Source organism: Corythoichthys intestinalis, chromosome 15 (assembly GCF_030265065.1).
Source record: "Corythoichthys intestinalis isolate RoL2023-P3 chromosome 15, ASM3026506v1, whole genome shotgun sequence".
NCBI classification, from domain to species: domain Eukaryota; kingdom Metazoa; phylum Chordata; class Actinopteri; order Syngnathiformes; family Syngnathidae; genus Corythoichthys; species Corythoichthys intestinalis.
Genome location: NC_080409.1, coordinates 27,192,496 through 27,247,095, shown reverse-complemented (window position 1 = coordinate 27,247,095; position 54,600 = coordinate 27,192,496). Strand labels below are relative to the sequence as shown.

Here is a 54,600-nt window from a genome sequence, read left to right as displayed (position 1 = left end):
TTCAAATAATGAAATGAAACGAGAGGTGCGGCAGCAACGAATAAAGCCTCACCTCTGATTGCGCAATCCATAAAAAACTGGGTTGATACATGGAATTGGAGCGTGCTGGTTGCCGTACATCTGCATGTCGCCATTATAATGTTTCCAGATACGTTTATTTGACCTGATTTTCCACAGTCTGGCTAATGTCTTTAACCCTTAAAGTTTAATGTTTGTTAGCGACATATTTAGTTTTGCTGATGGGAAATAAAACCGCAGTGAAAAGGCACAGGTTGCGGCAGATAGTACTCTGCCGCACTGAAAGGGGGCGTACGTGAAACTGGACTTTCCGTCAAAAGTGGATGCGATTAACAACACCGGAGCTAAAAGGTTTGCTTCAAACTACGGGACAGAAGATAACTCGCGCTTTTCAAACGGACTGGTACACCCGAAAAGACTGGCTATGTGGCTGTCCTTCGAAAAATCGCCTTTGCTGCTTTCCCTGCCTTTTCTTCTCAACTTGTGCCAAAGTCTGGACTAACACGAGATATTGTGACATTAAAAACCTACCACGAAGCCTCAGCAAACATGAGAGCTCGACCACTCACATTTAAAGCCTGATTGCTTTAAAAACTTTTGAAAGCTCAAGGATCGATTTGGCTTTGACGAACAGCGGAAGCTCAACGGTAGCATCCACAATGCCCAAGGTAAAGGAAAACCGAAAGAGATTGAAAGACCTCATTAATGCAGCCTGCATCCTAGCTAAACAGGAGTTAACATTTCGTGGTAACGATGAGTGTGTAAGCTCTTCTAAACGTGGCATATACAGGACTGTCTCAGATAATTAGAATATTGTGATAAAGTTCTTTACTTTCTGTAATGCAATTAAAAAAACAAAAATGTCATACATTCTGGATTCATTACACATCAACTGAACTATTTCAAGCCTTTTATTATTTTAATATTGCTGAATTTGGCTTACAGCTTAAGAAAACTCAAAAATCCTATCTCAAAATATTAGAATATCATGAAAAAGTATACAAGTACTGTATGTAGAACGATTACATGGTTTTGCTGAGAAAGATGAAAGGTTAGCTAGACATTTGGACACATCCACTGTGTTTTCTGGCTTGTCAAATAGAACACAGAATGATCTAATTGAAGCAATCCTCTCCATTGAGGCGGAGAGATTTTTTAAAGTAAAGGAAAATAAGGAGGACTTTTACAAAAAGGGCGTAGGTTTGCATAGGGACGGTAGGGACATAACACTACCAACTTTTCAGGATGCTAAAATTGTCCCCACCAGCTTTTAAGCAACCTTACCTTTTTTGCTTGATATAATGTTCAGTTATATAGGGAATTTAGATCTTTCAATAGTTCCATATGTTGTAAAGATAGAATTGACCCTACCATTATTAAGTGAATTATTTTCATTATGTTTATGTTTGCTAATAAAAACCAGACATTTATTCAGGAAGTTTTCAAAATGTTTCTTTAGTATTTTTTGAAAACAAAGGTTTGAATCGAACAGTGTATCATCTGAACCAATGCACGTTAAAGTTATTATCAGTAGATAAGGATTTATTTTGCATTGATCATTTTTGCCTATTAATTAATTAGGTTCATATACATGAGAAATGTGGCCCTTTGCCCCCTTCATCCAATCTGTTTGGTCTTATTAATGTCCCGTCCCCAGCAAAAAGTGTACTTACATGCAGGTTATGCTGTTATATCGTCCCTACGAATGTTGAAACCAAACCTATGCCCTTCCAAAGTAACGGCGGTTTTTGTGGTGAAGGACAGGCGCAAGACCACAAACAGTTTTCATTTCAATCTTATTTAAAAAAAAAAAAAAAAAAAAAAAAAAAAGGAGCTTAGACTAAGAAAAATACAATGGAATATTTAAAAACTAAATTTTGGACTTAAATAAAATATCCTTTGTTTTTCTTTTCACACAATCTGCAATCTGTATTAAATTGATTAAAGTATCAGAATTAAAAGTTTTAAAAACAACTGAATATTTTACTAAAGGTCAGAATTGAATTCTGTGGTTTTGTACACCACTCTTTACTCTCATTTATGTTGCATGAATTATAGAATTGCGACGGCCAACACATTGAGGGTGTAGAGAAAATGCATGTTATTTTCTTACTTTTACGTATCGATAATATGTACCGTGTGCGCGTTTTGTGAAGAATGCTGATGGGATATGAAATAACCAGTAGCCAATTGAATAAGCTACCCTTTTTGGTTTATATATTTGGAAATCTGACACTAAAGGAGTCAGTGCCTCACCAACCATGAACCTTACCACACGTCACTGGGATCTTTCAAGTGATATTGTCGATCCAGAGGAAGCCCGTGGCATCCAGCTAGTGCTGCAACGATTAATCAATTAACTCGAGTTTTCGATTAGAAAAACATATATTCGAATTCAATTTTGTTGCTTCGAGTATTCATTTAACCCTTGAGAGTCGAAGGACGCGCCGGCGCGTCTTCAGCGCACGTCGTCTTTGAAGCGCCCTCACGTTTTAATTACGTCACCCACATGCCGTTGGTTGGTCTCGTTTTAAAGTGCGGAAGTTGCGGTTTACTCTCGTTATTATTTGAATTCAATCGACCAACTAAAACGTGAGATATTGTCATTTAAGTTTTATAGTTTTATTGTCCTCTCAAAAAAACATTAAAACGCTGTATGGATCATTTGTTTATGTCTATATTTCCATCATTTCTTGTCCTTTTTCAAAACGGAAGCTCCATGAAAAAAACACAAATCAAAAGAACCCTTTCGAAGTCACAGTGGAAGCACAAAATGCGTTTTTTTAATAACTATAACTGCCGTGCGAAGTTCCACCGAACGAGAGGGAGGAGTGTTCTGAAGCAGCGAGGTGGCGAGCGATGGCCGTTTGGATCGAGCAGCGACTTTGTGTGACTTTGAGAATGAACGGAAAATTACATTTAGCGCAAGCAATTGTGCTTTTTGATCAACTTGAGGAAGAGGATGGTCCAAATTCGTCATCATCGTCTTCTTCGGAAGAGTCCTCGAGTGAAGATAGTGACGGATTTGAACACGTGGGTGACGCCATCGACGAGCAGAGGTAAGCAAACTTTTTTTTTTTTTTTTCATGCTGAAAAAGTTTCTTTTGATATTGCAAGACAAAGTTAATTTTGATGCAATATACCTGTAAGTGTGTGTTTGTGTATATAATAATAAAATGTGCATATCAGATCAAAGTCGTACGTGCACTGTGTGTATCCAAGGCAGGAATTTATAATTGTGATGTTCTTTCTATATGAAGATTAGGGATGTAGCACATATTCAGCTATGGTATTCTTTCTATTGTCATACATATAGATTTCCATTATTATTTATTGCTGTATATATTTTTATTTTATACTTTATTATTTTCATAAATACTGACTTTTTTTCATGTACATTTATAGTGACAATGAAAGTAAAGTGAAATAAAAATGGAAGGGTGGAAGGGTGGAAAGAGGACCAACACCCCATGGAAGTGTGGTCTGTGTGATGTAGCCCTGTGTCTAATTCCAGGACGAAACTGCTTTTCGGAGTGGCATGTCTGAAAAAAATTTAACTTGTTTATTGTAAATATTTTTGAAAATGCTTTTTTTTCCAATGTTATATATATATTTTTTTCTTCCCACAATGTCTTCTCAATTTGTGTATATAAATGTGTGTTCAAGAAGCTTGATTGTGTGTACATAGTTTTCATCAAGTGATGGGCCGCAATACCTAAACTCATAAAGAGATGGCCTCTAAACACTTTTTGTGTTAGATGGTATATTTTTTCACTGTTCTTCACTGTTTGGTCTGCTGTATATAACCTGTTTTGACTAGAGCATGTATAAAGGCAAAAAACGCCTATGGCTATACCTGTTGTTTATGTTGAATTGTCAAATATAAGACTATTTATTCTAAATTTTTTTGGTTGAATGTTCATCCTAACATGTTGAATAAATATTACAAAGTTTCAAAACGGTTCGTTACGCATGTTTGGTTGTCAATTGGACATCAATATTAAAAATTTTGACAAAACGATTTTGGAATTTTTGGTCTTTTTGGGCCCAAAATGATGATTTATGATTGGTCAGTGAGGGAAACAACAGTTTGGACATAAAGTTCAAGGTGTCACATAAAAAGGGACCAAACCAGGCCATCGTAAACAATTCTTTCTTTGAAATATAAAGGCAACTTCAAAGGCATGCAAAATCAGACAAAATAGGCCCAGACCTTAAAGGGTTAATTAAAGTGGCGTTGAAATGGTTTAGTTTTATTGATTAGGGTGGATGCACTGCCCTCTGGTCTGCCTCTTTTCATATGGCTGAATCCAACTGCTCCCTGTTAAGACCAATGTAAGCTAAGTTTTTGTTTGAGCTAATGTTTTTCAGTGCGTTCATAATTTAGTTTATGGGTATATTGAGCCATTTTTTTAGAGCTTTCCCGACTAGTCGACGTTGTCGACGTCATCGATGATGTAAATGCGTCGACAGGCAAAACATACCGTCGACGGGTAATGAGGGGTTAAAAAAAATTACATGCGGATAAAGTTTAGAATGGCGGGCGCTCGCGACGCAAGCGGTTGTTACTGGCACGCCCAAGGGGGCCGCTGTTATTTCAATGTGACCGGCATTGTCAGATTGAGCAAAGAGGAAGAAAGTGGGCGAGCGAAGTGGGCGAGCGAGAGAGAGGGAGCGAGATCGGTGAGTTGGGAAAGTGCATGGGTAGCGCGGAGTTCAGTTGCTGCATCCCTCACGTTTTTGTTTTGGTCAATAAAAGTGTCCATAAAGAGCCATCCGACGCCTCTCGATGTTTTTATGCATGCCGCCGCCTTCCTGAGGAGGAAATCGTACGGACCGACGACAACGAGCCAAATGAATCGCCGGTTCAATCCTCAGTACGGCGAGGAGTTGAAAACACCGCCAATTACCAAAAAGGGCAGAATTGGTGACACGTGAAAGTGGCATAAAGCCAAAAAAGCGGACCAGAATAGCCAGAGCCTGGAATTATTTCAAGGAAAAATACGAGGGTGCCACTGTGTGTACTCTTTGCTAAGCTGAGCTCGCACACCACGGTAGCACGTCGGGTATGAACGAACACTTGAAGCGCCGTCACCCAAGTATAATTTTCGAAGACAACAAGAAACAATAAACTAGCGGATTGTAAATCCATACAACTTTCTAACAATGTTTTTTGAAATGGACGTTACCTTTATGTGCGTCGTATCAACGTGCATTTTTATTTAATACAATAATTAATATACCGGTATATATAAATATGTATCTTTTTTTAAATTATTATTACATTTATTAGGATCATGGAAGCTCCCACTTGGGGAAAATATATACATATATATCCTTTATATACGTAATATAATAAATATATATATGGAAACAGCACTGGCCTTCTTACTGTAATCCATGACTGCATTAATGTTAGTTATCATAAGTATCATTGTGTATATACATATAGTAGTATGCTATAAAATTAATACTATATAATTAATTTTTGTTACTGTGAGTATGTGTGCCTCTCATTCAAAGTAATTGTGGTAATATTTCAGTGTGCCCTCTACTTTATCTATTTTCAGGTTAAAACAAAAGTTGAAGTTTTTCCCCTCCCCCAAAAATGCGGAATGCACACCAGAAAAAGCATCAGAACTCACACACAAAGTATTCTGAAAATGGTTTTCCTGGACATTGCAATTCATTTTAACATTTAGAACAATATAGACGATGACATACCACAAAAAGAGTAAGAATTGTTTTGACTCCTGTTAAAGAGGTGAAGTCTCAGTGTTTCCGTTTACATTTTTTTTGCACTAGTTAATGCCAGTGCATTTGACCTCATTGCTTGTGATTTATTATTGATATTTGTTATTTATTTATACGTTAATAAAGAATTTAGGTGTTCCAAAATGTTTTTGTTAATTAATAAGCTTCAACAAAAATGTCATTAATAAAGTAGTAAGAAAAAAAAAAAAAATTGATTAGTCGACTAATCGTAAAAATAGTCGGCTGACTAATCGGGAGGAAATTAGTCGTTTGGGACAGCCCTACATTTTTTCTGGGAATATGTGTCTGAACCTTTTTGTTAAGAGCATTGTAAAAAAAACACTTAAGCATTTTATAGCATTTAAGCTAGCGGACTTTTTCTGTGTCAGTTAGCCAATTGTTCTTTTGTTGTACATATATCCTCATTTTTTATTTATTTTTTAATCCCATTTGAGGCTCAGCTCAGTTATTTTAATTTTTCATGTTCCTTATCCGATTACTCGATTATTCGAACTAACTAGTCCATCGATTAATCGACTACTAAAATATTCAATAGCTGCAGCCCTACATCCAGCCATATATGTTTGAGTCGTATTTGGTGGAGGAGGAAAATTCCGAACGACAACAAACACGAGGCTGATGACTACAGCATACTGTAAAATGTCATCATTGTTTTCTATATATATATTCTTTGGCTCTAAGTATTTTTCCCCGGTTGCTAAATAAATTGTATGGTCATGACAAATTACAGTCTTGTGTTAAATGGAATATGAAATATTTAAAATGCATTTATTCAGTACGACAGGGCTAAATCACAGCATAATGGTCAAAACTGCCGACTTCTTCAACCTCCCGAACGGTATTTTATGCCATGGGTGTTAGTGCAACTCTTGTGATTTCCTTCCCGGTGACTCTGAGACGAAGGAACGAGCGTAAACAAAAGAGGAAGCGTAAGAGCTTGGCTACATGCTAATCAGAACCGAGCTGCTCTTCCAAGTCTGTTTTTCTCCCTTCGGAAACGAAAAATCACACAAAACTACCCCGACTCATATCACACACAGCGGCGGGGGGAACAGCCTTCACCGATTGCCCAGTGCCCGGCGGCAAGCAAGTTTCGGCTCGTCGTCCCTCTGCTGCACCCCGGCAGGAGTGCTCGTCTCTGGGGACGCAGCTGGGGAATGAACGCTGAAAATGGTGCATTCTCGGTGGAAAAGTCGGCCAACATCGGAGCGCGTGGCTACCCGCGCCCAAGCCAAGGATAGTGCTCTCTCGGTGGGCACACAAAGAGGGCCGAGAGGGGTGGAGGTCTCTACACAAACGAGAACAGCAGACGACAGCGCATGGCTGCCCAAGCATGGGCGCTCATCGGCCGGCGACCAAGGTGTGCAACAAGCCGCCGGTCATCAGCCAAAGGATTCGGCCACTTCTGCCTTTTCGGTGGACAGTGAGCATTGTCACCCACAAAATGCAAGCCACCTCCTTATTAAAACGTGTTCCATGATCCCAGTATTTGACATAATACTGGGATAGGCTCCAGCACCTCCACGACCCTCGTGAGGAAAAGCGACATGGAAAATGAATGAATGAATGAATAAAACATATACGTAGTTTACTTATTTCTTCGTTCGTCCAATGGTCCCGCAGTTCTCGTACTTGTTTTGCCCATTCTTTGCGGTGAAAAGAATATTTTTGAAACCCAAAAAAGGCTCACGTCGTTCTGCATTCTATAGTAAAGGCTGTATAGTGAAGATGATTATTCCGCTGACGTCAAATTCGCCTTTTTCCTCAATACAGACTCTGGCCGGAAGTCACTCATTTTCATGGCGCGGGATTCAAAAAATTGAATAAATATATCGATCGCTTCCACACACATCCAAGTGGTCCATTTAATTCTGGAGCATAAAATACCGTGTAAAATATTAAATAAGCCTGCTTTTTGCTGTCATTGGCATTTTAACATTATTCATAAACTGAATCTTTGGCTGCCACTGATAATGATGAGGCAATCCATTTCGACTGGGAAGGATGGCAGCAATTATCAATGGCACTGAAACATGATTATCCAATGCCAGTCAACTTTTTTTTAAATCTTTTGTTTTGTTCATGATGAGAGAGCCAAAAGACAGATTTGGCTTCAAACTTCTGTATTTGTCTTTACTCTCATACTTTCTCTCTTTCTGACGTTCTTTAAAATTATTTAAACTTTTTGAAAATAAATCTTTTTGAGTTATTCGAGTTTAAAAAAAATAATAAAATAGAAAATAGTAAATATATATGCAAGCGAATTTCTGAGTTTTTCCTTTTTCTAATTAATTTTTTTAGAGAATTTTTTTTAAAATCTACTTTTAAAAAACAGTATATTTTTATTGTTCGTTTTTTTTTTTATAAAACATGAACAATTATGAAAAAATCATACAAGCTTATCTTTATATTATACTGTATACTATTAACTCAATGTCTGATTTTTTTATTAAAAATAATTATTACATTTTTATTTAAATATCTTTAAATCGTTTTTTCTCATTAAAATAATACAAATAAACCAAATACAAATCATTCCCAGCCCTAATGGATTGGACTTCTATTGCCGTCAATGGCACTGAAAAAAACCCTTGTTCTGCGTTTCATGTCAATTATCCTCAAATTCACATTCTGCTAAATTTTCCAAATGCAAACCAAAGCACTTTCTTTCTGTTCACTTCCTGTCATGTAATCATATTTGAGACCCCTCCCCCCCGGTGGCCCCCCTGCTGGAAATTGTTAAATTATGTAAAATGCGGCTGGATTTCAAAGATCCAAATTTGCTCATCGGGGAATGGACGGATGAGCCGCTTCTGTGTAATAATCAATCTAAAGAAGACTTAATACAGATCATCATCATCGGAACTAGGCAAAAAAAATAATACATGTGCTGTAAATGTGAAAGATTTGGTGAACGCTGTAGGGTTTGTGCGTACCTTCATTCATATTTCATAACTTTTGGTCGGGATCAATATGGAGCTGCGGGTCCCCTGTGGACAATAAATATCCACCACGAACATGTTTTGTTCTAAAGAAAGGAAAAATGTTACAAGATGTCCATTTATTTATGATTATTATGGTGTATTTTTGATCTTTGTACTTTACTTTAAAAGCTCCCATGAAATGTTGACGAAGTCAGGAAATGAAATGAGTGAACTCATGCAATTTTACATATAGAAAAAGAATTTGCCACTCAAATCAGACTGTTTTAATCATATTCCACCCAAAACAATGTTTTCAGGGAACACCCACTTTTTCAGCAATCTGAGTGTGACATCACAACCAGAAATGATGACAATTCCTAGCTTTCTAGTGCTAGTTTGGGTTTGTGGTCACGACTTATTCATTGTTATTTTCCTCTTTTCTTTACTGTTGTACTTTCTAATGCTTTTATCTATACTATATTTACATTTCCCCATAGCTTAGTTTGACCTGAAACAAGAAAAAGTGACATTTGGATAACTAGGACATAATATCAGAAAATGTGATTATAACCTTTAATTTTAGCAAAACCAGACTTTAACCTTTTTAGTGGCAGCTTTTCATTTAGTTTGGACTAGGGCTGCAGTTATCGATTATTTTAGTTGCCGATTAATCACTGAACTAGTCTGAATAATCGAGTAATCGGATAAGAAACATTAAAACTTAATATACCTGAGCTGAGCCTTAAATGGCATAAAAATAAATAAATGAGGATCTAAGTACAACAAAAGAACAATTGGCAAACTTACATAGCAAAAGTCCTATAACTTAAATGCTATAAAATGCTGACATTTTTTTTACAATGCTCTTAACAAATGGTTCAAACACATATTCCCACAAAAAAACTAAATCACGAATGCATTAAAAAACATTAGCTCAAACAAAAGGCTTATGTTGGTCTTAACAGGGAGCAGCTGGATTCAGCCATGTGAAGAGTTATGTCAAATTCAGATCAGAATTCACACAACCTTCAACACTGTTTTATTCACTGAAAAAGATTATTTCTGCTGGGATGCCAATGATAAGGTCTTGTCTGTCCCACTAATAAACAATCTTTTTATATATATATATATATATATATATATATATATGTGTGTGTGTGTATATATATATTTGACCATTTATTGGGATGTAAATCAACAATCAAATGAATCTCAGGTCTGCTCCAGTGTCCTATCATCCTAGACTTCATTTACGACTTGGCGAAACACGATCAAAGGGATACCTGGCGAGCTTCCAAGTTGATATTATCCTGCACCCAAACTAATGCAATTGCTGTTCTTAAAAAAATTTTAGAAAATTAAAAAGTCACCCAAGACAAGAGTTGGTCTGATGAGAAAAACTGGGAATCAATTTTTAGATTTTGTTTTCCAAAATTCATAATTAGGAGAACGTTACTTACTTCTGGAGATTTTTTTTGAGTACCGGTATATAAGACACTTAAGGTGTGATTTAGTGCATCTCAGAGTCATTAGATTACTTTTAGGGAGCTTTAAGCTGATTTAACACTATTTAGGTAATTTACAGATCATTTGTAAGAGGATTTTTTTTTTGTGTTTCTGGAGATTTATGAGTATTTAGGTTTGGGGAGCAATAGTAGATTTTAGTTGATTTAGGTCACTTAAGGAATATTGCTGTGCATCTAGGTGTAATTACCCTACTTTAAGGAAGTCTTTCGCGGCATCCAGGTGCGATTACATACATTATTTTAGATTAATTAGATTACATTTAGCGAGTATTTTAGAATATTTAAGAGAGTTTGGGTCATTTGAGGAGTAGTTCAATGCATCTGAGAGTATTTAAATTACTTTTAAGGAGTATTTTGGTAGGGTTATGAGTTTTTCTAAATCACTCAAACAGTAAGTGTATATACAGTGGGGCAAATAAGTATTTAGTCAACCACCAATTGTGCAAGTTCTCCTACGTGAAAAGATGATAAAGGCCTGTAATTGTCAACATGGGTAAACCTCAACCATGAGAGACAGAATGTGGAAAAAAAACAGAAAATCACATTGTTTGACTTTTAAAGAATTTATTTCCAAATTAGAATGGAAAATAAGTATTTGGTCACCTACAAACAAGCAAGATTTCTGGCTGTCAAAGAGGTCTAACTTCTTCTAACGAGGTCTAACGAGGCTCCACTCGTTACCAGTATTAATGGCACCTGTTTTATCTCATTATCGGTATAAAAGACACCTGTCCACAAACTCAGTCAGTCACACTCCAAACTCCACGATGGCCAAGACCAAAGAGCTGTCAAAGGACACCACAGACAAAATTGTAGACCTGCACCAGGCTGGGAAGACTGAATCTGCAATAGGTAAAACGCTTGGTGTAAAGAAATCAACTGTGGGAGCAATTATTAGAAAATGGAAGACATACAAGACCACTGATAATCTCCCTCGATCTTGGGCTCCATGCAAGATCTCACCCCGTGGCGTCAAAATGATAATAAGAACGGTGAGCAAAAATCCCAGAACCACACGGGGGGGACCTACTGAATGACCTACAGAGAGCTGGGACCACAGTAACAAAGGGTACTATCAGTAACACAATGCGCCGCCAGGGACTCAAATCCTGCACTGCCAGACGTGTCCCCCTGCTGAAGCCAGTACACGTCCAGGCCCGTCTGCGGTTCGCTAGAGAGCATTTGGATGATCCAGAAGAGGACTGGGAGAATGTGTTATGGTCAGATGAAACCAAAATAACTTTTTGGTAGAAACGCAGGTTCTCGTGTTTGGAGGAGAAAGAATACAAAATTGCATCTGAAGAACCCCATACCAACTGTGAAGCATGGGAGTGGAAACATCATGCTTTGGGGCTGTTTTTCTGCAAAGGGACCAGGACGACTAATCTGTGTAAAGGAAAGAATGATTGGGGCCATGATTCTGAGTGAAAATCTCCTTCCATCAGCAAGGGCATTGAAGATGAGACGTGGCTGGGTCTTTCAGCATGACAATGACCCAAACACACAGCCAGGGCAACAAAGGAGTGGCTTCGGAAGAAGCATTTCAAGGTCCTGGAGTGGCCTAGCCAGTCTCCAGATCTCAACTCCATAGAAAATCTGTGGAGGGAGTTGAAAGTCCGTGTTGCCCGACGACAACCCCAAAACATCACTGCTCTAGAGGAGATCTGCATGGAGGAATGGGCCAAAATACCAGCAACAGTGTGTGAAAAGTTTGTGAAGAGTTACAGAAAACGTTTGGCCTCCGTTATTGCCAACAAAGGGTACATAACAAAATATTGAGATGAACTTTTGGTATTGACCAAATATTTCTTTTCCACCATGATTTGCAAATAAATTCTTTAAAAATCAAACAATGTGATTTTCTGGGGGTGGGGGTGGGTTTCCACATTCTCTCATGGTTGAGGTTTACCCATGTTGACAATTACAGGCCTCTCTAATATTTTTAAGTGGGAGAACTTGCACACTAGTATTTTCAAGTGGGAGAACTTGCACAATTAGTGGTTGACAAAATAATTATTTGCCCCACTGTATGTGTAACCCATTACTTTCAGGGACTACTTTAGTCGAGTTAAGAATATTAAGATCACTCAAGGAGTATTTCTATAGGAGTAAGTAATTACTTTTAGGGTATTTAGGTCACTTAAAGAGTAATACATTTACTTTTAAGAAGTATTAGAGTTGACTAAAACATTTCTAGAACACTCAATTTTAGAAGTAGTTTAATCACTTTTAGGGAGTATTTCCGTATATTTATGCGAACGTATTTCGGTTAATGAAGCAATATTTCTAGGACTAATTAGATAACTTTTAGAAAGTGTTCCCATTGATTTCAGAGGATTTTGGTCACTTTGGAAGTATTTCAGTGCATCTAAGAATAATTACAGCACATTCATGGAGTATTTCAGTATATTTAAGATTACATAGGTCACTTAAGGAGCATTTCTTGAAGTAATTAGATTAGTTTTAGTATTTCAGTAACTTATCTAGGTTTGTTTTGTGTGCTTTTGCAGGACAACAAAACATTGGCAGGAAGAGTCCCTATGTTGTCATGGCAACCATGCTCCGCTTTTTAATTGGAGCCCTGGGACAGACCACTTTCATCTTTATCACACATTTACACACACACACCCCTACACACACACGCATAGCGGAGTTGAGAGCCGGGTTCAAACCCAGTTCACTCGTGTTCTTTTATGAGTCCTGTCATGTATTAACAATATCATCATTTTATGTTCAATAAAGTATGATGAGTTCTTGATGTTTAAGGCACCGCCCCTATTTTTACCTTCAAAATATGATCAATGACCCAGTGATCTTTTTGTTTTGCTTTAAATATTGTGAAAATATAACTAAGGAATGGTAAAGAAATGAGGCTGGTGTTATACAGATTTCGCCCCAGTCAAGGAATCTTAAAAGTTTTGCTGGAAAACGAATGAATAAAACAAGCATGTTGGATTATTTATCTCCTTTGGCCCAAAAGTGAAGCAAGATCCTGGGAAAATGATTCCAGAGTAGTCCTGAATTTAACTCAGTGGCTCAATCGTTTGTATAAAAAATATATATATATACACAAATAAAATGATTTATAAATAATACAGCGAATGTTTTCCTAGTTTAATCTGAAATATTTTTAAAGAGATCAAATACATTTTTAAAAATGGGAAAAGTATTTTCTTTATATTTTTTGTAACTCAAAAAATAACTTTTTTTTTTTTCCCCAAATGAAGTACATTTAAAAACCGGATTTTCCTTTTTAAAAGAATAATAACAATTAAAAAGGCAGTGTTCAAAGATCATTCCCTTCAGGTACCTTTCCAATGAAACATGGGCTGATGGCATTCTACATATACAATGAATGGAGTGATTATGTTTATGCCTGTGAGGTAAGCCTTGTAATACTTCTCCTGCATCAGTGAAGTCACTGAGTGCTCTCTGCTGTTGGCTAACGTAATTGCAACCTCCCACTCAACGCGCGTTTCAATTTTTCTCTGAGTGACTGTTCGAAAGGGAGAGAAAAACTGAAAACCTTGTGTTGGCCGGGAATCGAAACCGGGTGAACTGCTTGGAAGGCAGCTATGCTAATCATTATACTACCAACGCCCGGTAACATCCCAGGAAGGAGAACAATTTCACTGGCCAAAAATGCCAAAAGCTTCAAATCAGAATACAAATACATTGTGAAGAAAGGTTGGCCATTTGTTTAATAAGACAACTGTAGAAGAATGTTTTTGCCATTGCATCACGTTTTGTCATGTACACACACAGAGTTCATTACATTCTGAAGTCATCAAGTGTTGATCTCTTGAAGCCTCCGCACGACCGCACTCGCCAACGTCATGTAGGTTAAAGCCTGGACACACATGGGTAAGAAGTCATTTATAAAGTTTCCACAAGCTAGCATATGATATGGGAACGGGGGGGCATTTCTGTTTTAGTTCAATTTTTTTATTATTATTTATTATTTTCATTATTGTTTATTTATATTGCAGGAAACAAAACAGTGAACCATTTGCTGAATTAATTATCAATTAAAAAAAAAAATTGTAACAAAAAAAAAAACTTTGCCAATCATTTTAATATATAAAAATGAAATAACAAAAATCTAAATGAATGAATTAAAATGTAAATAAACCCAAAAATATTGAAATATATACATAAGTGCATCAATAAATCTTGAAATAAATCAGGAAATAATAAGATACTCAATCCCGCAATAAAAGATTATACAGTGATCCCTCGTTTTCGCAGTTAATGGGGACCAGAACCCCACGCGATAAGTGAAAAACCGCAAAGTAGCACACCCCGTCTCCCAATATTTTTTTTTGTGCGTTCAAAGTATTTATTCAGATTTTGGTATTAGAAAGAGATACATATGAGACAAGTTTTTTATTTCAATTTTTTTCCTCCAAAGTATAATTATATATAGAGATGTCCCGATCAATCGGCATCCCAATCGACTGGGTCCGATCACGTCATTTTCACAGTATCGGAATCAGCAAAAAAAATATCGAACATGCCTTTTTTTAATATATCTATATTTTTTAATGAAATCGTTTTCCAATTGTATTTAACGTTACAGACACAATATGTTACACTCATCCAGAGTCTTTAGTTTAGGCTTAAGGTAGGGTTATCAAATTTATCCCGATAACGGCGGTAATTAATTGTTTTTAAAATGTATCACGTTAAAATGTTTAACGCAATTAATGCATGCGCTGCACGACCCACTCACGCATTGTCACGCTCAATCTGTAATGGCGCCGTTTTACCTATATAGAGAGATAAAAGGCAGCGTTAATTGAGTAGAGTGAATTTTGGCAGCCTTTGGAGCCTTTTTATAATTGGCTAAAGCCTTACAATTCCTCTCCCTATGATTAGAAATATCATGGGAAGCGATGTGGGGAAGCAAGGTAGCAATTGATTTTTTTCTTAACACCTTATGTTATTTCCCAACGCAGAGAAAATATATGAATTGGTAGCACTACGCACAGTCATGGTTCCACTTCCCATCATGCATTTGGGCATGGCTACAGTATCATTTACTGAAAGCTCAACAAATACACTAGATGGCAATATTTAGTCACAATATACAAAGTCACAAGTTTTTCTATCCGTGGATCCCTCTCACAGAAAGAATGTTAATAATGTAAATGCCATCTTGAGGATTTATTGTCATAATAAACAAATACAGTACTTATGTACTGTATGTGGAATGTATATATTCGTCCGAGTTTTATTCATTTTTTTTCTTAATGCATTGCCAAAATGTATATGATCGGGAAAAATTATCAGGAATGATTGGAATTGAATCGGGAGCAAAAAAAAGCAATCGGATCGGGAAATATCGGGATCGGCAGATACTCAAACTAAAACGATCGGGATCGGATCGGGAGCAAAAAACATGATCGGAACAACCCTAATTATATATATACACTAAATGTTTTTTAAGCACTTCAAATGTATTACATGTTACTGTCCCACCAAATTATTTTTAAACAGGGATAAAGTCATAGAAAAATGCTTGGCTTTATTCAATCTTAAATTATGCGTGAGTCCACTCAAATCACCTCAAGCTGCTCACACACAATGAGTTGCTACAGCAACTGTTTAACAAATTAAACGATGATTGATGCAAAAGTTTGTGTCAAACATCTGTCAATCATCGTTAACTTAAATAAGCAACTCCAGTGCTTTGCCTGACAAACAAAGAGCAGAGAGGAAGAGGAAGCAAGCGAGCAAGGCTACGCTATTGGCTCAGGACAGCTCATCAGTATTATTATTATTTTTTCAATTGAAAGAAAATCCGCGATGGACTGAGGGCGCGATGTTTGAAGCGCGAAGAAGCGAGGAATCACTGTATACTGTAAACCTGGTCCTTAATGATTGAGGGGTACAAAAAAAGAAAACCAAGAAGTTTTACCTCCGGGCTGTCTGGTGATGACACGACCACTGGTTTCCCGACGTCAGACATTTCTCTGATGTTGACGGTAAGCGGGACGTCACCTGAGACACACACCCAAAAGTCACCACACCCATTTGTGACGTATTCTTGGTCCACCAGAGTTGAGGATGGAGAAACTTGTACCTAATAAAGTGACGCCCAGCGCATCTGCCAGCCGTCGTGCGCCGTCCGACCCGAAGATGGCGGTCTGGTGGTTACACTTGGGACATTGGAACACACTCATGTTTTGCACCAGGCCTAGAACCTAAATGCACATACATATCAATCAGGTTTTCCGTGGCATGCCATCAAATACAAAAAAATTAATTCTCCAAACAACAAGTTTTTTTTTTTTTTTTTTTACGGGCACGTTGACTTTTCTGAACATTTCGGCTCCCCTGCGCGCATCCAGCAGGGCAACGTCTTGAGGTGTGGACACGATTACAGCACCTGTCCAAAGCATTGAAATAGCATTATGTACACAACAGTGCTGTCACAGATTACTTAAAAAATAATTACTGATAACTGATTACGCCCCAAAAAAGTAATGTAGTTATTTTACGAATTACTTGATTATCAAAGTGACTAAGTTACTTTAAAAGTAATTTATCAGCTACTTTTTACCAATTTTTCTCTCTTTGACGCCTCAACATAACAATGACAACAGAAAAGTGTCATCGCGTGTAAGTGACTTTCCGGTAATTGAATTTAAAGGGGAAGATCTGAATTTTTCACATAAGGCTGAATCTTCAAGTTAGCGGAGGTTTAATTAGTTGATGAGTTGATTTCAACCACCATTGACTCGCGCTAGCTTAGCGACTCCGCCCTTAGCCCTGAAACTAACAAATAACCGACAAACTGCATGGAATTTGTTGAAGGAAGTAGCTGTGAGCGGTTACCATGGAAACAAACACGTACCGGGAACCTTTCTAGCATTTTCTATTCAAAATGCTCTTAACGCATAGGCACTAAGGAAAAAAAAACAACTTTAATCAGATTACTGGTTTGGAAAATTGAACGCGTAGGATTAGTTATTACTGAAAGTAATCAGATTACAGTAACTGTCAGAAACGCAGTAACAGTCTTTTGTCAGTAACGCGTTACTTATTAGAGATAGAAAATAGATAGAAGATAACAAAAAGTCTAAACACAGCTGTTCAAAGTTCAGGTTGTGGCGATATTTTAACTTATTAGGCTTCGGCTTGAAAAAATTAACTGACCGATTGCGACATCCATTTTTCTTGATTTCTTTCAGTGTTTCTTCCAACCATAACGTTGAAATTTAAAATGAGTTTAGTTTTGTGTCATGTCTGTGATCAGCTTTTTTTTCTATAAAATTAAACAACGACAAGAACATCCGCCAAGACTAGTGATTCCATCATTTTTGCTAGGGATTAAATAATGGAAGGTAATGGCAGTTATATTTTCTAGAAAAAAAGAATGCAACAAGAGGTCCAGTTTATGAAAAATGGGGAAAAACAAATTATTCTGGCCTTCCTGTTTTCCACTGCAAAATTCTGGCATTTGAACAGATATACACATACGTTTGCTATCGAGCTAACCTGCTATCGGGATGCTTTGCGTGATAGTTAGCTGTACGTCGCCCGTTCCGGGAGGCATGTCGACCACCAGGTAGTCCAGAGAACCCCAATCGACCTACATACACACAAAAACACACTTGAAGACAAAAAGCACACAATGGTGTCCAGGAAGCAGCTGGTTATAACCTGTCTGAGCAATTTGTCGATGGCTGACATGACCATAAGGCCCCGCCACACGATGGGTGCCGTTTCCTCCACTAGAAAGCCCATTGACATGCTGGCAAGACATGGTAAGGTGATAAATTTCACATTATAACATGGGTTTTTGGGATATTTTGATGAATATTTAAGACAACAATCAATCATGTTGATTCAAAGACTCACCAAGGAATTCCATAGTTGATGAGTGGGAGCATCCGGTTGTCTGGGTTTAAACAATTTTTAAAAAAGAGAGAGAGCTTGTGATTTTTTTCATCTTTATAATCATCAATAAAATGCTAATTCATTTACTGTATTTTTGGGACTAGAAACTGCTAGTTTTTCACTCCTTATTAGCGGCTAATTTATGAATTTAAACAGGTTAACTTCCATCCTGTTTACTCTACTGCCATTACAGAAGAACAAATTAAGGCTATCCATAAGTGCTTTGAAAGATTTTAAAAGAATAGACATGCCATGGCTAGCACTGACAGCCGTTAGCACTATAGGTATTTTAAGAGGACTCCAAGTGCTGCAAGCTAAAAGTCACGTAAGAAAATATACAACCCCAAGCAAAAAGTATGGAATCACCAGTCTCGGACGAGCACTCACTCAGACATTTTATAATGAAGAACAAACTCAGATAAAAAGTTTGAAAAAATAATTAGTTCAAAAGTGCAACTCCTTGGCATTCAGAAACACTAAAAGAAATGACCAGCATCATCACCTTGTCCAATGCAGATTCTTGACTCATCACTGAAGATAACCTTCATCCAGTCTTTCACAGTCCATGATTGCCTCTCCTTAGCCCATTGCAGCTTTGTTCTTTTCTGTTTAAGTGTCAATGATGGTTCCTTTAAGCGTTCCTGTATGAAAATCCCATTTCCGTTAGGTGATTTTGTATAGTTCTGTCACATACCTTGACTCCAGCTTCTTCCCATTTCTTCTTCATTTGTCTTGTTGTACATCTTCTGTTTTCAAGACACAAGACCTCTAGTTGTTTGTTATGACGTCTTCCTCGGTCTACCAGTAATCCTCGGTCTACCAGTACGCTTAACTTTAACAACCTTGCCATGCTGTTTGTACTTGGTCCAGATTTTTGATACAAATGGCTGTGACCAGCCCACATATTTGGCAACCATATGTGTAGCGTTACCTTCTTCAAGAAGTTTGATAATCCTCTCCTTGGTCTCGAGAGACATCTCTCTTGTTGGAGCCATGATTCTTGTGAATCCACTTGGTCCAGCAGCCCTCCAAAGTGTGCTAACTGCACTTTTTTTAACTGCTGACTAACGAGCAGACCTAATCTGAGGCAGGAGCCCAATTAAGGAAAGGAAATTGACTGGCTGTGTCTGTATTTTCTACTCAGAATGGAGTGATTCCATATTTTCCTCAGAATGGAGTGATTCCATATTTTTTCCCTGCACTTGCTCTATAAAAGTAACATTTACTGACCACCACAATGTTTTTTATTCTTTTCTCTTAGTGTTTCGGAATGCCAGGGAGTTGCGCTTTTGAACTAATTCATTATTTTTTCAAGCTTTTAATCTGAGAATCTCATAATAAAATGTCTGAGTGAGTGCTCGTCCGAGACTGGTGATTCCATACTTTTTGCTAGGGGTTGTAAAATACTAACACATGGACACCTAGCTCTTATAGTTTGGTGCGGGTTATATTTGTATTTTTTCTTGAATTTGATTAAATTTGGGTGGTGGAACTTACAGTCAGGTGCAGTATACAGGACAAAATTTACGGTAGTATTATTGTTCGTGTTACTTACGTACATTCAGGTCACAAGTCGGATATATTGACTCTATATAGCAATTAATCACAACAAATGTCTCAAAGGGTTTAATTGATACAGTACTGTCAGTGAGTTCCGGGTTTCCCTTCAGATTCATCAGTTTGGGAATGGATGGACCGTAAACGTCGGCATCGAGCAGACCCACAGACTTGGACTAAAACATAAAAATGAAGCAGAGATGAAATAACAAAGACAAAGATATATTCAGTGGAAGATTTCCTCACCGGTTCGTTGGCCATCAACGCCAGTGCTAAGTTGACTGTGGAGGAACGACAAGAGACATTTGAAAAAATGCAGTCGGCGCAAACGCAGGAGCTGAAGGTACAGCACGTCCCACCTGCAGTGGTGGACTTTCCCACGCCGCCTTTCCCAGAAGCTACCACTAGCACCTGGCGGACACCCGTGATGGCTTTTTGCTTGGGGAGGCCTCGAGCCATCTGCTGCTTCTGCCGCTCATGCAAAGCCTTAGCATCTATCGACCGCTGTTCAAAAGCGACAAAATAACACACAAGCTCATCGTTTTACAGGCAACTTCCTTGAACAATTCATTATATGTCAAATAAACCGAAATAAGGATTACAAAATCGCCATTATTCAATCATTTATTTAGTGTTCTAGTTGATAACTCATCAATTGCCAAATTAATTGACAACTACCGTAATTTTCACACTATAAGGCGCCGTCACCCACCAAATTTGACACGAAAACGACATTTGTTCATAGATAAGCCATACTGGACTATAAGCCGCACCTGGCCTCACTGCATTATGGGATATTTACACTAAAAGATATGAACCGGTAACACTTTATTTAACAGCGGTATCATAAGACTGTCATAACACCAAATTAATCATTTTTGCCTCAAGAAGCTTCATTTGGCCATCACTGCTCCCTTGGGAGAGACAGTCAACCTCTGCTGCCTCCTGTTGTCAACACTATTGTTGTCCAACATGCATCCTAGCATGCACTGCAGTGCTACAGATGTAAATAACAATCAAAATTCATGTTCTGTGCTAATTATTTCTTCAGTTACTGTTCCAGTTGTTTCATAAATGGCTAGTTATGGTATTCGGTAACACTTTGTTTGACAGTGGCGCCATAAGACTTGCCTGGTACACCAGACTCCCCGCTGTTCCAGCTATTGAGTCTGGCCACCATTCACTCGGATACAATTTCCAGGGCGGAGCAAGCCACAGCAAACAGACAGCAGAGTGGACCAATCAGCGACGGGCAGACGTGATGTTAGTAAAATGACGAGGGAAGGACGAGGGACTTGCGCGCGGAAGTAAACATACGAAGAGAGCGGAGTTTATTCAACATGGCTAGCGCGAGACAGACTGTTGTCAATGACTTGTGTCGATGTGTTTTTGGTAATTTAAAACTGATTTTACCGTGGATTGGAACATATTCTCGGCTCTCCCGTTCACCATCTGTGTTGTTGTGGAGACGACTTTCGACGCGCAAAAGTGACGTTGCTCGTTGAGAACACGTCACGCAAATAAACGAATCTGATTTGTCGACTGATTTTGTACCTGCTTGAGGGGCCGTTAATGGGCTGGCTCCCAGACTATACTCTCAGTGTTTGAAAAATACAGGGAGAACAGTCTGGCAGAGCCAGGCAACCATAAGACTGTCATTAGACAATCATAATTATGACATGACACTGTCATGAGCATTATTGAATGCTTCTAACAGACGTCATTTACTGCTATCTGGCAAATTATCTCACTTTTGAATGGATGTAAAAGATCCTAGCTAGACATAAATGGATTTAGTGAAATAATTTGCCAAATTTCTAAGGAAAGTTGCATTGTAATTAAACCACGTTGTGTTTTGGCAATCCAAATAAACCACAACATCGCTTCTAACTCAAGATACGACACATTTTTGTGGCCCGAAAAGACTCATATTTCAATTTGAGCAGAAATGGTGAGCAAAGGTGTCAATTTCAACAAAAACAGTACTGCTTACATTTCCGGTTGTTGTGCTATCAAACTCATCAATTCGAGTTAAAGCAAAAGTAAATAGCCACCATTTACACTTTAATGTATAATAAACTTACAATATTTAAAACATTTGGCATATTGAAAATGGCTTGTTAACTAACCGTACCTTAGAGGAGAATATTAAATTGGAATACATAGTGATACTTCCGGTGTCATTGCCGCAATACATCTAACTTCAGTCACTCAGCTATGTAAACGCAGTGAAATTACAAATTACTTACGTGCCGCCGTGTAAACTGTAAACAGCAGGCAGTCAAGGGTATTATTTGTTTTCCGGCTCGTGAAACCAATGACTTGTTGGCATATTTTGTCATGATACACGAAAGTCTACCGTACGTCAAGTGCGCCATGTTTTAATGCTAACGAGCTACTCGAGTTCATGCATGTCAACATTGCGCTGAGTAACGGACTGAAAACGACTTTTTATAAACAACACGTGGGCATTTTTTTTTGTATTTTATATATATACATATGGACTAATCCAATGCAATCAGTTAGTGTCCTATTTTAATTTTTGACCTAAAAAATGTTTTGGAATTTTTTGGGGGCTATGAATGACCAACACAAACTTTTTTTTTTTTTTTTTAAAGTCAAACTTATATGTTTAGAGACATCTTCCTTTATAAACACAATTGACATGTCATTGACAGATACATACAGATGTGGTCAATATTAGTAAAAAATATTGGTACAAAAGAATTTAATTTTTAAATTAAATTATTTAATAATTTTTCAAAAATAATGTACACTGTATAACGTGAATATATAATATGAACTTTTTTTTAAACAAAGGCTTCAAGGGGGAAAACATTCTATTAATTTTTTTAAAAAATTATTTCTGTGTAAAATGATTAGGAAAAAATGCAATTATGACGAGCGCAATTTTGAGCTTCTTCAAATGTTTTCATTGACGAAACCAGGAAGTGCTTTTGAGTCAATGCATTCGAAACTTTTGCTGAAATTCCAACACATGTGAAAAGGCAAAGTTCACATACAGTCACAATTTCGTGTATTTTTCGTTCTTTCTCCATAAAGGAACCTTTTGCGGTGCCGTTAGGACGTGAAATGGCGGACGGAAGCTCTTGTACTGGTCCGGTGGCCCGGACGGTCCTGCAACAATGTTTGCATGCTCAGCTGCAGGTGAAGCCAGAGGACGAGCAGGAACAAGCGCAATGGGTTCAGGTCAGGAAATCATCTTATTACGTTATACTTGGTTTCAATCGCATCCCCACAAACAGAATCAAATTTGTTCAGTTTCATTTCATCAGAACAAAAGTGAAACCGATCTGACGGGCAACAGCAACATGAGTAAGGGAGAGCGGGGTTTGTTGTCCCATGTGTTGGTTGTCTGGTAGGGATGCGCCGATCCACCTTTTCCCCACTTTTGATCCCCGAATCAGGATTTCCGCTGGTACGGTTTTAATTCTGATGAGATATATGTATATTTTTCAAGTACGGTGACTAGTTTAACTATTCATGACTCACAATTTTAGCAGTTTACTCTCTTACCCCCCTCCCACACACACACAGAACAACATTTATTTAGATACACAATATACTGCAATGCAAAATCCACCACAATAAAAAAATGGAAGGGGAGGGGAGGGGGCGCACACAAATTTTCAAGCCCCACGTAAATAGTCTTAAAACTTTCATATGTATATTTGTTAAAAATAAATTTTAAAACATTTTTTCACACTACCCTAACTTTTTGGCACTATAAGGTGCACCTGACTATAAGCCACCACCCACCAAATTTGACACAAAAACGGCATTTGTTCATAGATATGGCGCAGCTGTCCACACTGCATTATGGGAGATTTACACCAAAAGATATCAAATGGTAACACTTTATTTGACAGCGGAATCATAAGACTGTCATAAGACCAAATGAACCACCATGAAGCTTTGAACCAATTAGCTGCAAAACTTCATTGCTTCAAAACGCTTCATTTGGCCATCAGTGTTCTCTTCGGGGAGACAGTCAACCTCTGCTGCCACCTGCTGTCGACACTGTTGTCCAACATGCCTGCTAGCATGCATTGCAGTGCTACAGATGTAAGTAACAAATTAAAATTCATGTTCTATGTCAATTATTTATTCAATTATTGTTTTAGTAGTTTCATTAATTGCTAGTTATGGAAGTTGGTGACACTGGATTTGACAGTGGTGCCATAAAACTGTCACAAGACCATCATAATTATGACATGACACTGCCATGATCATTAATGAACGCTTATGACAGATGTCATTTTGTGTTATCCAGCAACTGCTCTTCCTTTGGAATGGATGTAAAAGATACAAGCTGGACATATATGTGGCATAATTATCCAGATGACACTAAATGACATCTGTCATCAGCATTCACTAATGCCCAAGATAATGTCGTGTCATAATCGTGACGGTCTTATGACGCTGCTGTCAAAAAAATGTTACCTATTAACCCAAATAGCCGCACTGGACTATAAGCCGCAGGATTCAAAATGAGGGGGAAAAAGTAGTGGCTTTTGGTTCGAAAATTACAGTTTTTGCTTTGTTTATTTTTTATCTAAAAGCAAAACGAGCAAACTGCAAATGGTTAATTCCAGGTAACACTTACGGTTATAAATTCCATAGTGTTGCTGCAGTTGTGTTGTTATACACTGAAACTGCAAAGAACCCCGCAGCAGTCGAGTATGGTTTTTCTTGCGAGGAGAGCAAGTTGCAGGCAGGCCAAAATTTAAAGCTTCTCTATATTGAATGACTATTTTAAGATGTGCTGTTTGGAAGATATTCATGAAAAAGTGAAAAATTAGATAACCAAGCAAGGTTCTTCCCTACTAACATGTACAGTGGGGCAAATAAGTATTTAGTCAACCACTAATTGTGCAAGTTCTCCCACTTGAAAATATTAGAGAGGGGACATATACTCATTTTCCACCATGATTTGCAAATAAATTCTTTAAAAATCAAACAATGTGATTTTCTGTTTTTTTTTCCATATTCTGTCTCTCATGGTTTAGGTTTACCTTTGTTGACAATTACAGGCCTCTCTAATATTTTCAAGTGGGAAAAATTGCACAATTAGTGGTTGACTAAATACTTATTTGCCCCACTGTACATTTTTGATTCTGCAGGTTACATCAGCATTTGGAGAATCAGTCACAATGCAAATGTTGTGAATGTTTGTGTCGACAGATCGAAAGAGGCATGGTGATCTACATTTGTTTTTTTAAAGGTGCCACAGAAGATGTATTGCCCAAAATGGGTGAGTTGCTTCTTCCCATCTTTTTATTTTTAAACAGCCTGCCCTCCCAGTTTGAGGCAATGCGTTATATACTATGAAATTTAAAATATAATAAAATTAAAGTACTTTGGAGTGTAATTAGAGGTCATAACCAGGGTGCAACTGTTATTTTGATTGCCATATTGTTTTTATCAATGTACACTAAATATTATAAAATAAAATAATTACCACATACATAATGATCAAACACGAGTTGTCCGACAATTTTGCCGTATTAATGTGAGTTAAAATATCTCTGCTGTGTTTTTAACTGGGAGTGATGATTGTGAATGAACAGTTAAAATATTTTATACGTCTACTAGTGACAAAGTAATTCAAATTCAGCAGAAGGATGAACACAATTACACGATTGGATGTCTATCTTCATCAATGGCACCTAAATAGTAAATTCAACGCCTTTCTTTCGGTGTAGTTTCCACGCTGCTGAACGTGCGTCTGTGCGAGTCCTCGTCCGGAAAGATGGTTTCGGTGTTGGACCTTCCGGGCAGCCTCCTGGTGGTCCCTCAGGCCACGCTGGGGGGCAAAGCCAAAGGCCGGTCCATGCAGTACCACAACAACGTGGCTAAGGAGGATGGGATGCAACTGTATGCGCGCTTCGTGGCCCTGTGCCAACAGGAAGTGACAGCAGCTGGGGTACGCGTGGAACACGGCACATACGGGAATCGGCAGGTCCTCCACATCCAAACCAACGGACCGTACACGCACCTTATGGAATTCTGACAACCCGACTAGTAGGAAAACAATTCACGCAGACAAAATAATTTATTCACCCAGTGGCCAAAACTAGTGTACAATTTGTTAGAACATTTGTTCAAATTCCCATTTACACCTCAGCAGGAAAATTATGAGTGTATGTCTTGTGAAAAATGAATTCACTCAAACTGAGTCCACAAGATATCACTTTCTACATTCAAACACTGGCTGATGGAGCTTAAATAAACAATTTTTTTTTTTTTTTTTTACAGAAGTCTTGTTCAATACTGTTTTTCCCCTCCTTTCTTCAACTTAATGTCCACTTATCGTTCAAGCTGCCAACAAACTACTGTCCAGTCAGTCAATGACAATCACTAAGATGGACGCTTATTCCAGTTAGCCTATTTAATTGATTTTGTATAATACATTATCATTACACTAGCAGATGTTAGCTAAGCTGCTGTCAACCCCTCCCAGTCAAATTGGTTTGGACATCTATTGCTGCCAATGGCCTTGAAATATGAGCCTACACTGCCAGGAGTTCACTTCAAATGTATTGGACGTCTATGGCGGAAAACACAAAAGAGGCTGGAAAAAGCAGTTTGTGGTCTTGCATAATTTTAAAATTATTTTAAAATAAAAATAATTGTGTTTGATGGAACAATATGTCTACATGCTGTCATAAAAGTTAAATTGCGCAATTTGCCCCTGGCCTATTTTTAATTTGTCCGTTTTACCCCTGAGACCCTCCCCTTTTTGTCCCCATCCCAGCTATAAAAGGGTAAAAAAATTATATGTTTAATTTTTCTCTTTGAATCACTAATTGTGAAAAAATAAGACACCTAGATCTACCTCATAACAATCGCTTAAATGTATTCATGTGTTACTGTTACATTTCCTTGATATTTTTAATGTTATATCAGTGAAACAACGAAAAGTTTAAAAAATATTTTTTAAATGTTTGAAAAATCTCGAGTACTACCAGTTTTGTCCATGGCATTGTACCCGTGAGACATCCGCAGTGACGGTGTTAAGATTTCAAATCTACATTTTACAGCTGCGTTTACTCTCCGTGATATACGCTGAAAGGAGTACTTGGATCCAATCAAGTACGCGATAGTATCTAACTAAATCCTGTGTCGAAAAATGATTTTGATTGTGGTCGCGTGTGATCATACCTCAAGTTGACAATCCTGCTTGAGAATTGGCAAACTCTGCGTTTGCTCGACGTTCTATCTGTATTTTGTGTTTGAATTAGGAGTGGGAACCTCTTGGTACCTCACGATACGATACGATTTGCGATACAAAGCTCACGATAACGATGATCTGACGATATGGCGATACAACGATTATCGATACATTGGTCAGGAAGTCATTCAATGATATTCTACAAACGACTAATAAACAGAAAAACAAGCTTCTGATGTGAATTGGAATGAGTTTATCACTAGTAGACGTCCAATCCATTTAAACTGGGAGGGTGGCAGCGAATGAACATTCGTTCACTCGCTGCCATCCCTCCCACTTCAAACGGATTGAACATCTATGGCTGTCAGTGGCAGCCAATGCCAGGCAATGAGGTAATTTTGGGCCATTTAAGGTCATTTTCAGTCACTTCCTATTGATTTTGGGCTATTTTATGGGTCACTTCCTGTTTATTTTGAGTTACATAACTGGAAGTGACCTGGGAATCACCCAAATGGATAGGCAGTGACTCAAACTCAACAGCAAGTGACCTGTAAATGCCCTGAAAATCGGACAGAATGACTGGAAATGCTCTGGTTTCGAATGAACGAACGTTTCTAGTCTAAATGGATTGGGCGTCGAGCACCGTCAATGCAACCTTAGAGTTAACTGAGACACTATTATAGTGGAAGATTTTGGTAGCAACTTGTTGGTTCCTTTTTATTCTTTTTTTTTTTTTTTAAGTCATGAACACCTTTTTAAAACGATATCTCGATTCTTGGCAGGAGCATATTGATAACATTTGGGGATACAAAGTATCACGATATATCACCATTTCGATATTTTGTCACACCCCTAGTTTGAATTGTAAAGTTGCTTAGTGGACTTGTTTGGAACCGTAGGTGGCTATAGACCCTACCCACCGACGTCATAAAACCACGTGCTCGCTGTATGGTTCCGCCCACTTGTCCGTCATTTTGTCTCTGTATTAGCATTGGTTTCAATTGATCGAGGAATTTAAAATGCATTTGCAATTGCTTTCTGATGCCGTAAACTCACGGGATGTGTTGCATAAAAGGCGTTATGTGGAAAAGCTTCATTCTATACAGTCGCCAGATCCATATTTGATGCCCAAATCGATGTTTTTCGACCCACTGTCTTCGCCCTGTCTGCCTGACATCTGCTACGCTGATATTTACAATTATCTTGTCCACACAAAATCAGCCTATTCTCACGAAAATTTGAAAAACACTTTAAGAGCTTGGAGGCTTATAAATACTTCGTTGCTGGTTGGGTGAAACATGTCCTCGTCCACGAAAATTCGGCAGGAATCTATCTTGTGCTTGGAAAGGTGAGTTACGAAATTTTCAATTCAAAATCTTTTGTTATTGCTAACATCCACTGTCAAGTCTAATGTATTTCATGTCGTTTGTCAATGGAGTTAAGGCTTTTAATGTTTATATGGTTTAGCGATAGCACTCTCACTACATACATACGTGTATGTTGTCGGCGATTAGCCTAGCAATGATCTTAATTGTGGTTATTTGTCAGCCTCGTAGACGAGGCCAGTTTCTTTCACTTGGTACCAGCTAAATATTATTAAAAAAATAACGATGGTGGAAGAAAGGGAAGTCACAAACATCTTGAATTTGAAACTATGTCGTACTACGTCGTATGTTGTCAGCGATTAGCCTCGCAATGATGTTAATTGTGGTTATTTGTCAGCCCCGTAGACGAGGCCAGTTTCTTTCACTTGGTACCAGCTAAATATTATTCAAAAAATAACAATGGTGGAAGAAAGGGAAGTCACAAACATCTTGAATTTGAAACTATGTCGTACTACGTCGTATGTTGTCGGCGATTAGCCTCGCAATGATCTTAATTGTGGTTATTTGTCAGCCCAAAACCCTCTAAGTATATCTTAAATGCATCTTACCGGATATAAAATGACTACTACATAGTCTGTGGTGATTTTTTGGTGCCCAGTTTTCACGTCGAATTGCAGCCGTCCATTTCGCTCTCTTGGGATCCATCGCAATACGGTAAAACTTCTCCTCTCTCCTTCCATCTTCTCTGTTAGTGCAACCAACAGCCACACACGCCTTCACCATTTTGATTATTAATGTTAAGGAGCAGAAAAACACGCCGTAAATAGGAGAAATGTACGTAGCCGTAACAGGTTAACACTATGTTTTGACGGACAAGTGGGCGGTACCATTCAGGAGAGCGGAGTTGTGACGTCACGTGGGTAGGGTCTATAGCCTTGCACGGCTCGTGTTGCGTCAGTCTCTGCCTCAACTCAGTTTTTTTTTTTTTTACCTATTAACTTTGCACAGAGCGAAGCGTTTTTGGGAACAAGACATTGAACAGTGTAGATAATGTACCATAGTTTTCAGACTACGTCGCAGTTTTTTTCATAGTTTGGCTGGGAGTGCGACTTATACTCTGGAGCGACCTATGTGTGAAATTATTAACACATCATTATTAGAGGCTTGCGAAATTTCCGATTCTTAGATTATTCGCAATTCGGCCGTGGAAGATTCGAGAACGATTCACAAACATCCAAATTCTGATTATTGGATTATACCAGGTAAAACAGAAGTAAAACACAGTCAGCGCGGTCTTTGGGACGCAATGGGGAACGGACCGAGAGTAAATATCATGTTCAACTTATGCCGCTAGATAAAAAAAAAAAACAATCATACCTAACTGCGGCCGATAGCCGCTACAAACAACGCCCAGTTGCTAGTTGCTACAAACATACGGCTACAGTAGATATCATATATATGTAGAACTAGATGACAGACGAAGGCAGTGTTAGAACATCTATTATTGAACCGAGATGCGAAATGACAGACTTTCCAGCATTAGTAAACAGCCGCCATCTTAAAGCAGTACTAAAGCAGTGACTTCTCTAGAAGGCTGTTGTAGCGAATCTAATTAACTTTTTCTCTAAAATACTGCTAAATCGGCAGAATCTTGTCTTGAATTTGATGAAATAGTTTTAAAACTTTGACAAAAGTAGACAGAAGGGAAATTATGGAATAACAGGAGCAATTTTAACAACTAACAGTTGATTCACAACATGAAATTAATTGAATGTAGTTTAAAGCTGCAAATACAGAATGGGGACTGGAGTCTTTTAGTTACTGTTATTTTTGTATATTTGTTAACTTGATACAGAAATAGTAGTTTGGTTTAGCCTGAGAGGATTTTTGAAAAATTTTGGAACTAATGTACAAAACATTTATTTAAAAAAAAAAAAAAAAAAAAAAGGAGGGGAGGTGCATCAATAATCGTTTTATAATCGAATCGGAGCCTCTGAATCGTGCCCAAAGATTCCCAGCTCTAATTATTATATCATTTCAAATTTTATTTGGGTGTTTTGGAGTGTTACTGATGGTTTGGTAAACTTGTTAGCATGTTCTTTATGCTATAGTTATCTGAGTAATCTATCTTACGTTGACATACCGGCCACGTTCGCATTTCGTTGTTCATGCATCATGTAACATTATCATACTGTACACTTATTCAGCATGTTGATCTCTATTGTATTTTTATTTTAAATTTCCTTTCAAGGTGACATATCTGTTGTATGTGTTGGATTTTATCAAGTAAATTTCCCCAAAAAATGAGACTTATACTCCAGTGCGACTTATGTTTTTTTCCTCATTGTTGGGCATTTTATGGCTGGTTCGACTTATAGTCCGAAAAATAGGTTATATAGTTTTGTGCAGAATATGCTATTTTAATACAGTACCGCTGGTACCGCTACTTAGAAAATTAATTGCTTCTGGAAGTAAACAGAATTTCGTAAACTAAAAATTCCTTAAGTAGAGAGGTTTTCCATGTGCAGCCCCCCCCAAAATTCAGACGTACTGAATAGCCTTCATAAAGCATAAAAATGAATCAAAACATGTAACAAATACATGTTACAATTAGATTATGTTAATACACTCACGTAAAGCTGTCGGAAATCCTTGCAGCCTGAGGAGCGATTGAAGAGGACGCTGGGATACAAACATACACATACAGAAGAAGTCCCTCTTAGCCAATTGGATCTCAGGGAGATGCTACGCAATAGTCAATGGCAGAGCAGCTATGTTACTTTCAGTAAACTCTAGGAACTGCGAGAACCAGCCCATTCTGTATTTTTGCCTTTCGTATCCTGAAATTTCTTTCATCGAGGCAACATTTTCCCTTAAGGTGTGTCGTAACCTGAAAATTCCGTAAGTAGAGACGTTCGTAAGTAGAGGCACCACAGTATAATTAGTAGGTCATAATTTCCTACTTCATGTGTTGTAATCACTGATGCATAGTATTTTCAAATATTGCTGCATTTATACAAAGTTGTTTGAGGAATGGTTCCTTGCCCCTGCTGACTATGGAATTCCAATTTTTTGTTCCCTAAATTCAGTCCTTCGCAAGTATTTTATGAATTAATTACTGCTTTAAAATTTCCCATTTTTCTCCCCTTTGTTGATTTGAATGAATTTTCTGTTGCAAAGTGTTACTTGACGTGTTTATTATCCAGCAGACTAGCAGTATTGGTGGGCAAAACCTGTTTCAAAATGAGAAACTTAAAGGGATCCACGGATAGACAGACTTGTAGTTCTTAAGAGAAACATTATTATGAGTTAAAATAATTTCAAATTAAAACCCCTCTTGATGTTTTCGTTTTTATACAATTTATAAAACTAGTTTAACTAGTATGTCGCCGTTATTGTCGATGTCGCAGGGCAGTGACGTCACTGGGTTACGCTGCCGGGCTTCCAGAGTATGACTCTTGCGAGATAAACGACATAAACATGTCATCTGTTCAGCCCTTTAACCTTGAACCCGAGAGGAACATTAATGAGCATGACAGCACTGTCGATATTTCACAAAACGAGCAGCAAAAGCAAAATGAACAGGAGACAAGTAGGACAAAACTAGTGTTCTGCCAAAATGTGCTACACTGGTGAAACGTTCTACCAGAGGTGAATTTGACACCCAAAGTACTACCTTGCGCTTTCAGCTTGTTTTGTTTAGATGCATACAGACAGAACATACTAAAGATGCCTTAAGAAAATACTTAAACGTAATAATATCACATAAGGGTGGTTTAAATACGCTACGTGACTAATGTGGTCAACAGATTAACCCTTTAACACTGAACGTGTCAGCAGCGACGCGTTTATGCATGTCGTCTTTGAAGCTTCGTCACGCTGTAATTACGTCACCCACGCGCCGCTGGTTGGTCTCATTTGAAAGTGCGGAAGTTGATGTCCACACCAGTTTTTATTTGAAGTCAATCGACCACGAAAAACGGGAGATAATGTCATTTGAGTTGTATAGTTTTATTGCACTCATAAATATGCATTAAAACGCTGCATGTACCATGTTTCTATCTCCATATTTCCATCATTTCTTGTCCTTTTTCAAAACCAAAAGCAGCACAAAAGACTACATAGCCCAAGATCCGTTGTGATGTCAAGAAGGACGAACCGAATGTGAACATTTTTAATAAATTGCCGAGCTAGGCGCCAACTAAGGAAAAGGAGGCATGAACACCGATTGGATTGCGCGAGCGACTTTGAAACGTGCAGAATGAATCGAAAACTAATTTTAGCGCAAGCTAATGCATTTTTTCATCTACTCAAGGAATAGGAGTAGCTGTATTTGTCGCTGTTTTCCTCTAATTAGTCGGCGTCTCGGCGAGTAGAAGTGACAGCAGCGCTCAAACGGCAGAAGAGTAGGCTGTGTGACGTTGTATGTGACGCAGCTCAGTGACCTGTTCAAAAACAAACTTTATTGAGTGCGCAAAAAAAAAAAAAAAAAAACTATCGGGTCGCATGCCTGAAAAAATTGAATTGAACTGAACTACTTGTCAATAGTTTTGAAAATACTTTTTCCCCCAATGTTATATATTTTTTTTTCTTCACTATGAATCTTTTCAATTTTTATATAGATGTGTGTTCAAGAAGCTTGATTGCATGTACGTATACTTTAGATAAGGTGATGGGTATAATACCTAACTTCACAAAGAGATATCCTCCAAACCCTTTTTGTGTTAGATGATATATATATATTTTTGTTCTCACTATTTTGCACTGTATATAACCTGTATTGACCATAGTATGTGTAAAGGCCAAAAACGCCTATGACCATACCCGCTGTTTGTGTTGAATAGTCAAACATAAAACTATTCAATCTTATTTTTTTCTATTGAATGTTTATCCTAACAAGTTGAATAAATATTATCAACCTTCAAAAGGTTGGTCGAGCATGTTTGATTGTCATTGGGACACCAACATTACAAATTTTGAAAAAATATTTTGGAATTTTTTTGTCTTTTTGGGTCCAAAATGTGGATTATAATTGCTCAGTGAAGAAAACAACAGTTTGGACATGAAGTTCAAGGTGTCCTGAAAAAAGGGACCCAACTTGGCCATTGTGAACAATTTTTTCTTTGAAATATAAAGGCAACATCAAATGCATGCAAATTCGGCCAAAATAGGCTTAGGTGTTAAAGGGTTAACAATCTGCTTTAAAGCTACCACAAGAAAACACAATGCTTAAAAGTATGAGAGGGAAACCCATCCAAAAAGTATTCTGAGGCAATGAAAAGGAATAAAAACACTAAGGTCTCGTCGCTTTTAAACGATGTGCGCATGTGTTGGACGTCTCGCCACGTCGAAGAAATTGCAGAACACCGGTAGTGTTTGTCTAGTGACAGTAACAAAGTATGTCATCACCCCGAGCGTCCATTGCGCGCATAAAACATGGCGCCCTCCGTAGGTCAAAACATGTACTAAATATTATAGATTTTTAAACCAATGACAATATTTTATGTGTTTTTCTTATATTTTAGTAAAAGAGAACAATTGTGGCTTATTAGAGCCTACACGTCTTTAAGTCCAAGCTTCCCTTTAAATACATTTGTAAAGGTCTTATAAATATCTATTTTTAGCTCATGTGATTTGACCTACTTTTAAGGTGTTAAAAAATGCCCTCCAGCTCTTTTTTTTCTCTTCAAAACAGATTGTAAACTTTCCATTGATGTATCACAAATGTATGTTGGACAATTTTGAAATTTGGCTCAGAACGGAAATTTGAGCCACCTGTGTTTTCCGCCTTATCACCGTCAATGGCAGATAATAGTCAGATTTCAAAGTAGTCGGGGCTGACGTCCACTTACTGGGAAGTGAATTAACTTTTCTTTTTTAAACTCTTGCTACCAAACACTGTTTTGTCCCATCCTTTCTCCACGAATTCCACCTAAATATATACTCGCATAAATACTTTATCTTCGCCCCGGTCAATGGATCCATGTGCTAAATAACGTAGCACAACCACGCCAAATGAATACATATCCTTTTTTTGCTTCTCGTTGTCTTGAAACTTTTCAGATTCGTAACGACGTTTTTTTGCAGTAGACATAATTCAGACTGTTTGTCAAAGTTGGTGCCGCCTTAGTTTACGGGGCTTACAGAGCTCTGGCAACCCGGACGTAGACTGGAAACCGGTGTCGCGGTTGTCTGATGATGAACACGAAAGCAAAACAGGAACAAATTTGCAACGCGGGAATAGTCTTTTAAAATGGGAAAATCCGCTTAACATGTTTAATTTCTATTTAAATATTATGGCCATTTCATAAATAATTGAAGTGCAAATCTTACATTATCTTGTCCTGTCCCTTCTAACAGTGTTGTGCATTCTAAATGCATTTAATCTTTTGTAGTACCCTGTGCTGTCCAATCCAAGCCTTATTTCCTGTCTTTTTGTTTTGCCGTCATGTCTTTTCAAACACTAAAACTTTGTTGTTCAATGCTAGCTAGTCCTGTCTTACCTGGTCAGTCCTGTCCTTTGCTGCATTGTACAGTCTTTTGTCAAAAAACAGTGTTCTACAGTCCTACTTTGTATTGTCTAACCTGGTCACTTTTCTCTTCAGGTTTCCTGTTTTTTCTCTAAACACTTTGTTGGCCTGTGTCTCACCCTTTGTTGGCTGACCTTTCTTCTCTAACAATTTCCGTTTTATCTAGTCACATCTGCTCAATCTTACCCTTTGTTGTTCTTCCCAGCCTTTTTTGAAGTTTCCGATTTGCCAAATCTTACCTGGGTGCAGCAAGTCCAAAAGTCTCAGGTAGTCAGGTGTCTGTCTGCCAAGCCCCGGGAGACGAGAGCGTGCCTAGGTCTGTTTCAACTCGACACAACAAATACTGAGGTGATGAGTCGGGCAATCAGTCTCCCTCCCAGACACAGTTGCACTCCCGGAGCGGGTTGCGGCGGCGCATGGCGGTCACCACGGTGATACGATTGGCCGAAAGCTGCACCAGCTGGTCGATGAGCTCCTGGACGCAGGGGCTGGGCCACGGGTGCCCATTCAGGTAGTCGCGCAAGATGAAGGAGCGCTCCACCAGGAGCTCCAGACGCTCTAGGTGGCGAAGACGCTGCAGGCTCAGGAGGTCCTTCTCAGGCTCACGACGGAAGAACCTGCAAAGGTGAACCACTTTTAGGGAGTGTTTTAGTAGATTTTAAAGTATTTAGGTCACTTGAGTATTTGTTGGAGTACCGGAATAACATTAAAAAGTATTTAAAATGTCCTGGTATTTCAAGCATTCATGATGCCATGCACTCTAACAAGGTTCCAAGGGCCTTTGGAAGCGACCCACCCCCATACTTCACAGTGGGTATGAGGTGCTTTTCAGTATGCGCATCTTTCGTGGCACGCCAGACCCACTTAGAGTGTTTGTTGCCAAAAACCTCAATCTTGGTCTCATCTGACCAAAGCACACAGTCCCAGGCTTCAACTGGGACCATGTGCTTTGGTCACACGCACATGCACGTAATAAATGCACTTGTATTGAAGGTTGGATTTTTCTTATTTTCCATTAAGGTCCCATATTATTTGAATTAAAAATATATATATATTAGAAGCTAAAAAACACATCTTAACCAGGGGTGCCAATAATTATGGAGGGCACTGTATTGTGCAGGCCTAGTATTTACAGGTCACTTACTTTAAATTTGGGATCATTTCCTATTGATTTTTAGGGAATTTCCGGGCTACTTCAATGTCCATGTTCCTGGTCACTTCCTGCAGTAGTGCACGCACTGAATTGACACCCCTGATTAAAGTAGAACATAAAAATAAATTTGACATAATACCAACCTCTGTTTTAAAGCTAAAGATCAAATGACAAATGCAGTGTATTGATGCACTAGTGAACCTTATAATTAGGTGCGCATTATAGTCCAAAAATACAGTAAACTGGGAGGACTGGCTGTGGATGCTCATGTTTTACTTCCATTAACGGCGCTAGACATCCAGTTAATTTTGACAGGGAGAGGTGAATGAAGATTCATTTACCCCTTCCGGTCAAAATGGATTGGGCGTCTAGTGCCGTCAATGGCAGTGAACAAGTTAAACGGTAAAACAAAAAAAAATCAGCCAATAAAAACCCAAATCATAGTAATTCTTCCTACCGTATGCGCAGCGTCCGCAGTTGGGGGAACAACATGGGGATGCGTCGGCACAGGCTCCCACTGGAGCGGTTCTGCTCAATATCTAGGTGTTCCAGGGCCATAACTTTGGGCGCAATAGAGTCCAAGTCTTTCAATGTGATGGCCACGCGCAGTGTCAACCGTGTCACACTTGCCGGGATGGTGTTGGTGTACAGCGACAGAGAGTTCCCACCTGTTGACGGGACACCATCAGCCCGCTGGTTTGTGACGACGTCGAGCTCTTTTCGGCGGTTGAAGCGGACGGCCACTCACCAACGATGCTGAGAGTCTCCAGGTGCTTGAGGGGGGAGAGCCAGGACGCCAGACGGCAGTCAAGGCCGTCGCGGATGTAGCGGTAGTGCACTGTCAGCGAGCGCAGGGACGTCAAACTCCTCAGCGCATTGTACGGCAGGATGGTCTCGGGGTAGTCCACCAGCTCCAAGCTGCTCAGAGTCGGACCCCCGTACGGGCAATCTAAACCAGGATGGCAGATTCACAAATTCCAACCAGGGCTCTTGGAATCTGTTATTTCTGTCACTTGCCCTAGGGGTGGGAAACCTCACGTACCTCACGATACATCGATACAAGGCTCATGCTAACGATATTTCACGATATGGCGATACTACAATGATCCATACATGGGTAAGGAAATCATTCTACGATACAACTAACAGAGACCGAGACCCTCCCGGATGACTGAGCTTCTCACCTTATCTCTAAGGGAGAGCCCGGACACTCTGCAGAGAAAACTCACTTCGGTCGCTTGTATCCGGGATCTTGTCGTTTCGGTCACGACCTACAGCTCGTGACCGTAGGTGAGGGTAGAAACGTAGATCGACCGATAAATAGAGAGCTTCACCTTTCAACTCAGCTCACTGTTCACCATGACGGACCAAAGCAGATTCCGCATCACTGCGGATGCAGCACCAATCCATCCGCCTGTCGATCGCCCGCTTCATTTTTCAGTCACTTGTGAGCAAGACCCCGAGATACTTGAACTCCTCCACTTGGGGAAGGACCTCATCTCTGGCCCCGAGATGGCATTCCACCCTTTCCCACCTGACGATGATGGTCTAAGATTTGGAGGTGCTAATTCTCATCCCGACCGCTTCACATTTGGCTGCAATGCAAACCGTTCCAGTGAGAGTTGAAGGTCACGGCCTGATGAAGCCAACGGAACTATATAATCTGCTAAAAGCAGAGATGCAAATACTGAAGCCACTAAACTAGATGCTCTCAATGCCTTGGCTGCGCCCAGATATTCTGTTCATAAAGGTTATGAACAGAATCGGTGACATAGGCAGCCTTGCTGGAGTCCAAACCTCACTGGAAACTGATCCGACTTACAACCTGCTATGCGGACCAACCTCTGACACCGGTTATCAGACCCCTCGCTCTGATTCAGCTACCCCATACTCCCGAAGCACTCCCCGTGGGACATGGTCGAACGTCTTCTCCAAGTCCACAAAACACATGTTGACTGGTTGAGTGAACTCCCATGACCCCCTTGAAAACCCTACTGATAGTATAGAGCTGATCCACTGTTCCGCGGCCAGGACGATGACCGCACTGCTCCTTCTGGATCCGAGACTGGACTTCCCGATGGACCCTCCTCTCCAATATCCCTGAGTAAACCTTGAGGCTGAGGAGTGTGATCCCTCTATAATTGGAACACACCCTCCAGTCCCCCTTTTTAAAATGATGTATATGGCGGAAACACAGACAAGTTTCTTCTCTTGCACCCCTCTTGAAAACAAACTGCTGTATTTTAAGCCAAAAGAGCTGTTGTGTTTGCTGGAACAATATGTCTATATGCTGCCATAGCAGATTTATGGTGCACTAAGCCTCTGAACTATTTTTAATTTGTCCGTTTTACCCTGAAAACCCGTTTACAGACGTCGCGAAACCGCTTTTGTTTCAACCTAGCCATAAAAACAAGGTAATTTATTATTCGAAATGTCTGTCATTTTTAGCTTAGAATCATTATTTGATGTGTAATATTTAGTTTAAAAAAAAGACTTTAAAAAAATTATTTACTTGCATATTTTAAACTTTTAAACGAATTACGTCACAATGAAAAATTTGGTGTCTGTAAAAAAGTCAAGGACATCTACCTCATAACTATCGCTTAATTGTATTTTTTTGTTACTGTCATATTTTCCCCGCTATGTTAGGTGATAAATAATCGATCCAAACAAAAAAACAATTGAATAATAACGTTTAAAAGGGTAAGTATATGAAAAAGAAAATCTCAACCACTCCTTGTTGTCTGCGATTTCTGCATCGCGACCCTTGTTATATCGCCATGTTTCACCCATAAAATAGAAAAAAAAAATCCGGCTGTGGCCATTCACAGCTGTGTCTTAACACTGTGTTACATGCTACATGGAGTTTTTGGATCGAAACACGATAAGTATGCGATATCTCATTAAAATCGTGGCGTCTTTAATTCTGCTCTCGCGTGCTCTCGCCTCCAATTAGGGTTTTGCTAGTTTAAAAAAAAATGTTTTTAAAAAATGCCCTCCTGTTCAAAATTTTTGTTGCCCCAGAATAAGCTTTCAAATGATGCATTCGTTCATTCGCTGCCGTCCCTCCCACTTCAAACGGATTGAACGTCTATGGCTGTCAGTGGCAGTCAATGCCAGGCAATGAGGTCATTTTGAGCCATTTAAGGTCATTTAACTTGATTTTCGGTTACTTCCTGTTGATTTGTGGATATTTTATGGGTCACTTCCTGTTGATTTTGAGTTACAGAACAGGAAGTGCCCTATGACTGCGAATGCTCTGGTTTCGAGTCTAAATAGATTGGGCGTCGAGCACCGTCAATCGCAGCCTTAGAGTTAACTGAGACACTATTATGGTGGAAAAATTTGGTAGCAAGTTTTTGGTTCCTTTTTTATTTTTTTTTTAAACATTGACACCCTTTTAAAACGATATCTCGATTCTTGGCAGGAGCATATCGATAACCTTTGAGGATACAAAGTATCACGATGTATCACCATTTCGATATTTTGTCACACCCCTACTTAGGACAGACCCTGCTTATGGCGGATTTTACCTGGACGCCGCGGGTCGACAGGGCTAAGGTAGTCGTCGGGCAGGGGCTCCGGGGGCTCGCCCCTCATTCCCCACGACAGGTGCGTGAGCTTGGTCAGGCTGGTCATCATTTGGTGGAAGTCCTCACGGGGCACCGGCCGCACTCGGTCCAAACCGCAGCCCTCCCCTTGCTGGTGGAAGAGAAGGTAGCGCAGGTTGTGGAGGCCGGCCAAAGAACGGACAAAGTCGGCGGCGTAGCGCATGCGGACGTTGCAAACGCTCAGGTGTGTAAGCTGGGCACTCAGGTGGAGGCCGAGGGCCGGACCCAAAATGGGCTCCGACCAGGCGGCGTCCCTCACGGCCAGCTCCCGCACGTCGGAGAACTGCAGCAGGTGGTCCAGGTACTTTTGCTTGTATATGCGGCCGCCGTTGACAAAGGCCACGGCACTCAGCGTCGGTAGAAACTTGACCAAGCGCCGCCACTCTTTGCGCCGCAGGTGCCGCACGGCCACTCTGGTGAGTTTACGCCGTTGCAGCGTTTCCCAGAAGCCGAAGGTGTAGCGGCGCAGGTCGGAGAGCACCACCGTCTGGCCCCGCCACAGGTACGGGTGGTCGGCTAGCATACGCAAGGCTCGGCAAGAGCAGCGCACCGCCTGCATATCGGCGGGGCCCAGGAAGCTCAGCACCGACACCCACAGCTCAGGTGGCAGCGGTGGGAGCTCCGACATCTTTGCCGGCGGTTACGAGCGGAGCCCGGCTCGCAACATCAACGCGAACTAAGTCCGGTAACAGGCGTCGGCATCGGGGAGTGCGGTCGTCCGCTCCCGCAACTCAAACGTCCCCATCGACGCATTGAGGTTGTGCTTCCGAGTTTGCTTTCTGACTTTATTGTTGGCTGTCCGTCTTTTTGGAGTTACTGGACGCAGTATTTGCTTGTTTGTTTCTTCCAGAGGGTTCAGAAGCTGCAAGTCGCTTCTTCTTTTTGTTTATTGGCAGTTTACCCCTCGGTACCGTGGGGCATTACCGCCATCTACTGGACCGACGGTTTAGCACGAGATCAGGCAGTTACAGACTAAAAGCAATCCCTCCTGACAACCAGTGAAACACAACCAGAGTGCAGACAAAACCCAAACCAAAAATTGGATAAATTAAATACTAACCAACAAATTAAATACTAATGAATTACCCTCTTCCTATATCCTGTCCAACAGCCCTGTGTCCCTGAGAAACTTTATTAGCCCTTTTTGAATATTGGCCGTTCTCAACTGTAGAACATTTCCCATCCCAAATGTCTCTTCTGCCTGGTCTAGCACCATTCTGAACCGATCCCTCTGCTCCCCATACTTCCCGCATACCATTAGAATGTGTTGAACCGTTTCATGCTCCCCACAGTGTTTACATTTCCCATCTTTGTGTTTTCCTGTACTATGCAACGAATCATTTAGCCCCGTGTGCCCTATTCTCAGTCGACTCAACACCACCTCCTCCCTCCTGCTTCTCCCCAATCTCCTTCCCACCCCCGCCTGTGACTGTATTGAGAATAAATGTCTCCCCATTTCTTGTGCTTCCCAATACCCTTGTCACCTCTTTTGTATGTAGCCCCCAATAATGGATTTCCCTTCCGCTCTACTCAGGACGCCCCGCCCTTCTATCCCTGGTGCTCTCAGTGATTGCTTGGCCAGGATGTCCACCACCTCATTTCCCTCAATCCCCACGTGCGCCGGGACCCACACAAACTCCACCCCGAGCCCACCTTTCTGTGCTTCATACAGTAGCCTGTGCGACTCAAATACCAAGTCAAGTCTACTGGACTTCATGGTTAAAATACTCGTGAGCGCTGACCAAATGTCTGAAGCAATCACTGCCAATTTTATCCCATTGGTTTGAACCCAACCAAGTGCCATTATAATTGCCATTATTTCCACTGCATAAACAGACAAGTGATCTGTACACCTCTTTTTAATGTCCACCTTGTAACTCGGCACATGTACCGCCGCCCCAGTACGTCCAGTTTCAGGATCCTTCGACCCGCCCGTAAATATCAGAACGCTTTGCCCATACCTCCGTCCCAGATACTCCTCGGCCACCATACCCTGGTTTCCCCTCTCCCGGATCACTTCCCTGATCTCAAAATTTACCACTGGCATCCTGAACAGCCAGGGCGCAACACTGGACACTGGTACTGTTTCACCAACTGACTAAGACCTGCCACTTCATTCCCAACCCCGCTGAAGGTCATCTTCCGTTGATTTATGACCTCCCAACTGTCCATCAGCACTTTCTTTACTGGATGTGTGTCACCATGGCTCCTTACGTTCACCCAATATGCAAGCATAATTTTCAATCTTGTAAGTCTTAAAGGGAGCTCTCCCAATTCCACCTGCACTGCTGCGACTGGGGACGTTCTGAAAGCTCCACTGCATATTCTGAGACCGTGCGCTTGTTGCACCTCCAGCTTTCTGAGGTGGGAGTTCGCTGCCGAGGCATAAGCCATACACCCATAATCTATAGACGACCTCATGATCGCCCGATATATGTTGAGCAAGGCAGCTCTCGCTGCTCCCCAATCCCTCCCTGACAGGCACCTCAATATGTTATTGACCTTTTTACATTTTTCCACCAATCTATCTATATGCTGTGCCCATGTAAGCTTTTCATCAAACCACATCCCTAAAAACCTCACGCTTTTTACCTGTTCAATTACTCGCCCATACAATTTTAACACCACCTCCCTATGCCTCCCATAGAAGCACATTGTCTGCGTTTTCACAACCGAAAACCTAAACCCCCACCTGTCCGCCCACAGCTGCAAGTCGCTGAAGTGAAGGATCTGACGTCATTCACCTACATCGCTTCCAGTGGCACGGCAACAGGTTTCCTAATGTCTAACATCTAGCTTCACTCGTTAATTAAATGTAAATATTTAAAATGTTGATTTTGCAACAATGTTACATTTTCAAAATTCGTTCCTGTGACAAAAACAGTCAAGTTGAACAGCCGCTGGAATTATTGGCGTTTTATAGTCCACCAGGCGGCCATGTTGGGAGGGTCAACGTTCCCATCAAAGACAACACACGGACATTGAAATTTAGTTGTAGTTTGCTCATTTGTCAATATATTATGAGGAGGTTACTGGGCTGGGCTGTCAACACATAACATTTGAAAAAATAAGGCAGCAAATATTTTTACATGTGTGACTGTCACCATCGTAAATGTTCATATATGTATTAGGGCTGTCAAAATTATCGCGTTAACGGGCGGTAATACATTTTTTAAATTAATCACGTTAAAATATTTGACGCAATTAACGCACATGTCCCGCTCAGACTGATTTAAATGACAGTAGAGTGAAATGCCCACTTGTTGTGTTTTATGGAGTTTTGCCGCCCTCTGCTGGCGCTTGGGTGCGACTGATTTTATAGGCTTCAGCACCCATTAGCATTGTGTACGTAATTAATGACATCAACAATGGCGGGCTACTACTTTATTTTTTGATTGAAAATTTTATAAATTTTATTAAAAACGAAAACATTAAGAGGGGTTTTAATATAAAATTTCTATAACTTGTACTAACATTTATCTTTTAAGAACTACAAGTCTTTCAATCCATGGATCGCTTTAACAGAATGGTAATAATGTTAATGCCATCTTGTTGATTTATCGTTATAATAAACAAATAGTCCTTATGTATCGTATGTATATATCCATCTTGTGTCTTATCTTTCCATTCCAACAATTTATTTTACAGAATATATATATAATTTAAAGAAAAATTAGGCATATTTTATGGATGGTTTGAATTGTGATTAATTGCGATTAATTTTTAAGCTGTAATTAACTCGATTAAAAATTTTAATCGTTTGACAGCCCTAATACATATATATATATGTGTGTGTGTGTGTGTGTGTGTGTGTATATATGTATATATCTATGTATGTATGACAAATGTCATCTTGCTACAGAAGTGTATCACTCGCTTTGATTAAACACCCCAAAATAAAAACAGTATAAAAGTTTGAATATTGAATTTTTTCTCACTGGTCAAATTGAATGCATTTTTATAAGGGGCCCTGTCCTAACAAAACACCGAAACTTTTGGTCCATTTCTTGAACATTTGCTGCAATCATATTTTTTTCACTTAGAAACAGTCCAATTAAAATGCAATGTGTTCAATGTAATATTTATTTTAAATTGCAAAATATTACAAGCAAAGTGTGCTTTTTTTGTAGAAAGAGGAAAAGTAGAGAAAAATAATATTGGCATCACCTAACAAGATACGGTAATTCAACTTTCTGTCACACTAACGTGCTGCTTCCTCATCTGAAAACAGCTTTCTTTTGTCCGTTATGTCCTCCTATTTACATGTAAAATATGCTTTGTGTTCCCTGTGACAAACACGCTAAAACTTTATCTGTCCCATGTTGTGAGGTACAAGATTAACTAAGCAGATTTCCAGTGACTGCTAACAAGTTTTGCCACCTAATGGCAATGAAAATGCGTGTCAACCTTTACAACTTAACCAAGTTGACCTAGTGTAAACTTAGGTTAGCATTTAAGCTAGTGAACTTTTGTAAGGTTGTATTTCCCCACAGCAATAAAGAGCAAATTTACTAGTCGGCTGCCACCGACTGTGATAGACATCCGATCCAAAGACTGATAGACCGTGACAGATCGTTCAATCACTTGCAGCACTCCCGTTGGAAAAGGCTTGAACGTATATATCGCAGTCAATGGCATATAAACAATCATTCACTACTAGCCCTCTCAGTATATATATATATATATAGTTTTTTTTTTGTTTTTTGTATTTCCCCCCCAGGATATATCCACTTTTACTCTTCCAGTTCTTCTACTGTGCTGGCGAGAACGTGAGGATCATCCAGCCAATAACAAAGTAGAAGAGGAAGACTGGATAGACCACCAGCCCTTTGCGGTTGGGCGGCTGGCTGCCTGCCAGGAAGGCTGTGGAGGCAAAGGTGGACCAACCGAAGGACGCCGCCACCACGGCCAGACGCACAGCGAAGCTGACGACTCCCTCGCTGCCCAGCAGAACCAGCCGGCACACCACCATGGCCGCTGTCAGTGGCATGATGCAGTAGCCCAGTACACACAGACTTTGGAAGAAGGAGAGGGTACCACCCAGAAGCTTAGAGTTCATCGTGATGATGATGGAGCCGAACCACACGATGACGAACACCTGGAGCGAGGGGGAGAATATTAAACAATTTCTTTTTTACATAAAAAAAATATAACTATAAAATGAATGAATAAATAAGAACACTGTCTTTTTGTTTTATTTAAAATCTACTGTTTATAAAACAAATAAATCACTAAAATTAATATTTTTTTCAATCAAAATCTAAAGATGCATGATAATATCGGTTACCGGTAGTCATCGGCCGATAATGGCAATTATGACATCACTTGATTTAGCCTCCAAATGTGCGCAATCAATGCATTTTTGTCAATTCTGTGCTGGCGCCTCAACGCTTCCTGCCTCTGAAGCCCTGTCGCATGAGTGACTCGTCACACAACATGTTTGAAGCAGTAGGATAATATTGTGGCTCTGTCACCAGTGTGGGTTTACGTTTTCATGTGTGAAACATCAAGGCGGAAAGAAAGCATCCTCATTCAACACAACTAACCTGGATCAACCATTTAAAGCTGCATCACAAAGATTTGTGGAACGAATACAAGGCTGCTGCTAAAGCTAATAGCAGTGCCTGTTACGTACTATGTAACCCTTTTTGTATTCTTATTCAAAGAAATGGTGTATTCACATTCTGGTTAGTGTTAACAATACTGGTGTTATAGACGTAAGCCCAGTTATGTCACTCCTTTGAGGAACACAAAGCTAAAAACACATAACATGATCCCCCTTATTCTATTCAAGTCTTTGATAATCAAATCATGGGAAGTCATAGAGATCCCCCCAGAACTGTTCCTTGTTGACCAATGACTGGAAAGATTGCAGTTAACGCCCACTATATTGTAAAACGTGAGCTATACTGTATATTTCAGTCAAATTCTGAAACGTGTGCCTCATTCATTAAAGCTTTTGCTGATTGTTTGATTTCACCCTCAGACTCTCAGTATTTGTGTGTCGACTTTGTATTTTTATCAAAGCCTGCAGAACAGAAAACAAACGTGCGGCGTTATGGGTACGAGGTCAAGAGCCAGCACCAACATGCCTTCAAGAAACAAACCTACGAGATTTTTGACTCTCGGAGATGCTTTTGACCTAACTGTCCCAAGAGCCGAAGCCCTGGAGGAAAAAAGGTGCAGTTTACCGTCGTGGACATGGAGTTTCGTCTGCTTTTACAGCATTTGGAGCCTCACTACCAGATACTGAGCCACCGTTACTTTTTGGATGTGGGCTTACTTGCCTTTTACGGTCTCTTGGCTAAGCAAGTGCTCACCATTCTTTATGAAAAACATGCTGATCACATTCGTTTCACCAGGGACATCTGGAGAAGTGATGTCAGTCAAGTAAGCATGCTTAGCTTGACAGCACAGTGGTTGGATGATAATTTCAGTTTAATGTTATTGTTTGTTAAGAAAGACTTACTTTTCAAGGTTTTTGTCCAATTAAGTACAGTATTTTCTTTGTAAGTTGTTGTTGCCAAAAGGTAACCATTAGACTTTGTCAGACAATCAGAAATTGTTTAGATGGTGGAGTTTACTACTTGTTCATATTTGATGTGGAAAAAGTATCAATAAATTCTAGATTTACACAGTACCATTTGCTATTGTGTATAATTTAAAATTCTATATAAATCTTTAAATAGAAATAACAGCTTGACATTATTGGATATTGGCTGGAAATAGCAAATTATTAGTTATCGGTTGAAAAATGCATTATCGTACATCACTAGTTGACAGTGACTGAACAATCGTATTTTCGCTGCCACCCTCCCGGTTTAAAGAAATTGGGCGTTATCACCGTCACTGGCACTAAACCCTGCCCAATGAGTGTAAATGGAGCGCTTGGCGTACCTCAGCGAACTGCGGGCCGCCCTGGTCGCCGCCGGGCGGGGAAGCAGCGCCACCCTGTAGGAGCAACGCCAGGGTGACGCAGAGTAGCAGTGGGCCCCACAGGTCCCAATCCCGCAGCAGTTCCGAGCTCTGTTTGGGGTACAGGACATGCACGAACTTTTTGCCCACAGCACGGAGGTCCCTCAGGATGGTCTCCTTCACCGGCTCGTCCAGCGTCGACATCTCATCGTCGTCACGCCCGCCAGATGACGACGAGTTTAGCGGGACGGAGATATCGCCCTCCACGGGGGTGTCCTCCGGTATGGATACTGACGCCAGGCCGGCGAAGGGTCGGCTGGCGTCCGCCGCAACTGCGGCCGCCGACATTTCGGTGCAAGAGAAAGCGTTGGAGCGCGGAACAAGAGCGATTGCGACTCGAGAACGCTACAGTCACGTAGAACACCACGAAACAACAAGAACTGTCGAAATCAGAGAGGTTCCACCCGTTTCGATTCGTAGCTAAGCTCCACGTCAACCCGTAAATGTTTACTTCCGCGTCCTGTTTCTTCTTCCTGTTTATTGGCAGTTTACCCCTTGTATCGTGGGACATTACCGCCACCTACTGGGACCTGTTTCTTCTTCGTCGTCGTTTTCTTTTTCTTCTTCACGCTCCCATAGATATCACACATTCATCAATCAGATACATAACGGGCTCTGTGAACCAACGAGTACAGCCGTTCTCACTTGTCGGCCATTTTGTATCAGTACCATTCGATTGTAATTTAAAGGGGCTTGTACTTTGAAATAGCTGTGAATGGCCCAATTTTCAAACGGCCTGATACGCTCCACTGACGAAAATGTAATGTTTATCGAATGGCACTGACACAAAATGGCCAACAAATGGGAAAGGCCGATTCGATTGACAGCGCGAACGAAAGTAGTTTTTTTCCCCCTTTTTTGTTAACGAAATATTAGACATCTATTAATGCTAAAAATGCCAGACATTTGGAATAAAAATATAATAACTTACCTTCTTTTAATGGCTGGGTTGAAACAAAAGCAGTTGCGCGACATCTGTAAACGGGGGTTTCCAGGGTAAAACGGACCAATTATAAATAGTTCGGGGGCTTAATGCGCCATGAATCTACTATGGCAGCATATAGATATGGTTTTCTATCAGCCACAACAGTTCTTTTGGCTTAAAATACAGCAGTTTATTTTATAGAAAGTTGCAAGAGCAGAAACTGCTTTTCCAGTCTTGTCTGTGTTTTCCGCCATATACATGTGATATCTTTGGTTGGCCATCAGCGTTCCCGTGCAATGCCGCCATCTCCCGTGATACATGTCAGTATTATCTTCATATAATATTTTATGTGTGTCTTTCATGATGTTGTTCTTATTATTCATTTAAAAAATGCCGACTTCACATATATCTAACATAGCTAGCTAACTTAGCTAAAATTACTGTGTGTGTGTTTGTGTGTATCTGTTTTTTTAGCTACATATTGATCAATTGAAAACATTACTTCCATGTTTCGTTATCCAAAGTGTCATGACTACTAGATACACAGCTGAAATGGTCCTAGAGATGCTGGATGAGGAGAGGCAGTAACTGGGTTGTACTCAAGAGTCCATAGTTTCTTATGATGAGGACCCAGACTATTTTCCAGGTGGCAGTCTTCCACCTGGAAATCTAACTGAGGAGGATCAATCTGATACACAAGATTCCATGTATGTGCCCTCTGAAGAAAAAAAAGTGTCCAAATCATGGCCAACAGAATGAGTTAGTTGGTATCTTACTGGAGCGAGTTACCTCCCACCTAAGGCAGAACACGGACCCACAATACCCTCAGAAGTCGGTCAAGGCCTGCACACCACTGTCTCACCAAAAACATGCATGGGAGCTCTTCATCACTGATGACTGAATACAATACAAGAGGGGGTGAAGTCTATTGCTGTTCTTGTAGTTTTCTTTTTCAAAAAAATTAAAAATAAAGATATTTCAAATTTGAAATCATTCTTGTGTGGTCCTAAATATAACACTAAATATTATACAAGTGATTGTTTTCAACAAAAAAGGCATTAAAAGACATTGATTCCAGTATGGGTCATTTTTGACCCATTTATGGAAGAGTGTGGGGTCCAGTCACTTCTGCATCTAAGGGTTAAGAAGGTACTAAACCAGTATTTCTTAAAGTAGATGATTCATATAGGCTATAAGATTTAGGTGTGTGGTAAGATCAGCTGCCTTATTTAACCTTGCTCCAGGTTATATTCCTTTTGAATTGCCATGTCTTGATGTTCAAAAGAAAACATACAATATCTTCAGTAATACATAATGTGCTTTAGTGAGATTTTTCACTTTACCTGACAACAATCGTCTCGCTTTATCTCATCACTACATTTATTTAACCCCCCCCCCCCCACACACACACACACAAAACAATCTCCCCTGGTAATTCAGGCTTATCCTAAAATAGTATCATCACATGGTTATCAATGTTGGTATCATGTCACCAACATGCGTGACATAGGTTTTTTTCTTCCCAATAAATTTGCTTTGGAACAGTAATTGATTAAGTTGAACGCAAAACATTTTATTCATTCATTCATTCATTTTCCATGCTGCTTTTCCTCACGAGGGTCGCTGAGGTGCTGGAGCCTATCCCAGCTAACTACAGGCAGTGGGCAGAGTACACCCTGAACTGGTTGCCAGCCAATCGCAGGGCACAAGCAAAACATTTTATTTGCAAAAAAAAATGTTTTTGTGGAAAAATCAAGCTTTCTATAGTACCATGAAGGGCTTTCAGCCAATGGCCAAGGTGAATTGGAAGGTGCTTGACAACATGATGGTCACATGGACTCAAATGTACTCCAGACACTGGCGGTGTCGCACATGACTCCATGCCTCACTTTACCTCACTCAGTAATAATAATATAAATACTAATACAACTAAAACAATTGATTTGAACTCATTCAGTGAGATTTATAGCAATATCCAGCACTACCTTTCATGAACTGTTTGGCTCCCATTGGCAGCAATAAATGTCCAATCCATTTGGCCAAAACAATTTTTCTTGCTGCCAGTTTAGATACATACCTGTAGATATGAAGATAGATATGTTGATAAATAACTGTAATTGGCTAAGGTGTTTCCATTTAAATATACCAGGAAGTGACAAAAGTGGTTCTCTTGAAAGGACATCTGCATTTTAAGATGTTCATCTGACTAGATTTTCCTGTTCTGGAAGTAAACCAGCCTTTGAGTCCAAGGAGGAAATGCAATGTTAAATAGACGCTTCCCTGTGTCAAATTTCACCTGAAAAGATTTTGTGCGATGCTACACTAAAGCGCGGAGTTGTTTTCTTGGTTTAACCCTTCATAGGCCTCTCAGTGAACATGTTGGCTGATATTGACGGCGCTAGACGACTAATCCAGTTTGATTGGGAGAGGCTAGTAATTTGCTGCAAGCCCTCACAATCAAATTGGATTGGACATCTGGTGCTGTCAATGGCACAAAAACATGACAATTCACAGCCAGTCCTCCTAATTTAAATGAATTGGACGGCAATGGTAGGCAGAAAGATAATACTTGTTATTATATTATGTATTTCTTTTTTAAAAAATCAAGCTTAGTTCACTTTCTTTTCTTTTTTAAAATTTTTTAATAAAAAAAGAAAAAAATATTGTAAACATTTCCCTATTGTTTTTTTAATAGCTTAAACACATCATAAAACGGCAATCATTCTCTTTACTTAAAATGTTTTTTGTTTTTTTAACAAAAACAAAAAGAGGAAGTTTTAGAAAAACATTTGATAGTAATGCTTTTTTATTTATATACTTTAGTTTATTTGAGGGCCATAACTGGAGTATATTTCTGTTTTTATTCATTTGAATGTTTTTTTATTGACATTATATTAATTTATCATTTCATTTGTTCATTTAATAATTATCGCAATTTTCGGACGATGGGCGCACCTGACTATGACCTGCCATCCACCAAATTTGACACGAAAACAGCCTTTTTTAAGAGATGAGCCGCACTGGACTATAAGCCGCAGCTGTCTTCACTGTATTATGGAGTATTTACACTAAAATATATCAACCGGTAACACTTTATTTGACAGCGGCATGACAAGATTGTCATAAAACCAAATGAACCCCCATAAAGCGTTGAACCAATTGCCTGCAAAGCTTCATTGCTTCAAAAAGCTTTATTTGGCCATCACTGTTCTCTTGAGGGAGACAGTCAACCTCTGCTGCCACCTGCTGTCAACACTCTTGTCTTCCAACATGCCTCCTAGCATGCATTGCAGCACTATAAATGTAAATAACAATGGAAATTCATGTTCTGTGCTATTTATTCAATTATGTTCCAGTTGTTTCATTAATTGCTAGTTATGGTATTTGGTCACACTTTTTTTTTTTTAACCTGTCCTGTTCAGCTGTTTGACACAGAGAATGGAAGTCTAAGTGCCCAGATAGTCTGAACAGTTTTAATGTTTCACATTGAAAGTCTGACATACTCCCATTGTGATCATTCAAAATACCTCGTTTATTATGACAATGCAGCCAACAGGAAGGGGTTATGGGGAGACAGAAGAAAAGAAACACAAGAGAAGAAAGAAAAGGAACACAAACAACAACAAGAAATACATTGAACGTCTAGACTAGCTACTAATATGTTGGTGCTATCTTCAGCTAGATGTATTTCGGGTTAACACCATGTGGGGGCCTGTTGACCAGTGAAAGAGGGGGACGGGGGTGGGGGTGTCTATAAGGTAAGAGATTGAAAGGTGTAGAGTTTACACAAATCAGTTCTGTGATCCAGAACACAGTAATCGTGTGAATCCTTTGTGAGTGTAAGCCCGTTGGCGACCTACCCTACACCGCCCCATCGCCAATCCCTGCACCGGGACCCCCCACCCGAGCGCGCCCTATCACATATTTGGTCACACTTTATTTGACAGTGACGCCATAAGACTGTCATAAGACAATCATAATTATGACATGACACTGTTATGAGCATTAATGAATGCTAATAACAGATGTCATTTAGTGTCATCTGGCAAATCTCACTTTTGAATGGATGTAAAAAATCCAAGCTGAACATAAATTGAGTTAGTGACATAATTTTCCGGGTGACACTTCATGACACCTGTCACAAGCGTTCAGTAATGCCCATGATAGTGTCATGTCATAATTATGACGGTCCTATGACAGTCTTATAACACCGCTGTCAAATAAAGTGTTAGGTATTAACCCAATTAAATCAACAAGTAAACTGCACTGGACTATAATAAGGGGGATTCAAAATGATGGAAAAAAGTAGAGGCTTATAGTCTGCAAATTACGCTATATGTAAAAAAAAAAAAAAAAATGCTGATTGATCATAAAGGAATATAATTATAATTGAGACTGGCATCCAGATATTTGGACCTAAACTTATTTTGGGTTATGTAGGCCAGACTTGCACTATACCAAATGTTAATACTGTGGCGTATATGATACATATGTGGACAACAGGTTTTTATATTTCTTTTTAACCCTCCCAAAAAATCACTTACCCAGTAAAGGGTTAATACAGAAATTAAGTTAATACAGAAAGCCGTGTAGGAAAGCTACAAGAAAAGAAGTACTAAACAGTACTAAAATATAGTACATGTTCCCAGAGGTTATATTCACTCATTCTTCTTCCAAGCTGCTACCCAACAAATTAACTTCCAATAAATATTGGTCATGAGTATATTGCCAAAACAGCCATTTCTTGGAAGAGAAACAACAGTGCTGCATTTTCTCAATTGATAGAAAAGATTTACTGCAGACTGAAGAACTTTTAGGGACACTTTTCAAACAAGGCCCCATGCAGGAAGTTTTTCACTAACCACTAAAATTGCAAGTTCCTCTTTTTACATTTGGCCTTTGCTGACATGTTCAGCTTTGAGATGATGCTAAGCACCGTGCCACACCACTTAACCTTGGAACACAGTAACTGTCTCAAATTGGATGCTCTTCTTGCTCTGTACATATGCCATTAATTAGATGGAGCAAAAAGTGCGTTTACCTCGTTTGTACTCTCGTTTTTGGGATTGTTGATCAATGACTGTTCAAATGATTTAGGCAGAATCCAATACAATTCTACCGTCCATTGAACCTTGAATAACAAACATGCACAATATTATCATCAGGATTATCATTGAAGATTATCTTCAATATTATTACACTGGCCAACTTTTTTTCCCCGTTGTATGAGTATTCTTTTATTTATTTATTTATTTTAAAAAATACTGATTCAATGCATTTTTTTGGTTGCTGATTTCAAATCTGCCATCATTTACCTCCAATATGCTTTAGGTTTTAATGAAATCTTCATTTTTTTGTATTCTTATTAAACGTAGAGTAATATTAAAAATGCAATAGCATATAACCATACAAAATCTTCTACGATAAAAAAATATTAGAGGTGCACGATAATTATCGGTCCGATTATAGGAATTATGACGTCATCCCAATAAATCCGATAACATTATTAATGGGTCCGATAATACATAATATTTTTGGCACGGTGTCGGTGGATTGGGATGTGTGCGTTTGTTTCCACTCCTGTTTTGCCAGTATGCAAAGTTTTGTCACTGTTTTAGAGGCCGTATTGTTATATCACTGAGTGATAAACCTTACTATGGCAATTAGCAAATATTTGCATTTTACAGTGTAATGTTTACAAAATCTTGATAGGCCTTTTGGTTATTAATAGGCTTGCTGTCCTATAATAGCGTACCGCACGCTACACGTCACTTCCGGTCATTAATATTGATGACGTTAGCAACTGTTGCTAAGGGGGGGGGCACGCTCGTGTTTGTCCCTCATGCTCAAGGGTGTAGGTTTGCATAGGGATGCCAACTTTTCAGTATGCTCAAATTGACCCCACCAACTTTTAAGCAACCTTGTATGCAGTATTTAATGAGTTCTGTTATACAGGTAATTTAAATTGTCTTCCCGTATGTTGTAAGGATAGAATTGAACCTACCATTATTGAGTTAATTATTTTATTATGTTCAAACTTACATTTACCCCTTCTCACTTGCTGAATGCACCATTCACCCCCTCAATTGCACGTTTGATTGGCTAATGACTTGACCCTCCCCCAACACAAACGCACGCTCACACTCACACAGCCCCGACAGAAATACATGTTGACAACATGCCGCCTCATCCGCCCCTTCGAAGATAACAGATATTAGAAGTTTATTTCAGCCAGCAGCAGCCACTGTAAGTAATTTAAAAAGACGGCAATGTTGTGGAGGTGGGAAACACACCACTAATTTTGCCACTGAAAGTCCGACCTTCATCAGAGTTAGCGTAACATTACACTGTGTGAACTTGCTAACCTGCATAACTGAAGTAGGAAGCTGCTTAGAATTGTCCTTCTGTTTGTGTTTTCTACTGTTAACGTTAATTAAACTGTGAGAAATGTATCGAACCAGAAAAACTGGAACAAGAAGCTGCTTCGAGAGAGACTGGTGCTGCATAACTTAACATGTTGCTCACACAACACAACATAATCATAATTAACTAAGTACATTACACAAAAAAAAAAAAAAAAAAAAAAAAAAAAAAAAGTTTTGGGGGGGGATGCCGTGAGCTACTCACACTAGTGTAGCAATTGACTGGTCGATCATGATCGACGTAATGAGCAGCCCTGATTTAGCATATCAATTAATTAGGTTCATATTTGAGAGAAATGAAGCCCTGACCCATTCACCCAATCTGTTTGGTCTTATTAATGTCCCATCCCGAGCAAAAAGTGTACATGCAGGTTACGCTGTTATATCGTCCCTACCAATGAGACCAAACTTATGCCCTTGCTCATGCTATATACATGAAATTAGTGTACGAACAAGATGTTTACTGAGCTAAACCTACCAATTCTGTCCGTAAATTATGTCTCTGGTGTCAAATTTACTGGTAAAGATGTGGAAGAACATACAAATGTTCAGTTAAAGAGATGGCTTGAGTGTCGAGGGCTGAAAAAGAGCCGACCTGATCCACACCTTTTTCCTTAAGCCACTGACAATGACGTTCTCCTGTTTCAACAAGCTACCTTTTACCACTATATGCCCTGTATTTCTTATATATTATATCCTCTGGTTGTCTTACGTCTCTGACCGTTCTGGGGGTAATTTATATTGTTAGTTTTGTGTAGC

At 39.5% G+C, this 54,600-nt stretch overlaps 4 protein-coding genes across 7 annotated transcripts; 1 reads left to right on the top strand and 3 right to left on the bottom strand.

Annotated features, from left to right (window-relative positions):
- Window positions 1-13,926: 13,926 nt before the first annotated feature.
- nubpl (nucleotide binding protein-like) lies at window positions 13,927-22,118 on the bottom strand. 2 transcript variants are annotated; one of them, XM_057858712.1, is made up of 11 exons: window positions 21,955-22,118; window positions 20,065-20,209; window positions 19,952-19,986; window positions 19,791-19,881; window positions 18,110-18,149; window positions 17,912-18,002; window positions 17,747-17,840; window positions 16,549-16,634; window positions 16,329-16,449; window positions 16,164-16,246; window positions 13,927-14,093 (listed from the first exon to the last, which is right to left on the bottom strand). In XM_057858712.1, the coding sequence occupies exons 1-11, from the start codon at window positions 22,081-22,083 to the stop codon at window positions 14,031-14,033; spliced, it is 978 nt and encodes a 325-aa protein (XP_057714695.1). In that variant the 5' UTR covers window positions 22,084-22,118; the 3' UTR covers window positions 13,927-14,030. The 2 variants fall into 2 exon arrangements, with proteins under 2 accessions (XP_057714695.1, XP_057714696.1); XM_057858713.1 differs by lacking the exons at window positions 19,791-19,881; window positions 19,952-19,986; window positions 20,065-20,209; window positions 21,955-22,118 and adding an exon at window positions 18,651-19,782.
- A 527-nt stretch (window positions 22,119-22,645) lies between these two features.
- dtd2 (D-aminoacyl-tRNA deacylase 2) lies at window positions 22,646-35,474 on the top strand. Its single transcript, XM_057859424.1, has 3 exons — window positions 22,646-22,915; window positions 24,911-24,980; window positions 25,432-35,474. The coding sequence occupies exons 1-3, from the start codon at window positions 22,799-22,801 to the stop codon at window positions 25,737-25,739; spliced, it is 495 nt and encodes a 164-aa protein (XP_057715407.1). The 5' UTR covers window positions 22,646-22,798; the 3' UTR covers window positions 25,740-35,474.
- On the bottom strand, window positions 25,763-40,881 carry LOC130931004 (uncharacterized). Of its 3 annotated transcripts, none has more exons than XM_057859421.1 (5): window positions 39,689-40,881; window positions 39,442-39,610; window positions 36,657-36,857; window positions 36,366-36,576; window positions 25,763-35,372 (listed from the first exon to the last, which is right to left on the bottom strand). In XM_057859421.1, exons 1-5 carry the CDS (start codon window positions 40,145-40,147, stop codon window positions 35,120-35,122), a joined length of 1,293 nt encoding a protein of 430 aa, XP_057715404.1. In that variant the 5' UTR covers window positions 40,148-40,881; the 3' UTR covers window positions 25,763-35,119. The 3 variants fall into 3 exon arrangements, with proteins under 3 accessions (XP_057715404.1, XP_057715403.1, XP_057715405.1); XM_057859422.1 differs by adding an exon at window positions 35,900-36,007 and having other exon boundaries at window positions 35,230-35,372; window positions 39,442-40,881; XM_057859420.1 differs by having other exon boundaries at window positions 39,442-40,881.
- A 2,698-nt stretch (window positions 40,882-43,579) lies between these two features.
- yipf6 (Yip1 domain family, member 6) lies at window positions 43,580-47,008 on the bottom strand. The gene is made up of 2 exons (XM_057859423.1): window positions 46,417-47,008; window positions 43,580-44,617 (listed from the first exon to the last, which is right to left on the bottom strand). The coding sequence occupies exons 1-2, from the start codon at window positions 46,780-46,782 to the stop codon at window positions 44,270-44,272; spliced, it is 714 nt and encodes a 237-aa protein (XP_057715406.1). The 5' UTR covers window positions 46,783-47,008; the 3' UTR covers window positions 43,580-44,269.
- Window positions 47,009-54,600: the final 7,592 nt, after the last annotated feature.

What these genes read in the sequence shown, in the direction of transcription:
- yipf6 (XM_057859423.1), bottom strand. Translation starts at nt 46,782, where the DNA reads ATGTCGGCGGCCGCAGTTGCGGCGGACGCCAGCCGACCCTTCGCCGGC. An exon ending in GCGGCCCGCAGTTCGCTGAG is followed by an intron (nt 44,618 to 46,416) that starts GTACGCCAAGCG and finishes CCCTCGCTCCAG; the next exon opens with GTGTTCGTCATCGTGTGGTT.
- nubpl (XM_057858712.1), bottom strand. Translation starts at nt 22,083, where the DNA reads ATGGCGCACTTGACGTACGGTAGACTTTCGTGTATCATGACAAAATAT. An exon ending in TCAGAAAAGTCAACGTGCCC is followed by an intron (nt 16,450 to 16,548) that starts GTAAAAAAAAAA and finishes ATGTGCATTTAG; the next exon opens with GTTCTAGGCCTGGTGCAAAA. An exon ending in GCTGGGCGTCACTTTATTAG is followed by an intron (nt 16,247 to 16,328) that starts GTACAAGTTTCT and finishes TGTGTGTCTCAG; the next exon opens with GTGACGTCCCGCTTACCGTC.
- dtd2 (XM_057859424.1), top strand. Translation starts at nt 22,799, where the DNA reads ATGGCGGACGGAAGCTCTTGTACTGGTCCGGTGGCCCGGACGGTCCTG. An exon ending in AACAAGCGCAATGGGTTCAG is followed by an intron (nt 22,916 to 24,910) that starts GTCAGGAAATCA and finishes TTGTGTCGACAG; the next exon opens with ATCGAAAGAGGCATGGTGAT. An exon ending in AGATGTATTGCCCAAAATGG is followed by an intron (nt 24,981 to 25,431) that starts GTGAGTTGCTTC and finishes CTTTCGGTGTAG; the next exon opens with TTTCCACGCTGCTGAACGTG.
- LOC130931004 (XM_057859420.1), bottom strand. Translation starts at nt 40,147, where the DNA reads ATGTCGGAGCTCCCACCGCTGCCACCTGAGCTGTGGGTGTCGGTGCTG. An exon ending in TGTCGACCCGCGGCGTCCAG is followed by an intron (nt 36,858 to 39,441) that starts GTAAAATCCGCC and finishes ATCCTGGTTTAG; the next exon opens with ATTGCCCGTACGGGGGTCCG. An exon ending in CTGCGGACGCTGCGCATACG is followed by an intron (nt 35,373 to 36,365) that starts GTAGGAAGAATT and finishes TCACCTTTGCAG; the next exon opens with GTTCTTCCGTCGTGAGCCTG.